This window comes from Miscanthus floridulus, unplaced genomic scaffold (genome assembly GCF_019320115.1).
Source record: "Miscanthus floridulus cultivar M001 unplaced genomic scaffold, ASM1932011v1 fs_548_3_4, whole genome shotgun sequence".
NCBI lineage: Eukaryota > Viridiplantae > Streptophyta > Magnoliopsida > Poales > Poaceae > Miscanthus > Miscanthus floridulus.
In genome coordinates, this window is record NW_027096915.1 from 1 (window position 1) to 72,089 (window position 72,089).

The window sequence follows — 72,089 nt, forward strand, 5'->3', positions numbered from 1 at the left end:
CAATCCAGAGATCAAATGCCTTTACAGGTGCATAATACGGCCGGTCCTCTGCAACAAGTGCTGCAAGAAAGAGGGCTTCGTCAGTGGCAAGTGCGTGGGGGGTGGCTGCTACTGTTGCACCACTTGACAGATCCAACGAACCCCACACCCGCTCGTGCCTCTGCTATATGGATTTTTTTATTTTTAACACTTTTTAAACTAATTTTAAATCTAACACTGTTTGTTTTTTATTTTCAAAACTAACACTTTCGGCCGCGCCTATTGTCATGGCGCGGTGAAACGCCTATGCCGCACCATGCATGGTGGCGCGGCGGGAGGATGATGTGGTGAAGACCGAGGGCGCTGACCGGTGATGTGGCAGGCCCTGCCGCGCCACAGATCAGGGCGCGGCTTCGGTGACGCGGCAGAGCTAGGTACGCCCGCTCGCTTCTGCTGGCCTGCATGTACGGCGAGCTCAGGACCTGACATGAAAAGCGACCGGTGCCAGTTAAGTCTCAAACAGTGGGTGCACGGTGCGCCAGACCTGTCCAGTGCCAGTAGTAGTACCCACACTTTCTGTCTCTGACTATTCACCCCTCTCTAGTCCACAATCTCGACCTCACAAGTGGTATCAGAGCAAGGTCTCTCATTTGTGGTCTTCACCGACCCGAGAGGATGGCGTCTAGTGGGCTAGATGTTTGTGAGACACACATTTTTTATGGCACAAACTTTGCACTTTGGAAAAATCGTATGCTTGATCATTTTCGTGCAAAGGGACCTAAGTTTTGGTGGATTATCACTAGTGGTCTCACTCATGTCTTAGACTATAGAGATCTCACCAAAGCTCAAAGAGTTCTCTATAAACTTGATGCACATGCTTTTTGTTTTCTAATGGATGCATTGAGTTTTGATTTGATGAAACAAGTAAACTACACGGGAACCGCTCGTGAGATATGGGAGTCCATCAAGCGCACCTTCGGTGATTCCTCCACATGGGATGATGGCAAATTCAAGAAGGAGGATCAGCCCAAGAAGGAGGCGTATGAGTGTGTCAAGCATGATCACAATTTGGTGATTGTGAAAGATTGCTCCACCTCTTGGTCATGTGATGATGATGATGATCGATTCACTATAAGTTCACTGGACAAGGTTGATGATGATGCCACAAGTGTTGCACATGAAGATTCTACCTCAAGCACACTTAGTGGTGATCTTGACGATGTTGGTTCATGCTCAAGCCATGATGATGATGATACTACAAGCTCTCCTACTACACCACATTGTTTCATGTCACAAGGTGACACCAAGGTATCAAATAATAATGTGGTTGATCATGTTGATTCATATGATGAGCTTGTTAGTAGATTTGCTAGCATGATCGTGTCTTTAGAAAATGAGAAAGCTAAAACAATGAAATTAGAAAATGAAAACTCATTTCTAAAGAACTCTTGTGAAGAACATAAGAAATTACTTGGCGCTTTTAAATCTTCACATGATGAGCTAAAATTGAATCATGAGACACTACTTGCATCTCATGAAGAATTATTAGAACAACATGCTTCTCTCAATAAAGTATTTACAAAGAAACATAAAAATAATGAGAGCTCATCACATGGATCAAATGATAAATTGCAAAATATTGCTAACCCTTGTGATGTAGACAAGAAGCATGTATCCACCTCTTGTGATGATTTATTAGCTATGCCATATTCTTCGTATATAGATACTTGTTCTACTTCTATGTCTTGTGAGCCTAACCTTTTGAAGGAGAATAATGAGCTCAATGAACAAGTGAAGAAATTGAGCAACAAGTTAGAGAGATGCTACAACTCTCAAGTCACCTTTGAGTATATGTTGAAGACTCAAAGAAACTTTGGTGACAAGAGTGGATTCGACTTCAAGACTAGCAAAGTCAATCATCAAGAAAGCCGCAATGACATAAGTGGCATTGGCTTCAATAAGAGCAAGATCAAGGGCAAAAGATGGGGCAAGAGAAGATATAAAAGAGAGATGAAGAAGTAAGAACAAGAGAAGCTCTCTCATTTCATGTGCTTCAAGTGCCATAAAGTGGGACATCTTACAAATGGTTGCCCAAATAAAGAAAAACTCAAGTTGAAGAAAGAAGAAGAGAGGCTAAGGCATGCGAAGTGCTTCAAGTGCCACACTTGGGGTCATCTTACCTCAATGTGCCCAACCAAGCAATTGGTGAAGCAACAAGTGAAGCCACAAGTTGAGCAAGAGAAGACACCCTAAGAGCAAATCAAGATCAACCATGAAGATGGTGGTGATTTGATGATAAAGAAGAAGAAAACAAGAAGGGATGGAAAGGCAAAGCATCCAATGCAAACTCAAGATGCCAAGATGATGAGCAAGAATGAAGATGAGAAGAAAGATTATGCTCACATCAAGTGCTTCAAGTGTGGAAGTACGGGACACTTTGCCTCTAAGTGTCCTACCAAGCTTGAGAAGAAGGCTCAAGCAATCCATGAGAGGCAAGGCAATGAGAAGCATCATATGAGCAAGGAAGAGAAGGCTCAATCAAAGAGAAAGCGCTACTCATGTCGGAAAAGGGGACACATGGCACATTTATGTCCCCTATGTAAAACTTCTAAGCCTATTTCAATTGATGATGATTCTATGCTTAGGAAGGATGATAATGGTATCTCTATGGTTGCTATTGCAAAACATTCCACTATTCATACTAAGGCTATGCTTAAGTATGTTGCTCCTAACTTGAGAGGATCCAAACTTGTTTGGGTACCATCAAAAAGTGGATGATTGATTGTAGGTAACATCGGCATCGGAGACTTGATTGAATTGATTTCATATTGATCATCATATGTTGAGTCAAGATATGAAGCCTAGTGCACATCCAAACCCAATGCCAAGTGAAAATTGAGTGAAGTCCAAGTGCTATCAACATACAAGTGCTATAATTCAAGTTTTTGGTGATTCATTGGATATACTTGATGACTTGCAAATAATTGAGTTGAAGCTTGCTAGTTGGATGATCATGAGCTAACCAAGCATAGCAAGCAAAGAGTACAAGGCCATTTTATTGTGGAGTGTACTTTGCACACATTTGATACTCAAGATGAAGATCAAGATCAAACTCAAGTTGAAGATAAAGTTTAAGTTCTAGATATGATTGGAGATAATTTGGTAGAAAAAAAGGACTTAAACAAGTAGAAAGAAACGGACTTAAAGAAGGAATCAAGGTTACTCATCAAATTAAGTCATCACTTGGATCAATCAATCAAGCTATTTCAAGTGAGTATCAAGAATAGTTCTTTGGAAAGAGGTCACTTCTCTCTAGTGTAGGGGCTTGCCGTCTATGTGTAGGTGAACCAAGTGTGGTACTTGGAAGGCTAACATGGAAGTGGTGATCCGAGGAACATTTGAGATGCTTAGTTGAAGCAATCAAAAGGGGTTGATCAAGAAAAGAAAGCAACACCCAAAAGAGAGCTAGTCATGATATTTCAAGTGGTATTCTCAAATTGATGCTCTCATATAAGTAAAGATAAAAAGAAGAAATAAGCCAATCACAACAAGAAAGTGCACTTGATCATAAGTGGTATTCATTTTATATGGGTGAAGAATGGAATTCAATATGGTATCTATTGGTCTTCACCAAGCTTATAATTGGACTTCACATTGCTATTGGAGTAATGAATTGGAATCTATGTGACTATCCTCTACTCCAACATAGCAAAGGTATCATTGTAATGTGCATGATCATTTCATCCCTTACTAGTATGCGGTTAGTGCATATAGTACATGCTTCATAGGATCATGCATAACAAATGAAATGTTTAAATTCATAACCTACCACTATTGCTTGAATTATTACTTGATCTAGTGGTTAGTATATGAATTTGTTCATGAGCTAGTGATCTCAAGTACTTGATCTAATTTGGATTGCTAACAAGTGACAAGTACAACATTGGCAAGATAACCCTTGCAAGAGGTGTGAAGAAGCTTGTCATTAGTTCAAACCGGACTTGAAAGCTTAGGCAAATCAATTTAGTTTAAGTTAACCATAGAAGCTCATGATAGTGATAAGAGTACAAGCACAAAACAATAATACAAATGGATAGCTAGTTTGTTTGTTTCAAGTGGTATCTGGACTCAAGCATTTCATCAAGAATCTACAAATGATGTCTAGATCAACTCACAAGTGATATCCTATAAGTGGTACTCATGAAGATAGCAAATGTTCAAGAAATGGTTTTCATTGATAAATCCAACAAGTGGTTCCATACTAGAAAATTCTTTCAAGTGATATTATATATACACATGGCATCAATCATGCAAGACGATGGCTCCATAAGTGATCCTCAACTTTAAGTGATCATCAAATAAAGAATGCATCCCTCACCCACAAGAGCTCAAGTGTCTCAAATGGATGACCCATGCTATCACATAGGGGGAGGTGTCACACAAATTGATATCAAGATCAAAGATCCTATGTGTGGTATCTCAAGAAGCTCTACACAAGATACAAGTGGTATCTTCAAGTGGTGTCATTCCAACAATCAAGTGATGTCCATAAAAATGCAAGATTCAAGCCTCAACCATCTACCCCAAATGCATACCTTTGCATCAATGAGAAGCACACCTTTTTATGGAAATTGATGACAAAGGGGAAGAGATTGTACAAAGATATGAAAGCTTTGAGATTGTACAAGGGAGAGAGATAAGATATAAAAGCTCAAAGAAGTAGAGGTTGGACATGGAGATGGATAAAGAGGGAGCAACATTGAAGAAAAGAGATGGATCAAAATTCTTGGACAAGAGAAGCACACAAGTACGGGGAGCAAGCTCATGAACTTTGATTTATTGCATTTGATATGTGCATATTCATGTGCTTGCTTGCATTGCATAAGCTTTCAAATTCAATATGCATGCTTGTGTGGTGTATGCTAGTTGTTGAACTTGAATGATGATTTGATAACTAGCATGCATAGGATAATAGCTAGACACTTGGTATGCTTTTCAAGTAATGCTAGTACCTTGCTTTTAATGTTGATCTCACAAGGTATCTAGTGCTTTTATTTCCAAATGATATCTAGCTAACCATGGTGCTAAGGATGAACTTAAAGGTGCAACTCCGATTGGTACACACTTCAAAGGTTTATTCTATACACCTTAGCATCATTTAGTAGTAATTACTCTCCCACAATTTTAATCGATGCATATGTGAGAGCATCAAATCAAACACTCTAGCACATATGTAGGGAGAGCTAGTACTACCATCTCAGGTTTGTGGTACTTGTCCAAAATCATTTTCATATGGTAAAATTGCTTGGGCAAGCAACATGAATCCAAAAGAGCTTAATTTCCATATCTTTGTAGAGTTGTCATCAATTACCAAAAAGGGGGAGATTGAAAGGTTCTTGTGTGGTTTTGGTAATTGAGTAACAAACTAGATAGACTAATTGTGTTTATGTGAGATACACAGGTGATTAGTCCATAGGTACATATGTGTGAGCAACATATGCCATGAAGGTGAAAATGGCTTGGAGATGTTGCAAAGCTCACACATGTGATGATGAAGGAGCTCATTGCACATGAGACATGACATTGAGTCATGTGATCAAGGTGGAGAAGATCAAGACAAGACTTGGCTTGATGGACCGGTTGTAAGCGTGAAGGGCAAGTCGGAGGCTTTGGAGCGATAGACCACGTGGCGGTGAAGCTTGAGCAAGACTTGGCGCCGATGGACGAAGGCAATGGTGAAAAGCAAGTGAAGTCAAGATCGATGAACCAATATGATCACGTGATGATATGAAGTGGATCATATCATTGTTGATCATATTGGTGCATGTGTTGCATCGACATTGGAGGAGATAGAATGGAATGCGCAAGGCAAAGGTATAACCTAGGGCATTTTATTTCACCGGTCATAGGTGTGTAGAGAAGTTGATGACCGGATTTAGGATAGATGGCCGTACTATCAAGAGGGGCAAACTTGTTTGCATATCGGTTATCTAAGTGCCACTCGAGTGATCTAACTTTGCATCGTTGCTAGGATTGAGTGGCGTGGCAAGTTGAGTGGCTAATCCTTTAGAAAAGGTTTGTGAAAATGCTAACACACATACACATGGTGGTGTACACTCGGTGGTGTTGGCACATTTACAAAGGAGATGAAGTTGGAGTTGATGTGGATCAACTCGGCGAAGGAATGGAGGCCGCAAGGGTTCGTAACTCCACCGACAGAGTGTCCGCCTGTATAGTGCGGACAGTCCAACGGTGCCACCGTCGCCCTATATAGAAAAGACATGGTCTCATAGAGTGGACTGGACGTTGGTCACGTGGTGATCGGACGCTGGGGTCCTACGTCCGATCAGTGGCTGCAGAGAGCATGCAGGCGTCGGTCTTTGACCGGACGCTGGCGCTGGAAGTGACCGGACGCTGACAGGGTGTGTCCGGTCAGGCTGATGTACGATGACGTAGGTGACACAGAAAAGTTGGAGAAGGACCGGACGCTGACACTACGTCCGATCGTGACCGACCAGACGCGTCCGGTCGTGACTGGTACCTTACTGGAAACGACCGGACGCTAAGGTTGCTGCGTCCGGTCAGTTTGACCAGTTGCGTCCAGTCATCACTTGACCGTTGAGATCAAGCAACTGAGGTTGAACGGAGGCGACACGTGGCGAGCATCCATTGACCGGATGCTGAGGTCCAGCGTCCGGTCGATATGACCGGCGCATCCGGTCAACCCGAAAAATGCCCAGTGAAGGGATAATGGCTATTTTAGCCCGTGGGGCTATAAATATAAGGGGTCTCGGCCTTAGGCCCTATGTGGAGCACACTAGAGCTTTGGCGGCTTGTGTAGTAGTGCTTGGGAGCGCTCCATCTCACATATGCTTGATAGTGATCATTTGATTGTGTGAGAGAGTGTTTCTAGTGTGATTGCATCATGAGGTTGTATTGAGTGGTACTAGGTGATCGAGTTGCAAGCTGGTGTGCTTGTTACTCTTGGAGGTTGCCACCTCCTAGACGGCTTGGTGGTGGTTTCCGTTGAAGCCTGCAAGAAGCTTGTGTGGTGCTCCGGAGAAGAGCTTTGTGAGGGCCATTGTGCTCGCCCCGTAGGAGCCGTGAAGAGCAACTTTAGTAAAGCGTGTCATTGAGCTACCATCACTTTCGGGGTAGGTTCTTGCGGTGCCCAACGTGCGGGCTTGGCGGGTGATACCAATTAGCCGCCGAACCACCAAGTGAGTGGTCGACACGCGAGGACTAGCGTATTGGCAAGCACGTGAACCTCGGGAGAAAATCACCATGTCAACCTTGTTCTTCCCGTTGATTTGGAATCCCTTTACACAAGCTTGTGATTACTTTCATATACATCGTGCTTGTGTAGTTGCTCTTGTAATTAGTTAGCTTGTGTAGCTTACTAGTTATCTTCTTGCTTGTGTAGCATAGAAGTGGCTCCCTTGCGTGGCTAATTTGGTTTGTGTAACCTTGTTAGTCACATTACTTAGTTTGTGTAGCTAAGTAATTGCGCTATCTAATTTGGCATTGGTTGTCTTGTTATTGAGCATTGCTAGTGAGCTTAGGTGGCTTTGTGCTTTTGCTTACTAGCTTGTGTAGGAGCTCCCTTGTTGCTTGAAGTACTAGTGGCATAGGTTTGTGTGACCTTGCTCCTAGAATTGGTTAGGTGAGCTCTAGCTAGCCCAGCACCTTTGTTGCTTAATTAGTATCTTTGGAAGGTGCTAGAGCACATAAATAAAGGGGTGTAGTCTTGGCTAGACCAATAGTTTTAATTCCGCACTTGTTTTGGTTAGCCGACGCGATTAATTTTAGAAAGGGCTATTCACCCCCTCTAGTCACCATCTCGACCTCACAGCACCACCATTGCCGGGACGCGGAGCCGGAGGCGACGTCACTACCAGGGACCAGGAGGGGGGCATGGGGACCGAGCAGCAGTGGCTCGATGACAAGATGGAGCGCCGCCATATCCGCGTCAAGTATTGGGAGGAGAAGTCGCAGCGAGCAGCAAGGTGCCACTAGGCCCGAGCCTGAGGCGGGCGACGGTGCCGGGGCGGGGAAGAAATGGACCTTGAAAGCGAGGAATCTGATGAGGAAGAGGATGGCATGGATTTGAACGGAAGGGATAAGCGCAGTGGAGTTTTTTTTAAGAGAGAGAGCGCCAGAGCAAATGAGTGGAGGAGCAAAAGGGATAAGCGCAGTGGATTTTTTATTTGAGAGAGAGAGAGAGAGCGGCAGAGCGGATGAGCAGAGGAGCCGCATCTAGACGAGGCGGGCGACCGTGGCCAAGTATTATCGATTTAGAGAAGCATCGGCATTTTCCCTAGCTAGCCCCTCTTAATATTAGTTATAGATATAGATATATTAGATACAGGCAGAGAAGACAAAAGAGAGATAAGAGAATAGGTAGATAATAATAAGATGACAATTATATTAAGGAGCTATGTAAGGAAGGAAATTATCACTGCCTAGTGATTCACTCGGAGCAAAATAATTGGGGACAACATTGTATAATCAATAAAGATCAAGTTGCATACTTGCCCTCTGGCTCATCACAGGGAGATCAGGGTGAAGACGATGGGCAGCGCGAGGAAGATAACGTTGATGCTCTTGCTGCTAGTCGTCCTCATCGCCTCACGTAAGTTACATAGGTCCTGTCTGAATCCACTTAGTTTTCAGGAGTTTTTTTTTCACAAGTCAGCTTTTTTACCTGATTCTCGCATAAGGGATTCACCAACGAAGGCTAACAAGCTTATTAGCCTCAGTAAAAAGCTGTAGTGGGCATGAAATGTCTAGGCTTCCAAAACTCCCAACCCAAGACAAGGTCTGCAATTTAACAAGACCCCACTGTGTTCATCCCCTGCAGAAAAGTTGGTTTTACATTATAAGTCATTGTGGCTTTTTAGGTATAAAATCAATTTGGAATGGAATGAGTAGGAAATTCCTCCATGTATGGATCATGGACATGGATATATGATGATACATATAATGATGCAGATGAGTCGGCCAGAATTGGGGTGGGCACTGAAACTGAATTGTTTTCTTACGGCGATGACAACAATCCAGAGATCAAATGCCTTTACAGGTGCATAATACGGCCGGTCCTCTGCAACAAGTGCTGCAAGAAATCGGGCTTCGTCAGCGGCAAGTGCGTGGGGGGTGGCTGCTACTGCTGCACCACTTGACAGATCAACGAACCCCACACCCGCTCGTGCCTCTGCTATATGGATTTTTTTTATTTTTAACACTTTTTAAACTAATTTTAAATCTAACACTGTTTGTTTTTTATTTTCAAAACTAACACTTTTGGCCGCGTCTATTGTCATGGCGCGGCGAAACGCCTGTGCCGCACCATGCATGATGGCGCGGCGGGAGGATGACGTGGCGAAGACCGGGGGCGCTGACCGGTGACGTGACAGGCCCTGCCGCGCCACAGATCAGGGCGCGGCTTCGGTGGCGCGGCAGAGCTAGGTACGCCCGCCCGCTTCTGCCGACCTGCATGTATGGCGAGCTCAGGACCTGACATGAAAAGCGACTGGTGCCAGTTAAGTCTCAAACAGTGGGTGCACGGTGCGCCAGACCTGTCCAGTGCCAGTAGTAGTACCCACACTTTCTGTCTCTGACTCTAGCTCGTGTGCTCTCTCCTCTCGCTGTCGTTATGGATGGATGATGTGACGTTAGATAATGGAAACAGCACGGATGTCACCTCCAGCTAATCTAATCCCCTAGCAAAAGCATCACATGATGACAGGAGTAGCTAGCATCGCACTAGCTCAGCACTACATCTACACTAGTACGTCTACCACTAGTATCCTAACCTATTTTTTATTTGGTAATACACCAATTTATCTCAGCATCGCACTAGTTCAACACTACATCTATATCTACACTAGTATGTCTACACTAATACGTCTACCACTAGCATCGCACTAGCTCAGCACTACATCTACACTCACACTAGCTCGAGCTCGACAACGGCAAGACGTTCCAGCACAACGCGTGCTGGGAGGACATCTGTCACGCCATCCTAGAGGCGCAGCACATGATATATATCGTCGGCTGGTCGGTGTACGATAAGGTGCGGCTTGTGCGCGAACCATCGCCGTCGCGGCCATTGCCCGAGGGTGGCGATCTTACGCTTGGCGAGCTGCTCAAGTTCAAGTCGCAGGAGGGTGTCAGAGTGTGCCTGCTTGTGTGGGATGATAAGACTTCGCATGACAAGTTCTTCATCAAGACGGTGAGGTTCCATAATCTTGTTTTCTTTTACCTCCCAGTTTATGTGATGTCGAGTTGTCAGCAGTCCACTTAATAATGGCAAGGAATCCGTGGATGCTGGTCCATGTATATATGAGTTTAGTGTGGCATAGTGGACTTGAGTCAACCTATACATTGGGCCAAGTTCAAAACGTTAATCACAAAGAATTGCCAGTTTCAAGTTGGTAACAGAATGTGAAAACACTCTGTTCAATCCATGGACCCCGTTCTCAATTTGCCTTAAACCATGACCATGCATCTTAGACAAATGCAAATTTAATATGTGCTTTCTGAATCTATTGAAACATGCCGTTCCTTCCTTTTGCAAATATGTTCCTTTTGCAAATATTTCCCTGTGGTAGTATCTGTAAGAAACCTTCTTGTGCTTTTGCAGGGTGGACTTATGGCAACTCATGATGAAGAAACTCGGAAGTTTTTCAAACATTCCTCAGTCATCTGTGTTTTGTCTCCTCGATATGCTAGCAATAAGCTGAGCATTTTCAAACAGCAGGCAAGTTTTGGGCAGGAATTTATGGTTCACTTTCTTTGTATGGGTTACATCTATGGCTCATTTGGATAGGGATAGGGATAAGGAATGGGATACATAAAATTATATCCTAATTATCCATTCTTTACGTCTCATTTAATCCTAGCCGTTCATCCATTTCTCTTTCCCTATCCCACCCCCTATATCCCTGTATCCAAACTCCACCAACGGATATCATTGTGAAACTTACGTTGGAGATACATTTTCCCTTAGTGAACTCATATATTGCAAAAAATAGTACTGACTAATATGAATGTTCAGATTAGTGGCTGATCCAGATCAGCCGATGGGGGTCGGGGGTTCTGCATTGTCTGCTTGGGGGTAGTGGGGTTCAGCCCCCATGCTGGATCCGCCACTGGATGACCACCGAATTCTTGCCACTCATTGCAATCCTTTTTAGCTATCCAAAGTTGCACTTCTTTTTGTTGCCACTACTTAGCTGTTTTGCGATCAAGGTGGGTCAGCACTGGATGACCACCAAATTCGCCACCAGACCACCCTTTGTTCCCAGTGGCGGATCTATGATTTTTTTCATGGGGTATGCCGCACTAAAATTTCCATATATGATTCGGTAAAATCCATTTAGTAATTTAGTAATTCGGTGAACACTCGTTAAATTTTCCCCGCAACTCGGAATTTAAGTACAAAATAACAAAATAAGTCTTAAATTCGACAAAGAAGTTCCAATAGAAAAAGTTCAAATACCATGCTAATAGTTGGAAATATGTATAAAAAACATAGACACCAAATAAATTTACAACAATTGAACTAATTTTGAGGATAAATTGGTGTATTACCAAATAAAAAATAGGTTAGGTTACTAGTGGTAGACGTAATAGTGTAGATGTAGTGCTGAGCTAGTGCGATGCTAGCTACTCCTGTCATCATGTGATGCTTTTGCTAGGGGATTAGATTAGCTAGGCAGACTAGAGGTGACATCCGTGTTGTTTCCATTATTTAACGTCACATCATCCATCCATCCATTCATAACGACAGCGAGAGGAGAGAGCATGCGAGCTAGAGTCAGAGACAGAAAGTGTGGGTACTACTACTGGCACTGGACAGGTCTGACGCACTGTGCACCCACTGTTTGGGACTTAACTGGCACCGGTCGCTTTTCATGTCAGGCGCGGCAACCGGCAGAAGCGGGCGGGCGTACCTGGCTCTGCCACGCCACCGAAGCCACGCCCTGATCTGTGGCGCGGCAGGCCCTGCCATGTCACCGGTCAGCGCCCCCGGTCTTCGTCACGTCATCCTCCCTCCGCGCCACCATGCATGGCGCGGCACAGGCGTTTCGCCGCGCCATGGCAATAGACGCGGCCAAAAGTGTTAGTTTTGAAAATAAAAAACAAACAATGTTAGATTTAAAATTAGTTTACAAAAAGTGTTAAAAATAAAAAAAAAATCGCTATATGCATGCATGTACTCCAAGCAAAATAATAATCCATGTCTGCATGAATAGATGGATGTGTGATTCTCCTTTTTAATTTTCCCTCTGTGTGGTTCCCTCAAAAAAATTTCTCTCGGTAACACACACTCCTCGAGGAGTCAAATTATTTTAAATTTGATCAGATATATACAAAAATGCTAATATTACTATACGTAGTAAGTATGATGAGATTTATTGCATCATATATACATTTACAATAAACTTATTTACATATACATATATTGAACTTATTTACAGATACATATACTATATATCTAGCTATATTACTTAAAAGGTTTGATTTCTTGAGAAACGAGACATGCATGACAGAGAGAGTATATTACTATGGTGCAAAATCCAGTACCTCTCTCCAAAAGAATGTTATTCTAAATTTGGGCTAAATTAAATGTTGTTAAATTTTACTAGGTTTATATAAAATATTATCAACAATGGTATCTCCAAATAGATTTATTATAAAAATATATTTTATAATTAATCTAATGATACTCATAAAGCATCGTAAATATTGATATATTTTTATATATTTGATTAAAGTTAAGATTTAGTGACTCCTAAAAATGAGAATGAAATTCTTTTTGAACAGAGTATCAGAGTAAGTACTTAATTATCTGAAAATAAAATCTTACACACACCTCGATCACAAACTGTTTTTTTATCAACTATTGGAAGCTATTGGAAGCTCGCACACAAACTGTTGGAAGCTCGCACACAAACTGTTTTTTTATAATAAAGAAGTACTAGTAATCATTAGCATCAACAACTCGATCCCAACCAATCCTCGCTTGCCATGTGCCCTCCTCCAAGTGCCTCCCATAAAGACCTATATATGTTTGGAGTAGTATACTCCGATCCATTGCTAGCCATAAGAGCATCTCTCCGGCAGTTTTGTAAACCAACTCTGTTTTAGCAAATCGAGAAAAAAGTGTCCTTCGGTAGTTTAGTAAAAGAGCTTCTTAAAAATGAAAAGTTGTTAAAAATAAAAAGTTTTGTAAAACAACTCTTTGTTAACTATATGCAGCTCTAGTGGGAAGGGGGAGGCCTTGAGCCCCCACAACCCTCTGGCCTCATTCCACGTCCGTTGGAAGGACAATAATCGCCATGTCACCTAGTCAGCGCATGAGTGAGCAAGCATAACACTAAAACCCACGGACGCTGCAACCGCAACCGCCCCCGGTGCCTCAAAACCTACACCGCAACCCCCGCCCATGCCTCCTATCTAAGAGTTGCTTAGAGACACCACCGATGGCGCCTCCATATGCATGTACTCCAAGCAAAATAATAATCATTGTTTGCATGAATAGATGGAATGTGATTATACTTTTAATTTTTACTCTGTGTAATGATCCTTTTGTCGTCATTAGTAATAACACACATATCTAGAGGAGTCAAATTATTAAAAATTAAATCAAATATATAAAAAGATACTAATATTATGATGCGTAGTAAGTACGATGAGATTGATTGCATCATATACTTGTACAACAAACTTATTTTGAGATACATATTTTGATATAATTTTCTACATATATAATTAAATTTCACAACATTTGACTTTTTGAGAAACGAGACGTGCAGTTATTTTGGGACAAGCGGAGTATATTACTATGGCGCGTCCACTATCTCTGTCAAAAAAATATCATTCTACATTTGAGCTAAATTAAATGTTTTTAAATTGGACCATACTTATATTGGACAACTGTAGTGATGCATATGTCTTCATTTATGCATAATTGACTTCATCTTGTCAAAATGGGTTGGCCGGCCGAAAATTCTCACCCGTCGCGCTGTGAAAATGGCGATGACTTTGATAATAACTCCACAGTCGTAGCTAGCAGAAGCTAAGCTCCAGTCCAGGTCACCGGTCACGTATGCCAAGACCGAACGTATACTACATGCCCCACAAGATTCTGGACCAGCTTCGTTCGTTCGTCGTATATGCACGCTAGGTGCAACGGCCAATAGGCAATGCTACGGTACTCTCTCTACTTGCTAGGTTGAGTCATTGTTGTTTAAGATTTTTTAACTAACTAATTAATTAATTAATCTAAGAAAAGAAAATGGAATATTTCAAAATCGGGGGCACTAGCGTTCGTCCGGCGCACGCAGCGTGTCCGGATACATCTCCCAGTCCCCAGCCAACCGAACCGTGTGCTGGCGTCGTGGCTCACCAACGGGACCATCTTAGCATCCCGCGTAAAATAAAAAACTAAAGGGGATCAAAGCGCTACGTACCCATGTAGCGGAAGGGGACAGCGTGCGCTTGCGTCCGCGCCGTAATCCCCCGGCGTGTCCCGTCCGCCCGCCCTAGTGCACCCCCTTCGCCGGCCCTCGCTGCGCCTCTCCGCAGTCTGAGAAGGATGCAAGGCAGTAGAAGATGAGGAGGAGACACAAGACGAGGCATCAAAAATGTGAGGAGGAAGATGCGATACCCAATCTACTTTTGAAGACAAGAGGCGGGAGTACAGGTAGGGGGTGCGCGGCTCGGACGGGGTGACACCGGCGAGCAGCGCAAGCAGGGGGGGGGGGGGGGGCACATAGCAGCAGCACGAGCGACGCGGACGAGCGGACGACGATGAGCCACGAGATTAGGTAGCTGGATGCAGCGAGCAGACCGAGTAAACGGACCCAGTCCGTCAGTCGTTGCTGCGCGAATAATTGTCGTCAGTCCTCCCTGGTATACGTATAAAAGTCAAGAGAGCAAGAGTATTATATATAGAGACGTTCCAGTAGTAAGATCGACACACATCAGTACCTGCATAGCACATGCATGTAGTATACGTACATCGATCGATCGAACAGCTAGCAAATAAACTAGAGAACACAAATGGAGCTACTACTCTCTGACGAAGGTTTGGCCGTCCTGGTGCCCATCGTGGTGTACTGGGCGTATTGTGGCCTGCATGCAACGCTTGGCCAGTCCATGTATATGGACAAATACAGGCTGCACCCAAGCACTCATGAAGATAGCAAGAACCATGTTTCGAAGCGACAAGTCATCAGCAACGTCCTCAAGCAGCAGCTCGTGCAGGTTGCCATGGTGACCATGGTGATGATGTTCAAGGTACGTGCCTAGTATATATGCATGCTTAAGATCATTATTATTGCATTGCGTGCCGCATGCATGGCTACATATATGTCTCTTTTTGGTATGGTTCCTTGCTACATATAATGCGTTGCAACGGGACGCACAATTTATTATGCGGTGCTTGCATGTGACAATGATTATGATACTAGCTATTTTGTTGAATTTAATTGGGACACAGGTCAAAGAAGAGAGCCCCATCAGTAAAAAGACCTCCTATCTGAAGTTAGCCAGCCAAATCGCAGTGGCCATGGTCTGGTTCGACTTGTGGCAGTACGCATGGCACCGAGCCCTGCACGCCAACAGGTTCCTCTACCGGAACCTCCACTCATGGCACCATCGTCTCGTGGTTCCCTACTCCTTCGGAGCCTTGTACGGACACCCCCTCGAGAGCTTCATCACTGACACCATCGGTGGCACGGCCGCCTTTCTGGTGTCCGGCATGTCGCCGAGGGCTTCTATCTTCTTCTTCTCGCTCTGCACCATCAAGGTCATCGACAACCACTGCGGCCTGTCGCTGCTACCCAGCTGGGATCGCCTGAGCATCTGGAACAACGCGGCGTATCACGACGTGCACCACCAGCTGCGTGGTGGCAAGTACAACTACTCTCAGCTCTTCTTCGTGGTGTGGGACAGGATTTTTGGGACGTACATGCCCTTCCTCATTGAAGACAGAGAAGGAATGCTCCAGGTCCGGGCACCTGGCCTTGACTACAGGAGAAGCAACAAGTAGCTATTCTCGTACATGTGTATCTCAAGATTTAGAGTGTATATGACCCAATGAAATGTATGTATACGGAGTATATGATCATATTAGATCACCCGAAGTAGTATTACGTTGTATGTGTAAGTATGCATAGAGTATGTGGTCATATTTTTTTATATACTACTGTGATGATATTATAAATAATATACTAAAATATATGGGTTTGTTTGAAATTTTTGTCACCTAGTAAGATTTAGAATATTTTAAAATGAGTAATATATTTAAACTAATAAATAAGTATGTATCCATACGCAAGGTGGTTTATTGACGACAGGTCTGAAAGCCTTTGCCAGGATCCACGCGAGCTGCTTGGGTGGCACCAAACACATTAGCTATCCCTCCCTCCCTGTCCCCCCCACACCAACACCACAAATTTCTTTTTCACGGAGCATAAAACCTATCTGCAACAAGGGCCTAATCTATATCTATATGTCTTATAATCCTAGATCTTACTAGTAATCTATCTCGATATGCAAGCTGTCCACCTCAATAGTCCACTATCACATATAATTAAAGTCCATTAGCACATGTATTTATGAAGCCCCATTTGGGAGAGCTCTGCTCCTTAGTAAGAGGGAGCAGAGTGGAGAGCGATGAGAATTGATTCTCTGCCGATCCCCTCTAGAGTATAATATGGAGCAGGGTGAAGCGGGTTTTTTTAGCTCCTAGTGTAAAGTGAGAAGTGATTCTCTTTTGATCCCCACCTGAATCAGTTGGCATTTCGACTGTTTGGCTGGTTGGGAGCGATTCTCTTCGGAGAAGCTAAAGCTGTAGCTCTCCCAAATGGCCCCTAATATTCATGCCAGCGAGACACATCATCCACTGCAAGCATTTAATTGTGCACATCAGCATGCCACACCATCTACTAAGTTTAATTTATAATAATTCATTCTTTTATATAGTCTAATTTTGTTCTAAACGACAACAATTCCTGTTGCAACGCACGAAGCATGCTTCTGGTATAAATAAAACCCCATCCCTTCCCATCTCTCTCGGCGGTTCATTTGAACCGTCTTATTCTCTCTCCTCCCTTTTCTCTCTTCCACATCGAGCAAGGGAGCATGACGGTGGTGCTCCATGGGAGCTCGCCGAGCGTAAGATAATAAAAAAAGCTCTTACAATAAAAGTTGTTTTTATATAAAAGTTGTTTTTATATAAATCCCATGAGTTGCCTGGGCCGAGAGCCGTCGAAATTGCATATCCAAATCTTGGGCCGTCAAAAATGGCTCGTTAACTTACTTGGGCCGTTCGTGCACACACCGCTCGGACTCCTGCTCCATGTCGAACACGTTATATAGTTAATTTATGTGAGCTTAAATTATGTGTTATCATTAGTTATCTTAATACAGATGGAGTATATTACCGTGGTGCAAAGATCCAGTATCTCTGTCCAAAAAAAATATCATTCTAGATTTGGGCTAAATTAAATGTTTTTAAATTTGTCTAGACTTATATAAAGTATTATCTATGATTGTATCTTTAAATAAATTTATTATATAGATATATTTCATGATTAATCTTATGGTATTTATTAATCATCATAAATACTTTATATATATTTGATTAAACTTAAGATTTAGTGAATCCTAAAAAAGAATGAAACTATTTTTTGGACAGAGTGAGTACTTGATTAGCTACAGAAAACAAAATCTTACAAACACCTCACTATTGGAAGCCCAGCGCACACAAAATCTATTTTTTTATAATCCTACAGCCGAGCTCGGGCGTGCCACCCACCTTTGCTGGTGCTCGTGGTGCCGTCACACGCCTCAGGTCGGTCCCCAGCCGAGCCAAGGGCACCCATGAGCGCGGCCCGTGTGGTGGTGCTCGCGCCCGAGGCCGGAATCAACCGGCCCCGACCTTCCCTCTATAAGTTGCAAATGTATATTTCAAGTGTTTCAGATGTTTCAGAGGTGGATGTTGTAAAAGTAGATTGGGATGTTTATGTTGCAAGTGTTTCAAAGGCATGTCGCAAGTGTTTCATAGGCATGTTGCAAGCGTTTGTTCAAAATGTTTTATCTGTTTCCCATGTATGTTGCAAGCATTTTTATCTGGATGTTGCACATGTTTCACACATATGTTCTAAGAGTATGTTCAAAATGTTTCAGTCTTGTGTTGCAATAAGTGTGTTTTTCATGTTGCATTTTGCAATTGTTTTATTTGGATGTTGCATATGTTTCACACACATGTTGTAATTGTATGTTCCAAATGTTTCCTCTGCTTTAGTCGTATGTTGCATCTAAGTGTTTCATGTTTTAGAGGTACAGAGTCATGGGGGACATAGCCTGGGTCGGGGGATGGGGCGCGGTGAGCCATGGGCCGGGGATCGGGCCATGCAGCACACCTAGGATCCTTCGGATGGGACGCGCTTGTCCTCATGCCGGCTATTGGTTCCCGCCCGTCCAGAGAGGGAGGGTCACGAGGAAGGAGCGGTGTGTGTGTTTCGTAGTTGCGGAGGAGGGGGCCAAGGGGGAAGGAGCGGCAGGCACAACCTTTTTCGTGGGCGCGCGTGACGAAGGTGGCGCAGGCATCTGGACACGCGCTTTGTTCGGACGTTCGGGCGCTAGTATCTCCCATCTAAAGTCATCATATACTCGGTGATACCAAATTTTGATCCCTGCTCACGCGTCCGCATCCGGTACGAATCATACTCGAAGTGGAGCTCACACGCTTGAGGCCTACCCGTTTACGATACAAAAACCGGATCCATGTGTCCGCGTCCGATACGAAGTCCTCGAAACTCTAGTGCCTACCTTGCCAAACCCCGTGATAAACTCTAAATACAAACCCTTGATAGACATTATTTTTCGGGTATATATACTATTTTTTTATAAAACCCGTAAGTTACAACAACAGAAACATGCCCCAAAAGCTTATAATATCCCTAAACACCAAACCATGATACCCGTTTATGATACAAAAACCAGATCCATCTGTCCGCTTCCGATACGAAGTCTTCGAAATGCATGCGTCTTTGTCTGATTACTAAGATTTAATTCAAAAAATTGCACGGGCATATATCTAGTACAGGTACAAAAACTCTAGTTCCTACCTTGGCAAACCCCGTGATTAACTCTAAATACAAACCCTTGATAGACATTATTTTTTCGGGTATATATACTTTTTTTTTATAAAACCCGTAAGTTACAAGAACAGAAACATGCCCCAAAAGCTTATACACCCCTAAACACCAAACCATGATAATTATAACAAACATAAATGTAAACTCTTATACAAAAGGCCAAAATACAAAACTGCAATAAAAGTTGTTTTTATATAAATCATTTTTAGGGAATTTTATGTAAATCATCTGAATTGTCTGGGCCCACAGCCGCCGAAATTGCATCCGAATCTTGGGCCGTCAAAAACGGGTCGTTAACTTGCTTGGGCCGTTCGTGCTCGGACTCCTGCTCCGTGTCGAACACACCACCGCCGCGCGGTCGCCTCCTTCCAAAACAAATTCGGCCAGGCGCCGTCGCCGACGGACGGGAAAGGCTGCGCGATCTCTGGAGTCTTCAATCGCGCGCTACGCTTTCCTTTGATTTGTCGTCAGACGTACGTAGGCGTTAGTAATGGCGGCGCAGCAACGCTCGGTGGTCCTCCCGTGCGCGCGCTCGATGGCCGCGCCACGTCCGTGCGCGGTGCGCCTGCCCGCCACGGCCTCCGTGCGGGACCTCAAGCAGCGCTGCGTTCTCTTCCCGCCCACGCAAGCCGCCTCGGCCTTCCACCTCTTCCTCCTCGGCGGCAAGCTCCTCCTGGACGCCAAGCTCGCCAACCTCTCACTCGCCCGGTGCGAGTTCGTCTCCCTCATCCCCTTCACCACCAAGCCCGCCGCGCCGCCGACGGCGAGCGCCGGCCCCTCTGTGTTCCCCACGGCCAAAAGAGTAAGGTTTCTTCGTCTTTGATTGTGGCACGGGGAGGACTGTGTACGCCAAGATCGCCGGGGTGCCCGTCCACGACCCGGCCTCGCCGTCCTTCTACTGCCACGGCGTGGAGCCGCTGGACCCTGCTCGGATGGTGGGGCACCTCAAGCAGGGCTCAGGAAGCACGGCCAGATCATGCACGTCCAAGAGATCCCCGGCAGCAAGGAGTCCTTTTGTCCGCTCCCGTCTCACCTCTCGCCCCACCAGGGAGGCGTTCAGGGCCATCGGAGTGACGAGGCTGTACAGCCACCAGGCCCAGGCCGTCGCCTCCGCCGCCTCCGCGTCCGGCAAGAGCAAGCACGTGGTGGTGTCCACCTCCATGGCCAGCGGCAAGTCGCTGTGCTACAACGTGCCCGTGCTGGAGTCCATCTCGCGTCCCGCCGTGGCGTCGTGCGCGCTCTATATCTTCCCGACCAAGGCTGGCGTAGGACTAGCTCAGGACGCTGCGGGGGATGGTGAAGGGCGCCAACGACCTCGGCGACGTCGTCAGCATCTACGACGGCGACACCCCGATGAAGCACCGCGCGAGGATCAGGGACGGCGCGAGGCTGCTCATCACCAACCCGGACATGCTGCACGTCTCGATCCTGCCGTGCCACGCGCAGTTCCGGCGGATCTTGTCCAACCTCGAGTACGTCGTCATCGACGAGGCTCACTCCTACAGGGGCGCCTTCGGCTGTGTTTAGTTGGGTGAAATTTGGGAATTTGGCTACTGTAGCACTTTCGTTTTATTTAGCAATTAGTATTCAATCATGGACTAATTAGGCTCAAACGTTCGTCTTGCGATTTCCAATCAAACTGTGCAAATTGAGTTTTTTTCGTCTACATTTAATGCTCCATGCACGTATCGCAAGATTCGATGTGATGGCTATTGTAGCACTTTTTAGGAAAACTTTTTGGAACTAAATAAGGCCTGCTGCCACACCGTGCTCATCCTCCGACGACTGAAGCGCGCGTGCGCGGACGTCTACGGGAGCCACCCGACCTTCATATCCTGCACGGCGACACTGGCAACCCCCGGGAGCATGTCACGGAGCTCGCCGGCCTGGACGCTGACAACGTCAAGCTCGTGCAGAACGACGGCAGCCCTTGCGGGCCCAAGTACTTCCTCCTGTGGAACCCGTCGGTGTCAAGGCAAGGGAGGTGCCCGAGCGCAGCGTAGGAGGTCAACCACCTCTTCGCCGAGATGGTCCAGCTCGGGCTCCGATGCATCGCCTTCTGCAAGACAGGAAGCTCTGCGAGGCCGTGCTAGCGCGTGCGCGCGGGATCCTCGAGGAGACCTCGGCGGAGCTCGTGGACACCATCTGCGTGTACCGTGGTGGGTACGTCGCCGAGGACCGGAGGAGGATAGGGCCTGCCTCTTCGGCGGGACGCTCCGCGGCGTGGCGGCGACGAACGCTCTCGAGCTCAGGATCGACGTTGGCGGCATTGACGCGACGTTGCACCTCGGGTTCCCCGGGAGCATGGCGAGCCTGTGGCAACAGGACGGGCGTTCCGGGCGGAGGTCGAAGCCGTCCATCGCCATCTATGTCGGCCTCTACGGCGCGCTGGACCAGTACTTCATGAGCTTCGCGCACAAGCTGTTCGGCAAGCCGGTGGAGCACTGCCACGTCGACTCTCGCAACCGCAAGGTCCTGGGGCAGCACCTCGCCTCCACCGCTTTCGAGAAGCCTCTATGCCCGGAGCACGACGCTAGGCACTTTGGTCCCGGCATGGACGGTGCTATGGTGACCCTGAGAGATCAGGGCCACCTGACGAACACGAACACGAACAGTTCCGATCAGTCAGACATGTGGAAATATGTCGGGCCTGACAAGAACCCTGCTCGCGCGGTGAGCATACGAGCAATCGAGCACGACAGGTACAAGGTGGTGGACAAGCAGGGCTATCGGGTGCTGGAGGAGATCGAGGAGAGCAAGGCTTTCTTCCAGGTGCACGAAGGCGCCGTGTACATGCACCAGGGCGTCAGCTACTTGGTCGAGCAGCTGGATCTGTCAATGAGGACGGCGTACTGCTGAGCAGCAGCTGATCTCAAGTACTACACTAGAGTTCATGACATCACCGAGATCAACATCCTCCAAGGCGACGGCCATGGCGATGGAACTGCCGGTGATGAAACTGCATCATCATCATCCTCGCCCAGGGGCAACTGCTCAATCAAGTGATTGCAGGGTGACGACGGAATGGGTGAGGTTCGACAGGATATGGAAATCGAACGACCAGATGTCCGACAGCATCGAGCTGGTCCTGCCTCCCTACTCCTTCCACACGCAAGCGGTCTGGGTGAGCGTTCCCGTGGCGGTGAGGGCGGCCGTGGAGCAGAGAGGGCTGGGGTTCGACGGCGGCGTGCACGCGGCGTCGCACGCTGCTCAGCGTCCTGCCGCTGCGCATGATGTGCGCCGCCTCCGACCTCGGGACGCGGTGCGCCGCGGCGGCAGCGCGCGGGAGCTGGAGCGGGAGCGGAGCTCCGGGTGATGGTGGTGACAGGGCGCCCGGGGTCCTGCTGCTGTACGACAAGCACCCCGGCGGCATCGGCCTGGCGGCGCAGGTGGAGCGCCTCTTTGGCGAGCTGCTGGTTGCGGCCCTGCAGCTGGTCTCGGCGTGCGGCTGCGCCGGCGCGGATGGCTGCCCGAGCTGCGTGCAGTCGTTCGCGTGCGGCGGGCACAATAGGAACCTGGATAAGCTGGCGGCGGTCCTGATTCTGAGGTAAGTGATTGAGAACGAAAGCGGCGGCGGCGGCGGTTCTCGGCGGAGGTGATGATGTGCAAGATCGAGAGCTGTGAGATGCCATGTATGCATGGCCAAGCCATGGATAGCGTTCTTAATTTTCTTCACGAGAGGTTTGGAAGGCGTTTCAGTTGATGATTTGTGACCTGTGAGTGGTGTAATAAAGAATGTTACCAGTAGTGTGTCGGTCTATACGATCTTAAAGAAATAATAATCAGCCCGATCGGCTGGGGCTGGCCAGCCAGCCCCTCACATGAATATTATTTACATGAACTCACCAGCAGTACTTCTCTCTCACATAACGAACTAGCAACGCTACAAACCAGCTAACCAAACAGGCTGAATAATAATGTTATACTCCATCTATCCGTCCTCAATAAATAATAATAATAATAATGCAATTCTTACATAGGATAGGATCACGTCAAGCCACTTTCAGTTGATGATTTGTGAGACCTGCGTCGGATACGTATCCAGGCCGTAATACGAAAATGCTGTTACATACAGTATTGATCTAAATACAGGTATTAGACACGTCTGGGCCGATTTTGATACGGTCCATGAAAAAAAAGCAGCCCAACTTCGCACAGCCACACCACCGCCCAGGTGCGCCCGACGCCCGGCGGCCGGACCGGAGCATCCCTGGCCTGGGCGGTTCACTGTAGAATCGACCGGCGGCTGGGCAGCGACCCGGCCCCCTACAGCAGAAGCCTTGCGTCCCTGCTCCGAGCAGCTCACCGTCGAAGGTAATAAGTCAGTTCCTCGATCCTCGTCTCCTCCTGTCTTTCCTATGCTCAGTCTCTCACTCTAACCACGTTCCGGTGCCTGACTGCCCGTGTGTTCAATAGCTTTCCTTGTACGCCTTGTTCGGCTTACCCTATATTTAGCTTGTTTGATTTCTTTTTTTAGTTGGAATAGTGTTTTTCTCTCACAATAATTCAGCCGGAACAATGTTTTTCAGCCAGTTTCAGCCAAATTTAAGACCAGCGAACGGGGCCTACTAATTTTATTATTTACATTATTATTGTGGACCTGTGGATGTGACCTTATTAAGTTGTGAACTCAAATTATGTGTTATGCCATATGTCACCTGGCTATGGCCTCAGTATACTGTGGCTGTGGTTTTCATGTTAAATCATGTGTAGTTATTATTATTAAAAATTATCCTCCGTGTCACCGTTTTTTTTATTGGAGAACATCGTATCTTCGTATCTGATACCGTGTCCGTATTTGGGCAAGATAGCAAGGCCCAGCCCAATAATATCCTTGGTTCTTCCTCCTTTGCCCTAGCGCTACGGCGGAGGCAAACCCTAGCTGCTCGACAGTCTGGGAGCGTAGTACCAAGCTGGCAAGCTCCCCAGTTCACAGGGTTTACATCCTGATCTACGCAATCATTTTTGAGCGATTTTGTTACTTGTTGTATCCAATGGATGTTGCTTGGGTGATTTTGTTTTGCTTCGCTTTGGACCACTGGATCGGCATTGCTTTCCTGCTAGTACTTTTCGGAAATCAAGAAGTGTAGTCTTTGCTGATTTCCTTAGACTTTAGTACACTACACGCCTTTTGTTGAATCAGTGACTTCTGTTTTGGTTAAGTCGCACCATTAGCCCCCTGCTCTGTTGAGGTTGGATGCAGGGAAAAATGCGAGGAGGGTATCTATGGGTGCAAGATTAAAGGACCAGGCAGGGGCTTTATACCTATGTGGAAACCAGCGATTTTCCTCAGGGTCATATCTTCCGCCCACATGATCATCTTGCTGCTATTTTCTTTGATGTTATGTTTGCTGCTTTCAATTAATCTGTTTAGTCACGTTCTGAATTCTGTCTGGAAGCGAAATGAGGAGACTGAAACATCTGAATGTTATCATGTGGAGACACAAGTATGGTCTTCAAAGTTCTCTTATTGCTTCATGTTCAAACTTTTCTTCTCTCACATTCTTTCATGTGAATTAAATCAACATGTAGTGATTGCAAAGCAAATGAGGAAGCTATACCATTAGAACCTGTGCTGTTGATAATTCTTCGGATGGTCTTCAAAGTTCTCTAATTGCTTTCTCTATGTACCCTGTACCTGTCGTATCCGATTGATGTTTGTCTAGTATAGTAGTATTCTATTTTCTTTGACTATGCCATCTGAATAGTGGTACTAGTTATGCTTGATCTGAGCTGTAGTGTTAGTCACTGAGAAGCGACATGAAGAGCTCTTGTAATCTTAAGATATACTGTCGGTGCAGAAAGTGACCAACAAGTAAATATTTATAGTTTTGTCGTACGTTGTGATCGGAGGTGGCCTAGCACTCAATGACACATGGTTTATACTGGTTCAGGCAACGTGCCCTACGTCCAGTTTGAGTCGGTCGGTGACTTTATTCCTGAGCCAGGTGCTCGAAGTTTGCAGTGGGGTTACAAACGAGAAGAGAAAGATGGGGGGTACTAAGAGGTCCGGTCGGACTCCTGGTCGGAAGGGCCGAAGCTGATGGGAGCCCCGCTATGAGCTAAGTGTTCGAGCGTGTGCTCGTGGTTTGAACCTGGTGGTTCTGCTGTTGTGTACTAGTGAACTTGATCGATCTAATGAATCTGAATGAACTTAGTCTTTTGGAGAGAGCGCATCCCCTTTTATAGATGAAGGGGATGGCCTTACAAGTGAGGGGGAGAGAGTACGTATGCTACTAAGCCTTGTTGCCCATGCCGGTGGGTACAGGAGATGGTAGGCACCCACAATACTGTTGAATGTCAGATGCACGTGGGAGGTTGTGTTGTCGTCTTCGGGTATGGCAGACATCGACGCCTGCCACACTATTGATACCTAGAGGCATGCAAGGGGTTTTACCATGTTGCCATGGTATGGTAAATGCCAGCTGCCCACAACACTGTCGATGCCCAGAGGCATGTGGGGGAGCCTTACCGTATGGGAGTTAATGGCGCCCATAATACTGTAGGGGAAAATGTAGTCGCCTACAATACTGTTTGAGTTCTGTTGTGCTAGGATGGTCGCAGGGTACTGCCTGGCAGGTGCGCAGGGTACGGTCCCTTGTATTACGGTTTGACTTGTGCGTCCTATCTTACTTTTTCCGTCCGTTTCCTGGTCCTTACCGAGCGGGTGTCCTCGGTCGGTTGGTCTCAGTCGGCTCTGATCGCGCCAGTCAGAGAACAGCGGTGAGCAGGGGTTCGGCGCATCCCCGGTCGGAGACACGGGTTGGAGTTGGAGGCGGTGCTTTGGCCAGGCCTTTTGGTCGGAGAGGCCATCCGGAGGTGGGCTGGAGATCGAAACGAGCGCTTCGGTCAGAGAGGTGGGCCGGAGTCGGAAACGGGCACCGTTCCTCCTTGGCCAGACCTTCCAGTCGGTGATTGGATCGCCCTTTCTGGCCCTGTTGTTTTAGGTACTTGGGCTGGCCCATGAGTTGTGCGTTTGATTGCAACATTGCCCTGCTGTGCTGAGCCTTTGTTGGGAAGCCGGTCAATGAGGGACCCCGGGTTATGAACCCGACAGGAGCCCCCGAGCCCCCGGGCGATTTTGGTAGAATTGTCTAGGGGTTTTTTGTCTTGATGGCGGGTGCGCGCAAGCGCACCCGCGGGTGGAGCCCCTGAGCCCCTGGGTGATTTGGGAGAATTGTCTGGGGGGGGTTTTGTGTTGCTAGCGGGGGAAGTTTTTGTTTTACGTCAGCGGGTTCGCGCAAGCGCACCCGCGGGTGTAGCCCCTGAGCCCCCGGGTGGTTCGGGCAGAATCGTCTGGGGTTCTTTCAGCGGGCGTGTGTGCGTGTTTTTTAGTCAAGAGGAGTTATCAACCAAGGCGTCGTTGCCAGCCGAGGCGGTATGGTTTTTAGGGTAGTTTTTAAGGATTGGGTGAGAGGAGCTCCGCGATCCTGGCGTCAGTGTGCGCCGTGGGATCGGGTGAGGCAGTTAGATTAGGGATCAGATGAGACGGAGCTCGTAGGTCCTAGCGTCGGTGCACGCCGTGGTGACGGGCGAGTCAGAGCGTTGGATCCTGACCTTGGTGCAGCCCGCCTAGCTGAGGCAATTAGTCAGTTAGTTTAGGGATTGGGCGAGGCGTAGCTCGCGGATCCTGATGGGCCGAGTTCAGGGTCGTAGACCTAGGCGTTTTGGAGGGCAGTCAAAGCGTAGCCGAGGGATGGGGCGAGTTCAGGGTTGCAGACCTAGGTTTTGGTGTGCAGTCGAAGCGTAGCCGAGGGATGGGGTGAGTTCAGGTCGCAGACCTAGGTTTTTGGTGTCTTGAGCCCCCGAGCCCCGTTGGGCTTTGGTAGGGGTCCAGTTTGAGTTGTGTGCGTTACCCCATCCTCGGTTTCTCACAACCAGAGGGGCTGAGCTTTGTCACTTGCCTCGATCGCTCAGGCTCGAGTGACGCGCTCGGTGAGCTCACTAACGGGTATGATCGAGTGGAATCCGGGTCTGTCGTTATGACGGGGTCAGCATAGCCCTCTTGTGAGCATTCCACTGCTCCTTTACCTGCAACCCGGTAGATGCCTTGGGTCGTTCCATAGACCGACCCGGGTGGCCTGCTGGCCTCCCCTAGATGGAGATGCTATGGGCTTGGCGAGAGGTTTAGGATCGAACGAGAAGGTTGAGATGACCCTATCTACTTTGGGGAAGACTAGGCGAGGGCCACACAGGCTCATCTGTGTTTTCCGTTTCCCCTAGCTCTGTTTGACGTGAGGCGGCCTCGATCCCTTCTGTGGGCCAAACCTTCGAACCCCAGTCAGTGTTTGCTCATGTTTGAATGAGGCAACTACCCGCTTCGTGATGCAACACAGGACGTTGCGATGCATTTCGCCGCATGTGCGATGCTTTAGTTCTCGAGCCCCGGGTGATTCAAGGCCCGATCATCCGGGGGCATGGGCATATGGAATGAATACATGCATGAATGTATGAATGATTATATAAAGAAAATAGCTGGGGTCGGTAGTGTTACCTTGATGACTCGAGTGATGGGGTTTGAAGAGCTCTAGTCAGAAATGTCCGACCAAGACCCGTGCTCGTCGTTCGTGATGGAGTTGGCATGTCCTACATGGGGCGTCCCTTTGCTCCTTACCTGTCTCTCGGTATTTTTCCTGAGCTATTCATTCGACTTTAGGAAGCCCAATGGTCTCTCCTAGCGGAGATCCCATGTTTTGAGTTTTTCCAAGTCCCACTTGGGGAAGCGGAGAGCCGCCTGCGTGCGGTGGCGCTTTGGTTCTTGCGCCTGGTCTGCGATAGTGGTGGGCCATACCTAGGCCATGTCTTGTTTGACCAAGCGCCGTTCCATCGGGCAGGGCGCGTCTCATCAGTCAGGGCGCGTCCCATCATATCCCATCTGCATTAAATGGGGAAGGGAGAGGGTTTTTTGCTCCGTCGTTTCCCGATCGGCGCGCCTTCCCCAACTGTTGTGCCCTTTTCCTTAAGTAGGAGAAGGGAGGAGGTTTTTGCCCTGTTCCTTCACATATTCCTCATCTGCCTCCTCTCATTTTCCTTCTTGTCGAGAGCATTTTTGAGAGCCACGGCGGTTCCTAGGAAAGAAAAGGGAGAGAGCGAGGGAGAAGAAAAAAGTCACAAATCCTTTCACGAACCCGGAGCGAAATGTCAGACTAGAGGTCATCCACTGTGAGGGAGTCGGTGTTGAAGGTCTTCACCGTGAAGGGGTTTTTGCCGCCAAAGGAGGTGGCGCACTGGAGGGCTCCTGGTGGGGAGGAGTTCCCGCAACCTTGGCCCGGTGAGATGGTTTCCTTTCTTGCCTTCCTTGAGCATGGGTTAGGATACCCTACGCACTGGTTCCTACATGGGCTCCTCAATGAGTGGGGTCTGGAGCTACAGCACCTCAATCCAACGGGGGGGTGCTGCATATCACTGACTCCGTCATCGTTTGCGAGGCCTTCCTCGGGATGGAGCCGCATGCGGACTTCTTCCGGCGGCTGTTCTCTGGGCGAGCTTTGTCGATGGGGAATCCTCCCGAGGTTGCGTCGGTAGGGGGCTTCGCCCTGCAGAGAAAACCGAGCATGGGGGGCTCGTATCCCACGTACATTCCCTATGACTCCAACCGGGGGTGGCATGAGGAGTGGTTTTATATCAGGAACCCGGTGGAGGCGCCGTTCCCAGTGTTCACCGGTGGGAGACCAGAGAGGCAGGATAGTTGGTCATGGGGCCCTTCCTGTTGAGAGAAGAAGGTGGAGATCATTGAGGCGGAGCTCCAGAAGCTCATGCAGCATGGCTTTAACGGGGGGCGGGTGTTCCACACCCTCTACCGCCGCCGGGTCACTCTATTGGTGGAGAGGGCGTGGTCGATGTGGAGGTACGGCGGCCCATCAGACCTCGATCGTGCGTCGCTGGAGGAGCTACCAAATGATGAGGTCTGGAGTTGCCTCGACCGGGTGCTACAGCTGAAGCCCAAAGAGAGGGTCGATGGAAAGCCTAGACCTCTCAACACCTTGGTGGTGTCCAAACTGGTATGCTCCCCTCTCCTTACTCTGTGTTCTTTTCCCCTTTGTTTTCCTGCTCTTTTTATTTTGAGTCGCCTATTTTGTAGGGACTTGATGCTTACAAGTCCCGACCGCACCTCCCAAAGGGGCAGGAGGGCGTGGCTTGGCAGGCTGCCCAGAAGGAGGCGACAGATGCCAAGAAGAAGAAGAAAGCCGAGGTGGCTTGACAGAAGTATGAGAAGGAGAAGGAGGTCGCCCGGCGGGTGAAGGCCGGGGAAAGAAGGAGCGACGTCGAGTCAGAGCTCGAGTCGGAGGATCCCATAGAGGTGGATGACATGATTTTCTTTGAGGAGCAGGAAAGTTGGGAGGTTGTTATGACCTCAGCGGAGTGTCCCAACCCTATGGTGATGTCTACTGGCAATGAGTACGAGGTGGAGAGGCACGCCGAGGTCCCTGTGCCGAGGAAGCATGCGAGCACAGACGCCGTCGGCGAACGGGAGGTGAAGCGGATGCGGTCACCGCGCCCTTCGGTGGCATCGCTAGTCTCGTCCTTGCCTGCTGCGGGCATGGCCAAGCAGGCCAGGCAGTCAGAGGAGTGAGCTTGCACCCACGCATCGCCAGAACTAGTGCTAGCATGTGACTCATAGTGGGAGGATGCCCCGCCTGCTGCTCCGGTCGGCGCGTCCTGAGCTAAAGGTCGTGGTGACCCGCAGGCCAGGCAAGAGCCGGTTGGGATGACTCCGCCCCCAGCTGAAGTGAGGGGGCCCAGGTCACAGCCTGGGAGCGGTCCTTGCCCTGTGGGCCCGTCGATGCTGGGTCTTGGTTTTAGAGTCATGCCGCTTACCTCCCTATATGTTTTTCCTTTGTTTCTTTTCGATCTTGCTGTTGAGCCTTTTTTGGAGTATGACTGACCTGTACTTTTTGTCAGCGGCCAGATGGTGACAGGGTTGAGCTTCACCCTAACTCCCATGCAAGAGGTTTGGAGGCCCACCCTATAGCACGCCATGGCGAGCGATGAGGGGAACAGGGTGGTGGCGGCAAACCCTTCCCTTCCGAGGGTGGTGCTCCCTAGGTCAGTTGCTAGTACAACGGCAGCGGTGACGATGGTGCTGGCGGCGATCCCAATGGTGATGGTGGAGGCTTCATCGGTGTTGTCCCTCGTAGCCCCTCCTCCACCAGCTGCGGTGGAAGAGGAGAAGGAGACCAAGGTCCCTACCTCACCGGGCGGAGGGCTGCATGGCTCACTCTCATGGTCGGAGCTAAAGGCGCCAGGGGGAGACGCAGCTAGGACAGAGTCGGAATGCCCATCGGTGGCCCACGCAACCGAGGTGGTGGAGATCCCATTCGATGATGAAGCAGATAACGTGGTGGAGCTGCCGGTGCCATCACGGGAGCTAGCGGTGGTTTGGTCGGACACTAGGCCCTCCGGCGGGCTACCGGAGGGTGACCTAGAGTGGCCCTACCCTGAGGACCCATCAAAGGTGTGGTTCGTCCTTCGGGATTGCTAGGAGTGTCAGCTCTAGGACATTCTTGGGGGGAAAGGACTCACCATGGAGTCCGATCTCGCCAAGCTGTCAGTGAAGCTCAAGGATGCCTAGGAGCAGGTTAAGTCCACCCAGCAGTTGGTCAAGGTCGACCTGTAGCTCGCCGTGGAGGTGAGTTTCCCGTGTTTGTCCTTGACCTCTTAGTCTTTTTGGTTGCCTCAGCATGCTTGTTTCTCGTTTTTGTAGGGTCTACAAGAGATGTCATCCCGTAAGTCCTGTTTCCTCCGGATGGAGCATGCCTAGATGGCTGAGCTTGAGCGTCAGCAGGAGTCCGCCCACCGCGAGTCCCAGGACTAGGTGGCCGAAGTGACCTGGTGTGGGTGAAGGAGCAGCGTGCGACGGAGTGGGTGACCGCCGTCGAGTGGGGGCTTGAGGCGGCGAAGGCCCACCAAGTAGAGACCGAGGTGGTGCTCCAAAAATCCCTAGAGACATTTGAGTCAGGGTGGATCACCCTAGAGTTGGAGCGGAACGCCCTGGAGTCGGCCTGAAAGGCCCTGGAGTCAGAGCCGGAAAGGCTCGGTCAGAGGTAGACCAGGAAGTGCTCGTGCTTTGTGGCCGGGTGATGGGGACATAGTAGGGGCGAACGCCCGGCTATGCGAGCAGTGGCACGGCAGGCGGAGGGACTCTCCGCCATCGAGAAATTCCTCCTCGGTACATACCTTTTCTTATTTTTTTATCTGTTGGTTTTCTTCCTTTAGCTTGTTTTTTAGCTTGTCGCCGCCCTGCTTCCAGAGCTGCGCGGAAAGGTGGAGTCGTTGGAGCGGGACTGGAGATGCCAGGCAACATTTGGCCAGAATGCGGAGCGCTGGTCCAAGTCCCTTTGAGGAGCGATGTGCTCTCAAGGGGGAACTGCCAGATCCGCAATGTTGCCATACTCATCATCTCGGAGGTCTTCAGGTCGGCGCAAGTATCAGTGCGCCCGGCTATCCGCTTGGCGGAGGTCCTGGATGAGGTCCCGGCCCTAATCACCCCGGGCTGTCTATTGGGCAATCGGGGGTGTTGACTTCGGTGGTGATGTACCACCCGAAGCCTGGACTTCGCCACTATCTTAGTGGGTATGCCGATGGCTTGAGCACGGAGGACATCCAATTCGCTCGGGGAGAGCTTGCTGCCGCACGCAAGGTTGGTGGTAGAGCAAGTCTCTACGCAGTGGGTGATGGATGCCCGCCAGTGAGGACATGGACGGAAGCAGTGCGTCAAGGGGGACATTGCCCTAGCCTACGGATTGCTCGGAGGCCTGGGTCAGAAGTGGACATCGCCCCACCTTCACTGAGCCAATATTGTCTCAGCCGGGAGTGAGCAGCCCATGCCTTCGCTGGTCGCATCGACAAGAGATGCTGGCTGGGTAGCCCTAATAGCTTGTAAAGTATAAGTAGTTTAGCAGATGTAAAAAGTTTAAGTTCATGGGGGAGCCCCCGTGTAAACGTTCTTGTGTACTCAATGACTACATCAGTTTCATTTTTTGTGATGGAGTCACTCCATTCGGGAAGCTTGTCCCTTTCGTTCCTTAGTTTACCTTAGCATAATTTGTTTTTTATTCTTTCTTTTTCATACTTGCCCATCCATCCGATAGGCTACAACCTTAGGAGCCCGGGCGTGGCCCGCAAGGCTCAGCTGCTCGTAACCGTAGGTAGAGGCAGGGTGCGATCGGTCGGAATATTTTAAAGCAAAGCTACAAAAGGCAATTTAAAGGAACGAACTACCCTTTTGTTCGGGTAGGAAGAGTTTTACTATATGTCAGTAAATGAAAAGAGAGGTAGTAGTGCACCCTCGTGGAGCCCCCGAGCGAACCTGGGTCGAAAGTGTTCAGGTCGGGGCGCTTTTATAGGAGCAAACGTTAAGTAAACAATGGTAAGACTGAATTTTAGGGGAAGAAATGACATAGCTATTCCAAGCGCTGGTGAGAACGTTGTCGTTGTCGTCCTTTCAGTCTGTAGGCGTCTGGTCGGATCATCTTGCCTTCAGTCGTCCAGATCCTTGCTTCGCTACGCCCCTTTCTTGGCCGCTGCTTCTTCGCCTTTTCTTCCTTCGGCCCATCGGCCTATCATAGAAGGCGCTTGAGGAGCTCATAGTCCTTATAGAGGTGCTTGACGGGGTATGCGTGGTTGGTGCACGGGCTCTCCATGAGCTCGTGGAAGTGGCCCGAAAGGTCCTGCTAGGGCTGCTTGCACGTGTGATCAGCCGTGGCGACCAAGGCGGTATTGGCCAATCGGTGGTGATCTTTTCTATTCTTTTCCCTCCTCTATGTGGAGAGGCCCTTGTCCTGATCCTGGCTCTTGGCCTTGGCTTTGCCTCGGTCTCCATTGGAGCGCTAAGGGAGCGACGCTCTCTGGATGTGTCGGACAAAGGCCCATGGTCCTGGGCCATCTGGGCTAGGACTCCGGGTGCTGATGACGCTGCGAGCATCTTGGTTCGGCCGAGCCACTCGTGTATAGGCTGTCGGAGCGGAGCGGTCGCTAAGTCAAGACGAGGCGCAGATGCGGTCTCCTGTGCCACGCTCGATAGCTATAGCAGTGAGCGGGTGGAGCGATTCATCTAGTGCGTCCCCACTCCCCTGGTGGGGAGAGAGGTCATGAGTCGGTGTCGCGATGCGGAGCTCTCCGCCTGTTGAACGGCGGTGGTCTGCACCAGTGCCCGAAGGTTCTGGTGGATCGTCTATTCCTGGGGGCGTTCGGCTCGGGAAGGCCGCACAGAAGCGTTGCCGCAGCGGCGATGTTCTGATTGGCCTAAGCGAACTATGGGGGATCATTCCTCCAGTTCATGGTGTTGCGCTGGACTCGATGGGCGCGACCCCGGGCATCGTTCACCAGTTTATGTGCACAGGGCATAGTGTGGTGCGCTGAGCGCGTGGCGCATTCGGCGGCTAGTTCAAGCGTTGTTGTCGTAGCTCCTTGCCATGCTCCCGTGTGAGCACGGGGGTCTCCACACGAGGGTTCGGAGGAGGGTGTGAGTCTACAAGGACTCCGTTACCATCGGTGGCTATCCTGGAGCATCCGCCATAGCGCACTCTCAGGACGAACGGTGGCTAGGGGTCCATGTTGCCGAGCTGGAACCATCACTCTCAACATCGTCATCCATGAGGTCGAGGAAGAAGGTGAGATCAAAGCTCGCCATCCCCCAAATTCGGACGTGGAGAGGGGGCGGCATCGGCAAATCCTTCAGAGCCCAGGGCGTATGCATCCGCATGAAATGTGAGGCCATAGGGGAACTAGTCGTATGACGGTCGAGGTGGAGCACCGGGTCCGCCGGATATCCGGAAGAATAGAGAATAGCAAGTCAAATATTAGTATGTACATTACTCATAGTGTGGGTTTGAGCAAAGAGTTTGCTTGGAATGAAGCGCAGGTTGCCTCGTCATTGATCTGGTCGTGCCGTCCAAGAGCCGATGGAGGGCGCCCCTCCGACGGGCCGTCCAAATTATGCCTCGCGGAGGTGTATCATGCCGAGCCGTTCACAATGAGTCTAGGCTTCTGAAGATGAGGCCTCGGGACGCTCGATGAGGGTGGCCTGAGCAAACTATGGGGGATCGTTCCCCCCATTCATGGTATTGCGCTGGACTCGATGGGCATGACCCCAGGTGTTGTTCGCCGGTTTATGCGCATGGGGCACAGTGTGGTGCGCCGAGCGTGCTGGCGTAGTCGGCAGCTGGTTCAACCACTGTTGTCGTAGCTCCTCGCTGCACTACCATGTGAGCACGGGGGTCTCCACACGAGGGTTCGAAGGGGTGTGAGTCTGCAAGGACTCTATTACCACCGGTGGCTATTCCAGAGCGTCCACCATAGTGCACTCCTAGGATGGACGGTGGCTAGACGCCACGTCGCCAATGCTGGAGCCGTCACTCTCAACATCGTCATCCATGAGGTCGAGGAAATAGGTGGGAGCATAGCTCGCCATCCCCATGAATTCAAACGTGAGAGGGGGTGGCGCCGGCATCCTTTGGAGCCCCTGGTCGTACGCGTCCGTGGGAGACACGAGGCCGTAGGGGAATCGGTTGTATGGCGGTTGCAGCGGAGACAATGGGGTCCCTCTGGATAATCGGCGGAAGATAGAGAATAGCAAGTAAATATCAGTATGTACATTACTCACAGCGGGGTTTGAGCAGAGAGTTTGCTCGGAATGAAGCGTAGATGCCTCATCGTTGAAGTCGTCGTGCGTCCCAAAGCCGATGGAGGGCGCCCCTCTGACGGGTGCCAGAACGAGTGCCTCCTCACGGAGGTGTAGCATGCCGAGCCGGTCGGCGACGAAGTCCAGGCTTCTGAAGAGGAAGGCCTGGGATGGCTTGAAGACGGGTGGAACCCACATCCCAACAGGTGGGAGTGCGGGAAACTCCAGCGAGCCGAAGCGAGTAGCATCGCTTGAGCCCACCATGGCGAAGGTGGCGAAAAAGTGGGTCATCCGATGACCAAAAAGTATTGAACGTACAACGTCTTCCCCACGGATGGCGCCAACTGTCGGTGCAGAAAGTGACCAACAAGTAAATATTTGTAGTTTTGCTGTACGTTGTGATCAGAGGTGGCCTAGCACTCAATAACACAGGGTTTATACTGGTTTAGGCAACGTGCCCTACGTCTAGTTTGAGTCGGTCGATGACTTTATTCCTGAGCCTAGATGCTCGAAGTTTGCAGTGAGGTTACAAATGAGAAGGAGAAAGATGGGGGGTACAAGAGGTCCGGTCGGAAGGGCCGAGAGTGACGGGAGCCCCACTATGAGCTAAGTGTTCGAGCGTGTGCTTGTGGTTTGAACCTGGTGGTTCTGCTGTTGTGTACTAGCGAACTTGGTCGATTCGATGAATCTGAATTAACTTGCGTTTGTTGGGAGAGAGCACATCCCCTTTTATAGATGAAGGGGATGGCTTTATAAGTGAGAGAGAGAGAGTACGTATGCTACTATGCCTTGTTGCCCATACCGGTGGGTACAGGGCAATGGTAGGCGCCCACAATACTATTGAATGTCAGATGCACGTGGGAGGTTGTGTTGTCCTCTTTGGGTATGGCAGACGTCGGCGCCTGCCACACTGTTGATTCCTGGAGGCATGCAAGGGGTTTTACCATATTTGCCCGGTACGTTAAATGCCGGCGTACACAACACTGTCGATGCCCAGAGGCATGTGGGGGAGCCTTACCGTATGGGAGTTAATGGCGCCCACAATACTATAGGGGAAATATCGGCGCCTACAATACTATTTGAGTTCTGTTGTGCTAGGAGGGTTGCAGGGTACTGCCTGTCAGGTGCGCAAGGTACGGTCCCTTGTATTGCGGTTTGACCCTTATGCGCCCTACCTTACTTTCTTCGTCCGTTTCCTGGTCCTTACCGAGCGGGTGTCCCTGGTCGGTTGGTCCTAGTCGGCGCTGATCACGTCAGTCGGAGAGAGCGGTGAGCAGGGGTTCGACGCATCCCTAGTCAGAGACGCGGGTCGTAGTCGGAGGCGGTGCTTTGGCCAGGCCTTCCGGTCGGAGAGGCCGTCCGGAGGTGGGCTAGAGATCGAAACGAGCACTCCGGTAGGAGAGGTGGGCCAGAGTCGGATATGAGCACTGTTCCTCCTTGGCCAGACCTTCCGGTCGGTCGGTGATTGGATCGCCCTTTCTGGCCTACCGTTTTAGGTACTTGGGCCGGCCCATGAGTTGTGTGTTTGTTTGCAATGTTGCCTGCTGGGCCGAGCCTTTGTTGGGAAGCCGGTCCGTGAGGGACCCCGGGTTTATAAACCCGACACATACATTCATGGTCTTCAAAGTTCTCTCATTGCTTCCTTTACATATGTCGCCTTATCTAAATGATTCTGGGTTATGTTCAGTTTCTTTTCTGCCTGAAGGTACAAATTTAGATTATTTCTTAATTAAGAGTTATGAAGTTGTATATCAAGAAGCAAAATGAGGAGGTCGTATGATCTGAAGTGTCTGATGTTGATGCACCCATCCATGATCTAATCCAATTACAAGAGTAGTATACATGTTTTATGCCTACAAACTTTTTTTTTGTTTCTTTTTTCTATCAAAAAGGGTGTACACGTGTGCACCCTGTCCTTTACTGGGTCTGCCCCTCAGTTCGAAAGTGAGCACTCAAACCCTAACTTAAACTATTTGTATTCAGATCCGGTCAAATTTATACATACATGTATTATGCCTATTAAGTTCTATATTTTTTTTAAAAAATTATCAGTTGGACATGTTGCTTGGCTTTGTTGAGCTAACTTTGTTGGATCTCTTTGTTAGGAGATGTCGGAATACCAAACGTTGTTGGGGAGGCTGAAGCTGAAGGGTAAAGCGCTGGACGTGAAGGAAGGTGGAGTCAAGAAAAGAAAAAGAAGAAGCATCAACTTGAGGAGTCGTCTCAGATTGAGCACAATGAGCTCCAGAAAGTTTTTTTTCTCATTATTACACTGGCCAATTTTAGACTTAAGCATCTGCTGTTCAATTTCTGCACAATTGGATGTGTTGATAAGCATTACTATGTTTGTTAGAGGTGGTACCCATCAACTGCTTGTTGTGTGCACTGAATAACCAATTAGTTTTTTTGTTACATAATTACCTCTGTTTAGGTGCCTTCTGTTTGTTATTTGTCCATGCCGTCACAAATAGGAAGTGCATTACTAATGCTTCTAACAAAATTTTTTTTTTCCGCATTTCTTTCTCTTTATATTCTTGATGCTCATCTAATCTGTATTTGGATACACCGGTTTGTAGTTTTGTGGCCGCTGCATATATGTTTCTTTTTTGTATTCATGTTTTGATAAAGGATCTTGGAGGCATTACTGAGGAATTTGTTATTAAGTTGTGCTGATAAGTGTTATTAGTGGCTATGTGAACTGTTTGCAGAACAAACAAGAACCCAGGTCCTGTAACCTTCTCAGTCACTCAGTTGTTGATTGCTCCTGCAATGACAATGTATTTGTTTAGAGACTTGAATTGGTTTAGTGTTATGACAGGATAGGATTTGACAATTTTCTCATGTTATAGGTGGATCAGTCTTTACTAAAATAATCTTCAGAGTTGGTGTCATAGTGATTTTGCTGACACCCTAACCTGTTGAGAGAAATTTCTCACTTCGGGCTCGTTTGGCTGGTTGAAAAACCAGCCAGATTTTACTCTGCGTGGATGAAAAGCACTGTTCACTCTTTCACAAATTCCTCCAGATTCATTCAGTTTCCTCCAAACTCCCCCAGCGAACAGGGCCTTCGTTGGTAAATAGGTAGCTGTCCATGCGGTGCTTGGTTCATTTTTCCAACTTGTTTCATTTATACATCGTCTCACCTGTTTTTCTTTGTGTAACTGGACTTCATGAATATAAACATTTTCAGCTGGTTACACTCACTACATATCTAATCCAACGGTTATTCTTCAGGGGAAACTCTGACTTACCAACTGATCCCAACAATGAGCTGGTTGAAGCTGACAAGATGGGAGATGAATAAGGGAATCCACACCCTGACTATGACCATCTCACACCAGCGGAGCGACGCTACATGGAACTGAAGCAGAAGATTGACATGCAGAAGATGGCCAAAGTTGCCAACAAGTCGCACAGGGACCGCATCCAGGACTTCAACCAGTACCTGGCAAACCTCAGCGAGCACTACGACATCCCCAAGTTGGCCCTGGCTAACATAACTAAAACTGCTGTGTTACGCACAAACAATTGTATGCTGGGTCTATCCAGCTTTATAATTTCTTCGCATGTAGTGCCTCCATTTCAAACTATACGGCCGTTTGGATCATTGAAATTGAATTTATTTTAATAATCATATTTTAACAGATTAATTAAGCTAATATCGTTGTACATGAAATATATTTATATATTACTGTTGACTATACGAGAGAGATACTTATATGTTGCATTTCATTGTAGGGGAACGAGTTAAAAGTGTATTATAAGTTGTAAAATAAAAATATATATAACATGGTGATCTATAGAATCAATTTCTATCTCTCAACCTATAAATTGGAGATAGGCTTATATGTGAATTTTGAAAAGTTGTGGAACGTTAAATTCCAAACCAAATAGTCTAGTCTATTAAATAGATTCCATTTCCTTCAAAGTGAAAGGATCCAAACGTCAGATATTTTGAATTTTTTAATACATAACTTTATTACTATATCTAACATTTAGATACATACTATGCCTAGACAGTGGTGGAACCAGCGATTTTGATTAAGGGGCCGGACAAATTGATCGTAATTTTTAGTGTGATAAAATATACATATTATATGTTCCAACAACTTTTTAAAATTTTTTACACTATTTATAACCAAAATCAAAATATTTTAATAAAAATGACTGAAAATTGGTATTTTTTGTGCTATAAATTCAAATATTTATATAGGTATTAAATGAATCTACTATGCTTTGGGGGTGTGTGAAAAGTCCTAATGGCTATAGGGGATGAATAGCCTATAAAATTTTTTAAACAACACTACGCAAAGCGGGTAGACAAATATGAGGCGAAGCGAATGTTGCGCTAGCCTACTAAGAATGCAAGCCACCTACCATAATTCTAGTTGCTATTGTCTATAAGCACTCAAAGCTATGTCACTACACTAAATTAGTGAGGTCTCAAAGACTAACTAAATAGACTCACTAACTTAGACACGACTCTTGCTTGCCCTCAAAACTAGCTACACTAAGAAATGTAAATGCGCGGGAAGGATGGAGTGTTTACCGCCGTGTAGAGGAATGAGTCAATCACCAAAGGAGCCAATCAATCACAAAAATGAATACTAATAAAGACCAATCACCTCGGAATCAAATCATGACACAATAATTTTTTTACTGAGGTCCACTTGCTTGTCGGCAAGCTAGTCCTCGTTGTGGCGATTCACTCACTTAAAGGTTCACGCGCTAATTGGCATCACACGTCAAACTCTCACTAGGGTGCCGCCGCACAACCGATACAAGATGAGGATCACACAAACCACGCGCAATCCACTAGAGTTGCCTTTCGTGATCTTCTACGGGGAAGGCACAAGAACCCTCACAATGTCGACGATCAGAGCCATTAACAATAGCCGCTCAACGATCCACCAATCACTGGGCCGTCTTGGTGTCAGCAAACACCAAGAGTAACAAGAACTCCACCAGCCCAAATCGTCCAATTAGTGCCACAAGATGCTAGAACACTAAGCAATGCGCTAGAGGTTCTCCAATCTCACTCAAGATGATGATACCAAGTGTGCGAGTAGAGTGGTGTGCTCAGCTCTCAAAGGGTGTATGCAGCTGTTAGAAGTGCCAAGAGAGTGACCAAGGCCAGCCACTAGCTCTATTTAAAGCCCACAAGAAAATAGAGCCGCTACCCCTTTGGACCAGCTTTCTGCGAGGGCATCGGACACGGCGGTGCGGTCACCGAACATGGGGTGGTGGTGCCCCCCCCCAATGGTCAAATCCAACAGCTAGTTTGACTGTCAGCGGTCACCGGACAGGGGGTGGCGGTGCCACCCTGGCCAACACCCTAAAATCCATGCTCTAGAAAAATGGGGCGATGCACCGCCCAGGGTGACGGTGCCCGTGGCGGTGCCCATCTCCAGTTCACCCTCTCTATTGAAAAGGGGCGGTGCCACCGAACAGGGTGACGGTACCCACAGCGGTGCACCGTCGCGCCTATGGTGGTGCACACCGCCACTTCCGGTGCTAGCCCTAGTGTAACACCGCTGGTGTTACGAACTTGCTTAGTACCTAGGTTAAGTCCTCGGAGAAATCAAGCCAAATGAGTTTTCAAATTTTAGCAAGTTAAAACACACATGAAATGGCACATGTATCTTATATGACTCACTTCTGTAGTTAAGAAAAATTAAATGAGTGTTGTAAGTTAGTTTATTTTAGGTGAAAATACGCTAATGAGATCCTAATAAGAAAAAATGAATAAGTTGTTTTAATTGTTGGCATGAAAATATTTTTTATAAACCAAAGCGTAATATAACTTAGGATTAAAAAGTGCCATTTTTGGAGGATTATTTGATGCAAAATAATTAAACAATGTCTACCTATTTTGTTTCTATGAGTTAGTACGAAGTATGGCTACATCACGATAGGTTTGTTAGTTGAAATTGACAAGGTTTAGACCTTTTCAAAAATTAGAAGCAAAATTTTAAGGAAGGGTTAGTTCTACTGAACCTTTGAATTTCTCTAAGTTAGAAATGATAATGGACAGTGCTATTTTGGCATTTAAATCCAACAAAAATACCTAAACACTAACTTCATGTTTTCGCACAGTTGGGTTGCATCAAAGTGAATACTTGGGTAGGGGTTTGTAGTCCTCGAGTGGGTTGGAGTTGTCGTGGGCGTCGCAAGAATTTCCCCAACATCACTAGACGCATGACGTTGCGGTCAGGTTTTGGCGCTCCGTTCGTGAATCAGCGCCCAGCTTGATGACCTATTTTGGTGGTGTCTCTATCTCTCTTGGTAATTCATCTAAGTTTGTATTTGATGCTCCTTGGATAAGCCCTTTAGGACCCTCTTGAGCCTTGGCAAATTGGTTTGGTCTCAACCAAGCTGGTTTGGTTTCGGTCGGAGCTTCAAAAGTCATGCAAGTCACTGATAGTAGCCGCTCGGCCGAAGTTCACGGTCATCGCATGCACGGCGCGGTTGGCGACGAGCTCGAGCATGGCCGGGTTGTTGCCGCTCGGTCGCGCGCGCCCGGTCGATGTTGCGCGGCATCCCTGGCTATGCGTGGCCATGCTAGGCGGGCTGCGGCCTAGCTCCTGCTATAGCTCGTGGGCTTACCGGCCTCGGGTGGCCGGCCACCGAGCTGAGCACTCATCCAGGGCTAGGTTGTGGCTGTCATGGCTCGGTCGACGTGGCGGCTGTCCCGCCCCTTGTTCTATCTACCGCGATGATGACCCGATCACAATGGAGATGAGAAGCCTCACTGTCTTGCCACTAGCCGCCATGAGAGCTCTGCTCGGGTCTGGCCCCTCTGAATTAAGCGTGTCGCGACAAACCCTCCCCTCTCTTCGCCAGTCCCGTGCACGTGCTCATGTCGTAGCGGGTGATTGGAGCCAACCTGTCTTAATCCTCCCGCCCGCGCGCGTGTGCCTCTTCATGGCATGGCACGGCCAGAGCTCGCCTATCCGCCCCTCAAATTTGTCTAGCTCAGGCCTCTCACAACCTGATTCTTGCACCAGTAAGTGGCACTGGAGGCCAACTAGTCGCTCCATCTTTCCCACCTCCGACCAAGACCTATCGACCATCAATTGGGCTTTTTGCTCGCCACGGATCTTGGTCACCGGTGTGACATGGAACTGGGGAGAGAGGTAGGGTTGGAGCGATAGTAGTTCGATTGTTGGAGACCGTAAACTCATCTTCACCCCCTCCACTTGGTGCTCATGTTGTTTTGTCCATGACGCTCACCATCGGCGCGGTGACACGGCGGTGCCACGCTCGGCATGCCGCTATGAGGTGCGGGCGCACGTGGCCAGGTCGCCTCGTCGCTCCTCCGTCTCAACCGCCACCGTGGCATGAACCCCGGTGAGCCACTAGCGCTTATGCGTTACCTCCATCGCCTCAATAGCACCTTAGGCCACCGGAACAGCCACACCGCCACCGCAAATGACCCTCGCCGTTGCAGCTCGCAGTACTACATCCTTGAGTCCCTAACCGCTACCTAGCCATGCGCGTTTAGCCTTAGGTAGTGGTCGGCCCCTTACTCTTGTCTAGGTTGCTGGTGTAGCTACCTGCTGCCATCGGTCGCCACGTCGGCGAGCGTGGGGGAGTCCAGGGACCTCCCCGTGGTAAAGGCAACAACATCCAGGGGCCTATTTGCAAAGATGTTGACTGAAGGAATATTATGTATGGTGTTTGTGCTATTACGAAGAAGAACATGGTCTCTTTTGCAAGAATGCCACCGCACGCGCGCGTCCTGGTCTTGGGTCATATTGGGCCATCGCGGCGCGCACACGCTCGCGCCCCACGCTGGGCCAGTAGGCCAGATTGGGTTAAGGTCGACCCCTTTTCTTTTCCAAGTATTTGCTAATTTAGTTTCTAAGCTAAATTTGTAAATCCAATAAATATTTGTGTAGTTGATCAAAAATTGTGAAAATAATTTTGTTAGGTTCCTAAAATTATAACCTATCTGTTAGTGTGTTTGGTTCCCATAACTCTAAAATAATTCAAGGTTGCTTTAAATGATTTAACATGCTTTGATATTATTAAAATATGATCTTGTAGGAATTTTTTAGATCAATCAGTGCTAGTGTTAAAATCTAAAAATTTTATAGTAGGTTCCTAGTATTATGATAGGCTTACTGTAATTTTTGTGGCTCCAGAGTAATTATTTTGCTAGGATAACTAATGAGCCTTAGATCGAATATATATATATATATATATATATATATATATATATTAAACAAAATAAAGAAATGCCTTGAAGTGGTATAACTAAAATACTTGGGTAAAGTAGCGCTCTGATGACAACCTAGATATGTAGCCTAGCACATTAGAGCTATCTCATTAGCTTGCGAGGCGTAATCGAATTTCTAAAAGTTTCGGTTGTCATTGATTATTTATATCTATGGGTTGCATTCACGTATATCATAATAGGAACAACGATGGGTCGTGGAGATGCTCGAAGTAGCAGAAAAGATGGTGCCTGATTATCACATCACCATGATGGAATGCTAACTTTTGGTTATATCTTACCCAGGCAAGCCCCGGTACATAACCCCTATTATTATGCACTTTATCTTATGCTTGTGCATTAAGTTTTAAGGAGTTGAATGAAAACCACTTGCATATATATCATTATCCTATGAGTCCTACTAGTATGATAGAATCGTGTAGATTGCTATACTACCAAACTCTGGTAGAAGTCGAGTGATTACCTATCACTCACGAGAGATAGGAAAGATATTATTGTTGTTATTATATTACTATCACATGGAATATATATGAATGATAATTGGAGACTAGGCAGAATGGTACTTTGGATGTGGACTTGGTTAGGCATTCGAGCGAGGCTCAGATTGCACTTGTTCCACCTATGTCGACTGAGGACAGTTCGTTGCTGTGGATTCTAGTCAGGTCACAGACTTATTATCATGAGCACATACTTGCTTATGGGAGCGGAAATGCTTGTTGCTCTCTTGTCGTAGGTTCCGGCTCTTTCTGGACTGACTGATTGGAGGAAGGGATGGTGGAGGTCTAAGCACCACACTGAGTCCGGGACTCAGGAGTGGGGGCTTAGAGTCCAAGTTTAGATGGGGACCTAGACCCCTTGACAAGAGAGTGGTGGGTTGGTCTTGTTTGTGCCTAGGGTACAAACAGGGCGTGTGTCTCAGGGTACCCAGCTGGGATACATTAGTTCATGAATCGCCGTGTGATACGATACAACTTGGCTATGATCTAGCACCGTAGTAAGAACTAGAACTTGGAAGGTGATAAAATGGTTCTAATTGCTTACCACCAGCTTGAAAGTAGCATAGGTGCTTACCTAGAATGGTTAGATAATGAACTAATGATGACTACTAATAAAATTGAATATAAGGATGCATGTTTAGTAATGCTCCTGCAGATGCAATAAACCCACAAGCCAGATAGCCTTGTATATCCTTGGAGTCTTATCTTTCCTCCTGACGGATAAGTCTTGCGGAGTACAATTGAGTACTCAGGGGTTGTTCTACACTGTTGCAGGTGATAGGTGGATGCTAGAGCTGACACTTATGCGGGAATCTCCTAGTGGGCTCAGCGAGGTTTTCCTTAACGTTGCGGGCAAAGAGTTTGTTTGAAACTTCCACCCAAAATATTTTACAATGGAAAAACTTATAACCTATTATGATGTATATAACGGATCATCATGTTAATGTTTAACTTATCATTAAATGATTTTATTTCTGCTAAAACTCTAATAACATGGTTATATTCCATTGTTATAAACAATAAATATTATACTATGATGTTGCATGGAAAGTAATGTAAGAAATGACTAAAATGTTGTAAGCTTTATTCTCCCATTTATGATCCTGTTGAAAAATGTGGATTTTTAGGTTCTCCCATGGGGTGTGCTCAACAGAACTATTTAAATTAGCTCACTCTTGAGGTGTTTAGTGTCTAATGGAAGACAAGCACCTTCGGAAGTGAGTTATTTTAGGCGGTTCTGCCACACCCAGCACCAGCCCTTCTTGGCCTCGTCTAGGTGGGCACCGCCCTAGGGGTGGTAGTGCCACTGGACAAGGGGTGGTGGTGTCACCTAGAACACCTCCCTCTTGGCCTCCTCTGTCGGCCACCGCCATAGGGGTGGCAGTGCACCATCACAAGGGTGGTGGTGCCCTCGTGGCAGCAACACAAGCCCGACTACGCTTTCTTTTCTTCACCTTTTTCACCACCTTAACAAATGTGTTAACACTCTAAGTGTTTCACCATCACGTGCAAGTGTGTTAGCATTTTCACAAACATTTTTCAAAGGTTAATCACTTCTCACCGAATGTGCACTAGGCCTAAAATGCAATGCAAGTATTTCAAGACCTAGTGGCACTAGATGATCGAGTTGTCCGATAAGAGCTCCCCTCTTAATAGTACGACCATCTATCCTAAATGTGACCACACTCGCTAAGTGTCTCGATCACCAAACCAAAAAGCTCCTATTAAGTTTCACCTTTACCTTGAGCTTTTTGTTTTTCTTTCTTCTTTTCCAAGTCCAAGCACTTGATCATCATGGTCACCACACCATCATCATGATCTTCACCATTGCTCCATCACTTGGAATAGAGCTATATATCTCATGATCACTTTGATAAACTAGGCTAGCACTTATAGTTTCATCAATTCTCCAAAACTAAACTAGAGCTTTCAGGGGGGCACGGCCCCTGCTGGCCCCCGGTTCCGCCTATGTGCCTAGATACATAGTAAAACTAGAAAAGTCAAAATGTATCACAGTAGATATATATGGTACTATATATATGCTTAAGTCAACAACAACGCACGAAGTATTATTTCCTTGCTTTCAAATGTACTAGATGTTCGAAATATTCTTCTACAAATTAAAGTACTATGCTAGCAAAGGAGCACACAAGCTCCTATAACTTCAACTAATCAACGAATCCATATTCTGACCCAACGAATGACAGCCCTGTTTGCTTGAACTTATCAGCCTTGTGTTTTTCTCTCACAACAAATTAGTGAATAGTACTTTTTAGCCTGGCTTTTCAGCGAAACGAACAGGGCCTAAAAATCCCTTGCCTAGGACATGATTTCCTAGCTCCTATCGTCATTATGACATCATTCATCATTGTCAACTGAAACACCAAGTGTGGTGTACTATGTGAGCTAAGATGTTTTTTACCCTTAGGGGCATGTGCTCACACTCCATGAAGGCACATTGGGTCCCTAAGGGTAGATTTAACTTTCTGAGGCTATGTGGGAAGGAGGTCCTGTGATGTGACCACGCCAGCGTCGGGGACCTCTCCGACCACCTCGGCGATCTCTCTGACCACCTCGGCGAGCTCTCCGACCACCTCGGTGAGCTCTCCGACCACCTCAACGAGCTCTCAGACCACCTCGGCGAGCTCTCAGACCACCTCAGTGACCTCTCCGACCACTTCACCAACCTCGATGACCTCTCCGACCACCTCACCAGCTGATACACCACTCCAAATCCCTACTAGACCAATCACCCATAGCCGTGCTCGAAAGATACAGCAAGAGGTGCACGCGCTACTTTATGAATTTCAATTAAACATTGATGGTAATTTCGAGCTACCTAAGTCATGCATGTTGTTATTACTCAGGTTCTCCGAGAAGGAAGACAAGGATACATCAAGGATGGATCAGAGAGAAGAGCTACGTTCGAGTCAACCCAGCATGATAGAACCATCCAGAAGAAACAGTCATATCTTTTGTCTCCCAAAGGTTATGAAGGAAGAAGTTATGACCAAAACATTAAAGACTACACAGAAGCCCAAAAGACACGCAGAAACTGAAGACCACTTCGTGAATGCTCTAGGCCGTTGACCTTCCACTTCTCAACCTGGCTTCTTCAGTTCACATCTATCTTAGAGACTTCTCATAGTATAAATATTACCTCTAGGCTACTAGAAAAGCACTTTTGATGATTTGATAATTCCAGTGATATTGCAGCCGAGCTGCCGAGTGCTTACTCAAACCCTTGTTCTTCCTTGTTCTTCCTGGACTTGTGAAGAGATTCCTCTGGAATCTACTATTTCGTGCTTTGCGGGTTCTAGTACGGCTGCCCCGCCTTGTGTGGATTAGCTCCGGTTGTGGTTCTGCGGTCGTTCAGAGACCGAGTCGAAGTCTTCGTGGTCTCGGTGTCTCTCTCCTCGTCGCCTGGTCACATCCAACCTTGGCCAGGTATAAAGCTAGTTACTCTGCTGTTCTTCAGCAAGTTACCCTTTTATTTCCCACTGCCTTGTTGTAAGTTATCTTGATCATGACCTACTGACGTGAAGATCAGGCCAACTCCCGTACTAAAATAGTTCAGTACCTATCATCTGGTTTCAGAGCTTTAGATTGACACGATAGGTCTTGCCGTCATCCACATCGTTATCCTTGTTTAATCTACTTCATAAATTTGTGTTTATTCATATCCTATAGTCCAAAGCCACACAAAAAAATACCTATAACCTTTTCGTGGTACTGTCACATGTGTTTTGTGTTCATTGAGTTGCCAGTCCTCACCGTTTATATATATTTTGAGTTGTTTTGTTCGTTACCGCTGTCAGTGTTATAAATATATATATATATATATATATAAAAAATAAAGATTAGTTAAAAAGAGAGAGAGAAGTGAAAAGAATTTGAAGGATCTATGTTGCGGTGTATTGCTGAAAATTTCAGTTTACATATTTTAGTTGGTGGTGATCTTGTTAGCAGCAACGTCGTATCTTTGAGCACATCAAACCACTCGGTTGGCAGTACCGCAGCCATCCTTGTTAGCCACCTATAGCTCCACCAAAAACCCGAACCGAGACGTTTGATTCGTAGTCCTTACGACCTCTCTACCACCTCCGTTGAAGCTGCCACACCAGCACTGTCATGGTCCTTGAGATCAGGAAAGAACTTGGGTAAGTAAAAGGTGAGATTGAGTGTTTTCACAAATTTACCTATTCCATTTTTTTGCAACTAGTCTAACATGGCAGGATCCAATTCGAGTATTCATGGTGGAAACCATGGAGAAGGGGAGCCCCCTGTCTCACGGGCTGAGGTGCGCCACATGGCAAACTCGCTGGTGGAGGCGATGGAGAGGATGCTTGATGCTCGTCTTCCCATGGAGGGAGGCCGAGGGCTACATCATCGTCATGAAGAAAATCACCGAGAGGAGTCTGGTGATGAGAATTCTAGTTTTGGCCATATATTTGATCGCTTCGGCGATGGCCATGGAGGACATGGTAGTGGTCGTCGTGCTGATTTTGATAATCAGCGTGGTGGCCGTCATGCACATGGACGTCGTGTACGATTTGAAGATGAAGAGTCTAAATACAATGATCATGAAGGATCTTATGATGATGAAAATCCATTTGCACACGGCGGAAGGTTTGAGCGATGTCATCATCACCGACGTGCTGATTTTGAAGATAGGAATCATTATCGTGGTCGTCGTCATAGAGATGACCCAGACAACATTGCTCGAGTCAAATTAAGCATTCCAAAATTCACTGGGAAGGAGAATGTCGATGAGTATCTTGAATGCTGTGTAAATCTTGCTTCGGTGGAGTTCTCTAGATATGCTCTTACTTGGTGGAATGAAGTACAAGAGAATCAACTTGAATTGGGTCTTGGTTATATTAATACATGGGAAGAGATGAAGCGAGTGATGAAAAGGCGATTTGTGCCTTCGAGCTATCAGCGTGATCTCAGAAACCGGCTGCAAATGCATAAGCAAGGGAAGAGAACATTTGATGAGTACTATAAGGAGATGGAGTTGCTGTTGGTACGGGCCGAGATCAGAGAAGACGCAGAGTCAAAAATGGCAAGATTTTTAGGAGGACTCAATGAAGAAATTTCTAGTTTTGTTGAGATGTTTCCCTACCGTACCTTGCAAGATCTAGTTGATCAAGCTATGCGTACGGAAAGGAAAATTCAGCAAGAGTCCCGTGGAAAATCATATGGTAGTCATTCCATTGCTGCCCCTTGGCGCAAGCAGCATTCCAGTATGTCTTTGGGTGGAGGACGATCTCAAGGAGCTACAGCTAGACCTTCTCCATCAATTGCTATTTCAAAGATGGTGGCTTCCACAGCGTCATCGCCTGCAAATCAACAGTGGTTTGCTACAAATTTAGCAGCCCCAACCGTTGCCTCAGGTGCTGCTTCTTCTACTCGAAGCAGAGAAATTGTATGCCATAAGTGTCACGGCCGTGGGCACATTGCTGCCCAATGTCCAAGCCATAGGACCATGTTGCTAAATGAGAAAGGCGAATGGGAATCAGAAAGTGATCCAGAAGACGATGGACCAATATTTGATGAAGAAATTGAAGAGGACGCGAGTGAAATCCAGCCTGATGAAGGAGATCATAATTGTTTTATTTCTCTTCGTGTGCTTAGTATTACTGCTGAAAAAGAAGAGAATGGCCAGCGGCACAATCTTTTCCATACCAGAGGCATGATTAAGGACAAGCTATGTCGCATCATCATTGACAATGGTAGCTGCAATAATATTGCAAGTCGAGAATTAGTTGAAAGATTGGGACTGAAACAGCAATGCCACCCTTCTCCATACAAGATGCAATGGTTAAATGATTATGGTGCGCTACGTGTAACAAATATTGTGACCGTTTCCTTCTCCATTGGGTGGTACAATGATCATGTGGAGTGTGATGTGGTTCCAATGGAAGCATGCCAATTGCTATTAGGAAGGCCTTGGTTATTTTATCGTGATGTTCAGATCTTTGGAAGAACCAACAAGCTGTCTTTCATGTACAAAGGAGAGCGAATTTCTTTGCTTCCTTTAACACCGAAGGAAATTTTGAAGGATGATCTTAGGAAGAAACAGCGAGAGAGTGAGAACCACTTATGAGTGACACACAAACATAGTGAGGGAGTGTTTCCAAAGCCAAATAAAACTCCACAGCTGCAAAGAACCGAGCCAAAGGGAAAAGAGGGTTTAGTGATGATGGCTAGGAAGGGGGATTTAAAAGAATTGAGTGAACCCAATGCTGTGTTCTATGTACTCCTGTACAAGGACAATTTTCTTGTCACTAACGACTTACCCTCTACTTTGCCTAGTGTTGTTTTTGATGTGTTACAGGAATATGAAGATGTGTTTCTGGATAAAGTGCCACCAGGACTACCACCTAAGAGAGGAATCGAACATCAAATTGATCTTGTGACCGGTGCTTCACTCCCAAACCGTGCTGCCTACCGCACCAACCCAGAAGAAACTAAGGAGATTTAGTGACAAGTGGAATAATTGATGAGAAAAGGGTACGTACAAGAAAGTCTGTCACCTTGTGCTGTTCCTGTCCTTTTAGTGCCTAAGAAAGATGGGTCTTGGCGGATGTGTGCGGATTGCCGAGCAATAAATAACATTACCATAAGGTATAGATACTCGATCCCTCGGCTGGATGATATGCTTGATGAACTTAGTGGTGCTATCATATTCACTAAAATTGATTTAAGAAGTGGATACCACCAGATTCGCATGAGAGAAGGAGATGAATGGAAAGCAGCCTTTAAAACAAAATTTGGGTTGTATGAATGGCTGGTAATGCCTTTTGGGTTAACCAATGCACCAAGTACATTTATGAGATTGATGAATCATGTACTTAGAGCTTTCATTGGCAAGTTTGTTGTCGTTTACTTTGATGACATCTTAATTTACAGCAAGTCTCTTGATGAACATGTTGAACATATCCAATGTGTGCTTGCTGTCCTATGTGAACAGAAATTGTATGCTAACCTTGAGAAGTGCACCTTTTGCACCGACAAGGTAGTCTTTCTTGGATTTGTTGTTACAGGACAAGGAGTGGAGGTAGATGAAGAAAAGATCAAGGCTGTACGGGACTGGGCGCCTCCACATAACGTGAACCAAGTAAGAAGATTCCTTGGACTTGCTGGTTTCTATCGGCGGTTCATGAAGGATTTCAGCACTATTGCTGCACCAATCAATGAGCTGACTGTTGATGCAAAAGTGGATCTGCAAACACAAAGGGCTAATACCCAAATCAATATCCAAAGCGTGCCAGTCAATTTGACCTGTTAATCGACAAGGATGAAGATACGAGCACTTTGGTCCTGACAACAGCAATACGCCTGGAAGTCACGGCCAAGAGGTACTCACGCGGAACTCGAGAATCACCGAAGGTTGCACTGAAACGATGCAACTCGCCGAATCAATGAGAACTCATAAAAAGGAAAAATATGCAAATTGACGAAGTCACCGAAAAGTAAGTAGATGCAAATAGGAGTAAAAATTGGTTTTGATATTGATTGATTATCTATTACATTGCCCCTCAATCTATATTTATACCCTGATCTAAAGAGACATAACCAAATACAACTAGGACACCAAGTCCATATCTAAGGAAACACGTGACTCTTACATGAATCATACTCTAACAAATATAGAAAAGGAAATCAACTCCTATCTATTTCCCTGTCCGCCTCAATTACGATGGAAATCTCACCGACCTCCTTTCCATCGGCATACTTCCTGTTTCATCGACAGTAGTCTTCAAGCCTTCCTTCATCGGCATCGACAATAACATCTTCAACCTTATCGGCAATGCCCGAGTCTAAATCAACCTTTCCATCGATCACCACCATTCATCGGCAACCATCTTTACAAGCTAATTTTCATCGGCTGTCAGCGTATACAGTAACTTTCCTCCTGCCGATTAGCCCACTCTGATTATTTTGACACGTGCAAAAAATGGTGTCAACACATGCCCCCCAATTTCGGAGTATAAAACCATTAATGCTCCGAAATTTACTCCAGATAACGTTGGCCTTCGCCCAATTACCGTAACTCATCCTTCAAGCCAAAACTTGATCTATTATCAAATCTAATCAAATCTAATCCTGATTCACGCACCTCAGTAAATATCGCATAATTGCCAACCACTCTTGCCTTGATTATGGTTAAGATACCGAAACAATAATCCATCAACAAGATCCTAACATAATAATGCCGCCACTTTCAGAATTAAAATATCCTGTACCGATATCTCTTCCAAGTCATGATTACTTGCCATCAAATCATCTGTACAATCCCTTGATTATCGTGCGAACAGTTACCATATCCATCTGAACCACCTCGACCTACATGCATGCGGCATAGAGATAAGTCCAAAATACCCCTACTCCAAGCGGCTTATAAATAGATTTCTCCAGAACGCTCGTCTTCTACCCTCAGACTCCAATCTTTGACATTCTCTCTTTCCGGCGGCGACTCCGATGAACAACTGCGCGACCTCAACCAATAAGAACTTTTCTCCAGCGTCAACCTCGAGTCTCCGGCTCGTGCCCCCATCTACCTCAAGATAATGGCAATCAACTTCGACGCCCCTGCGGTTCGTACCACTTCCATTACCTTTTACCTCGATTCCTCTGGTCTTTGCGAGTTCATACAGTTGGTAATTTTTTTCTTTTCTTTTGTTCTTCGGATCCTCTAAACTTAGGAACTGCGCAACAAATTAGTTATTCCAACTAATCAGCCGCATGTCCAATGCCTAGGACCAATGGGCAACCCAGATCCAACTGATCTGATTAATGCAGAGGTTAACAGAATCCCTTTTAGAGCCCAAAATTTCTCTCTGAATTTATGGAAAGATACATTCCGATCTTGGCCCAAAACCACCAAAGGGTGGAAAGATTGGTACTTGAGGGTCAATAGGTCGATGCAAGTACACTGGGCAGAACGGAAGCTAGACCAATGCATTAGGCTATCTATTGCCGATATGCAAAAGAACGAGTCAATGATGATTGCAGCTGCTTACTTCTGGTCAGACACAACAAACACTTTTATGTTTGGACATGGCCTAGCTACTCCCACACTTGCTGATGTCTACATGCTCACCAGCTACATGCTCTATGGCAGAAAATCTGAACATAGGGTGAATACCCGCAACATCGGCGGTTGGACGGGATACATTCAAGAATGCCAGAAGACCGGGACAGTTAACCAGAGGGAACATGCCACATTCTTGAATATGTGGTTAGAAAATTTATCTTCTGTGGTCGATCAGTAGGACCAACCAACGCCTTCCTCCCCGCGGCTGAACTCTTGGCCAATGGTGTAAGGTTCCCTCTTGGCCGATACCTTCTGAGCTCCACTTATCATCTTCTTCATCAAGTGTCTCAGAAACTTTTGCTTGGCGAACCCATCGGCAACTTAGGAGGCCCGTGGTGGTTTATCAACATGTGGCTGAATGCCCATATGCACAAACGTTTGCAATGGGACTTCTTTGCCCAACAATTCCCACGAGAAATTGCTGAAGACCATGTGCTTGGGGACGAGGAATCGGCAACACGCTCACCCCTCAATTTTGGTGAAGCCATAATTGTCCTCCCTGGAACAGAGGCCAATGAAGACCAAATTGACAGATTCTTCTAAAGCTTCTACAATGGTCTTTCTCGTGATCATAGGGCCTGGGTACCTTATATTAACGAAGAAAACAGATTCCCCCTTCTTTTCAACTTTGCCGATGACACTCTGAATCAGGATAATGAACTCATGATGGCTATCATTACTCCTAGGGCAATCCTAGTAAACACATTCGGTAGCGGGAAAAACACCAATATCACGTATGAATTTTACAACCCATCGGCAGTATCCCGTCAATTGGCTTTTGGGCAACTGCCAATCAAACTTTGTTTTGCCGATGTGATCAAACCTAGAGAAACAATCACCTATGGAACAGATTGGAGCAGGGTAGTGCGACTCTCCCCCGATGCTGATATTATAGATGTCGATATATCCATCTGGACGCCAGTATCTTTCATCACCGAATCATATAAGCAATGGTGGCGAGAGTGGAGGGAACGACTGTTTACAACATCTGCTCACACATATCGGCACATGATTGACCCTGAATACGCCATTCCCGATGACGCAGTAAGTTTCTTTTAACTCCCTTCTGCTTTTTCCTTTCATATATCGGTAACTAACTTTCTCGTGACAGGTTAACAACCCAGCACCATCTATGAGCAAAAGTGGAAAACCCTTCGATCTTCGGCCTGTTTCCCCGATATCACCGATCAGCTACAACGCCCCCACCTTAGCTGCTTTGACTCACCAGAAGACCCGTGCCAAGACCATCACCTCCAAGTCCAAATTGGCTACAGCTAGGGCCACTCCATTGGCTGCTGCTACAACCCTGATCAAGGCATTCAAGGTAACAACCCCGCTTATTTCTACTCATGCCGATCACAAACTGTATTAACATTAATCATCAGGGTGTAAGAGCCGCTGCTGGATCGTCATCGGCAATTCCTCCAACATCAAGCACCACTACTTCTGACAAACCTTCAGAGGTATTCCTTTGATTTTATATTTTATCTATTAAATATCATACCTTACACTTGTTTTGCAGCAACAAATGGGTACATCGGCAAGCATACCAGATGTCCAAGCTCCACAACCAACAAGTGCCGATGCCCCCTAGCCAACCGTTGCTGAGGCCCAAGCAAAGCGCAAAGCCTTAACAGATGCTGAGGCATAGCCAAAACGACAGAAGTCCATGCCGATCCCCACATCTGCCCCAATGTCTGCAATCTGGCCAGAATCAGTCGATGCAACTGAGCAAGCAGTTAATCCTCCTGTATAGGACATACCATCGGTCATCATACCCCAAGAGCCAACCACCGATGAGGCCACAGAGGATATCCCATTGGCAAGCTTAGCCGATCCTCCACACGGCATACTCCAGGCTGCTTCCTCCAGCCAAGTACAGGAAATTGCCTTGAAACAGGTAAGCCAATTGACCTAGTCGATTTATAATATTCATACTTATCCTTAACTGACCTCTTTTTCTTTTCCTCAGGAACAAGACTCCCCAAACAGCCTATTTTCCTTTGCCATTGACGTTTCTGACGATGATGGAGAGGAAACAAGTTCTTCCCTTGCACTGGGAACAATATCGGCAGAAATTAAGTCCAAGTTGGAAGCTCTCCTGAACTTGTTACAGCAGGATACCGCCCAACTGGTAGATGACTCGGACCCCGCAAAGGCTATTTTCAAAACAATCCTTGGCTAGGTCCCTACCGATGTTGAAGAAGTACTCTTCCTAGCAGCCCATTTAGAAAGCCGCCAACTGCAATATCAACGGGCTGCTCAACGCATTGCCGATAGAGCAGCTTAGGCTCAACTCAAAGAAGAGATGCTACAACTGAAGCAAATTGTCGATGAGAAGCACAAGGGCATCGGCAACTTGCAGACTTCGGGCGCTGAACTTAAGCAGAAAATCTTAGATTTATCGGCAAAGAAGATGGCTCTATTGGCTGAATTGAAAGAAGTCGAGGCAGCCTTAACTCATGCTCAACAAGAAGAAAGCCAGCTACCCAATGCCATCAAGGCCCTTCAGCAAGAAAGAGACATCCAGGCTCGCAAAGCCTTGGCCATGAAGAAAAAACTCAAGCCTGTGGAGGGTGCTGCCAATGAAGACATCAAAGAAATGAAGGAAGCCGACCAGATTCGCCTGCGTGCGATATTGGCTATCCAATCCTTGTTAAACTTATAAATCTTGTCTATTGCATCGGCACTTTATGAGACATTGACATCCTTGTATAATTCTAGCCGATAGGACTGTTATCGGTATTTATACTTTTATGCATCCATCCAGATACTAGGGTAATATTTCTTTAAGAGTAAAATACACCGGAGGTCCATTAACTTTCGGTGAAATGTCATTTAGGTCCATCAACTTTGAAACTGCATGTTTGGGTCCATTAACTTTCATTTTGTGTCATCTAGGTCCATCAACTTTGACTTTTGCATTTTTGGTCCATGAACTTTTAAAATGGTTCACTGCAGGTCCACGCATGCATACACGCACGTTGACTTTTTGCGTCGGTAGAGCCATGCCTGCACTCGCCGCTAGTTTCGCTTTCACCTTCACCCAAGTACTGTAGGAGAGGAGTAACTAATTACTACTGTAATTACACATTGAGAAGAAGGCCGTGAGAAGCCCATGCTGGTGTACGTCTCCCATGAGAAGCGGCCCGGGTTCAACCACGAGAAGAAGGCCGGTGCCATGAACGAGCTGAACGCTGCTCCGCCGTGATCTCCAACTCGCCCTTCATCCTCAACCTGGACTGCGACCACTACATCAACAACTCGCAGGCGCTGCGCACGGGCATCTACTTCATGCTCGGCCACGACAGCGACACGGTGGCATTCATGCAGTTCCCACAACAGTTCGAGGGCGTGGACCCCACGGACCTGTACGCCAACCACAACCGCATCTTCTTCGACGGCACGCTCCGGGCGCTAGATGGCATGCAGGGCCCCATCTACGTCGGCACCGGGTGCATGTTCCGCCACATCACGCTCTACGGCTTTGACCCGCCGAGGATCAACGTGGGCTGGAGCTCACCACCAAGGCCGCCGTGGCGAAAGGCAAGCACGGCTTCCTACCCTTACCGAAGAAGTTGTACGGCAAGTCGGACGCGTTCGTGGACACCATCCCGAGAGCGTCCCACCCATCGCCGTTCATGGACGCAGACGAGGCCGCCGCCATCGTGTCCGACGAGGCGACCATCACCGAGGCCGTGGCGGTGCGCACGGCGGCGTACGAGAAGAAGGGTGGGGCAGCGACATCGGGTGGGTGTACGGCACGGTGACGGAGGACGTGGTGATGGGGTACCGGATGCACATCAAGGGGTGGCGGTCCCGCTACTGCTCCATCTACCCGCACGCCTTCATCGGCACCGCGTGGCGAGCTCCGACGGCCGTGCATGTGCACGTGGCTGCCCGCACGGGCTACATGCGCGTCAGGTCAGGGTAAAACAGAGCGGCGCATCATCACTCAGTAGTCATCAGTAGTGCCGGACACGTGCCACTGTCGACTTGCCGAGTTTGTGCAGTAAGTAGTGTCGACGACGCGGCGGCGACTTCTTCAGTGACCTTCAGTGTCTGAAGTGTCGGACGCCGGTGAAGACGAGGGCCACCCTGTACTTGTTGCAGCAGTCCACGACGTCCTGGTCTCGGATGCTGCCGCCGGGCTCCACGATCAGCGATGCCGCTCTGGCACGCCTCCTCCACCGCATCGTTCCAAGCTGCATCAACATTCCGGTTCAACAACACATTAATTAGCTAATAGGAGTAAATAACAAACGCTGTTTTTAGTGTTCTTTGTTGCATCCAGAACCATGTGATTGCTTGCTTCTACGTATGGTTCAGGAACAAGATAAAAATTGATCGAAATCAACTAGTACTCGATAAATGCTTCAATTCCAATTTTTAAGCCAGCACTTTTTGGTTTCTTTTTCCCTTACCAAACGGGAAGAAGGCATCGCTGGCCAAAGCAGCTCCCATGGCATCCTCCCCTGCCTTCTTGAAAGCAATCCTCAGGCTCTCCCGCCGGTTCGGTTGGCCACTGCCCATGCCCAGCATGCAATTGTTCTGCAGAGACCAGCCATCATCAGGCACAGAATCAATAGACTGTACAGCTAGCTATATCGCGCTCCCCACATAACCTAAAAGGTATGCATGCGTGCACTACTGACCTTAGCGATCACAATAGCGTTGCTCTTGACGTGTGACACAGAGGCACGCGAATTTCACGTCCGAAAGCTCACTGCACCCAGGAGTCCTCTCTGACATTTTTGTGAAGGTGATGTCTTCCGGGGTCAGATCGTCCGACTCTTGAGCCAACCAGCCACCAGTCACCTATCGCAGCGACAACATTCCTTTCCCGCTCCTCTTCGCCTCCAGTATCCTCAGCGTCTTGGATTTCGCAAGAGGTACGAGCTCTACGGCTGGCCCTGAGGGACCGAGCAACCAGCCGCCGCCGCCTAGCATCGTCATGCATGCACATACCTGCCCTGATGATGATGATTCGAGCACGAAATGCCCGGCAGACGAGCGACAGCGGCGAGTGCAGGCATGCCTCCACCGACGCAAAAAGTCAACGTGCGTGCATGCATGCGTGGACCTGCAGTGAACCATTTTAAAAGTTCATGGATCAAAAATGCATGAGTCAAAGTTGATGGACCTAGATGACACAAAACGAAAGTTAATGGACCCAAACATGCACTTTTAAAGTTAATGGACCTAGATGACATTTCACCGAAAGTTAATGGACCTCCGGTGTATTTTACTCTTTCTTTAAATATTTTCCATTTAATGCTCTGGGAAACACAACCCCTTCGAGGGTTTCTAGAATATACGCGTTACTAGGAACAGACTGATTTATCCGATATGGACCTTCCCAATTAGGAGACCACTTTCCAAACTTTGAACTTTTAGTCCCAATCGGTAAAATCAATTTCCAGACCAGATCTCCATCGGCAAACTCCTTTACCTTCACCTTCTTGTCATACCATCTGGCTACTCTTTTCTTATTTTCTTCGATGCTAACTAAAGCCCTTAACCGATGACCCGCCACATCTTCCAACTCATCCTTCATAAGAGTATCATAATCATCGGCTATCAGCTGATTTTGAGAACGTATTTGCCTAGAGCCAATTTTAATTTCCCAAGGTAATACTGCATTGTGCCCATATACTAACTGATAAGGCGTTACTTTGGTTGCACCATGACATGACATCCGATATGACCACAAGGCTTCATTTAATACTGCATGCCACCTCTTAGGATTTTCTTTAATTTTACGCTTAATGAGTTTGATGATCCCTTTGTTAGAAGCCTCAGCCTGACCATTAGCTTGAGCATAATATGGAGAAGAATTTAAAACTTTAATTCCCATACCTACAGCAAACTCATCAAAGTCTCCCGATGTAAACATAGTACCCTAATCGGTAGTGATAGTTTGAGGAATACCAAATCGGTAAACAATATGCTCTTTCACAAAATTGATCATATTAGCCGATGTCACCTTTTTAAAGGAATTGCCTCAACCCATTTTATGAAATAATCGGTAGCAACCAGAATAAATTTATGTCCTTTGCTCGATGGCGGATAAATTTGACCGATGAGATCGATAGCCCATCCCCGGAACGGCCAAGGTTTAATTATAGGGTTCATAGCCGATGCAGGCGCTCTTTGAATATTACCAAACTTTTGACACCCCTGACATCCCTTAAAATACTTAAAACAATCTTCAAGAATAGTCAGCCAATAGTATCCATTCCTTCTGATCATCCACTTCATCTTGAAAGCCGATTGATGCGCTCCACACACTCCTTCATGAATTTCACCCATCAAGCTTTTCGATTCATCACTGCTAACACATCTGAGTAAAACTCCATCTATAGTTCGATAATATAATTCATCATCGAGGAGCACATACTTGGTAGCTTGGAACCTTATACGTCTTTCAACCTTTTTATATGGATCCTTTAAATAATCGACAATCTCCTTTCTCCAGTCATCGGTATCGACCGCCGATGTTAGCACTTCCTGAATAGGCTGATACCCTGAAGCATGCTGAGCTAGTCGATTAGCCTCTTCATTATGCAGTCGAGAAATATGTTCAAGACGAAAATCTCTAAACCCTTTCAACAATTGCAAACATCTTTCATAATACGAAATTAAAACTTCACTTCGGCATTCATAAATCCCAGCCAATTGATTTATAACTAGCATAGAATCACCAAAGATTTCAACAGCATCGGCACGTATCTCCTTCAGCAATTCTAACCCTTTTATCAAGGCTTGGTATTCAGCCTGATTGTTTGTCGATGTAGCAACAATCGGCAATGAAAACTCATACTTCCTTCCTTGAGGTGAAATCAACACAATGCTGATACCTGCTCCTTCACCACACATGGACCCATCGAAGAAAAGTGTCTAAGGAGCAACCTCCAGAGAGTCCACTGTATTACAATGCTGAGTGACAAAATCAGCCATAACTTGCCCCTTAACTGCCTTAGTCGATTCATAACGTAGTTCAAATTCTGATAATGCTAACATCCACTTGCCGATTCTACCACTTAATATCGGCATCGACAGCATATACTTGACTACGTCGTCTTTGCATATGACCGTACATTCGGCAGATAACAAATAATGTCTTAATTTGACACAAGAAAAGTATAAACACAGACATAATTTTTCGATGTCCGAATACCTTGTCTCAGCATCCACTAATCTTCTGCTCAAATAATAAATAACACGTTCTTTCCCTTCAAATTCTTGAATAAGAGCTGAACCGATAACGGTATCATCAGTTGACAAATACAACCTGAAAGGTTTCCCGTGTTGAGGTGGAACTAGCACTGGAGGATTTATTAAATATCTCTTAATTTCATCTAGGGCTAACTGCTGCTCAGCTCCCCATACAAATTCCTGATCGGCTTTCAATTTAAGTAATGGACTGAAAGCCTTGATCTTACCCGACAGATTAGATATGAATCTTCTAATAAAATTAATCTTACCGATCAAAGATTGCAATTCGGTTTTATTGGCAGGAGCAACCACCATGCTAATTGTATCAATAGACTTCCTACTGATTTCGATGCCCCGCTGATGCACCATAAAACCCAAGAATTGACCTGCTGATACACCAAATGCACACTTATTAGGATTCATCTTCAATCCATGCTTCCTTGTGCACTCCAGTATCTTTCGTAGATTGGCTAGATGTTTTGTGATATCTCCAGACTTAATCACTACATCATCAATGTAGATCTCCACTAATGTGCCGATGTATTCATGAAAAATAAAGTTCATAGCTCTTTGATAAGTAGCACCGGCATTTTTCAAACCAAATGTCATGACTATCCACTCAAACAACCCTACATGACCTGGACATCTGAAAGCAGTCTTAGGAATATCTTCTTCAGCCATGAATATTTGATTGTAACCTGCATTACCATCCATGAAGCTGATAATTTGATGTCCAACTGCAGCATCAATCAACAAATCAGCAATCGGCATTGGATAGCCATCCATCGGTGTGGCTTTGTTAAGATTCCTGAAATCAATACAAACATGAAGTTTTCTATTTTTCTTATAAACAAGAACCACATTAGAGATCCACTCTGCATATCAACACTGCCGAATAAACTTCGCCTCAATTAATTTAGTTATTTCAGCCTTAATGTTAGGAAGTATATTAGGGTTGCATCGGCGCGCTGGCTGCTGATGTGGCTGAAATCCAGATTTGATAGGTAACCGATGTTCAACTATCGATCGGTCTAATCCAGGCATCTCAGTATAATTCTAAGCAAAACAATCTTTATACTCTTTTAACAAATCAGCTATTTGCTGCTTACACTTGGAATTTAATGTAGCACTAATAAAAGTAGGTCTTGGCCTATCGCCATCACCAATATCTACTTCTACTAAATCATCTGCCGATGTGAACCCTTGACCTAATTTTCCATCATCGGCAAACCTATCCATTAAAACTCTTCTTTAGAACCGACTGCTTGGATCGGTGGAATTTCATAATGAGCCACTCTAAGGAATTCTTTTTCCCAAACTTCTCCTGATATGCATTTAGTTCGCTCATAAGTATCTGATTCTGCCGATGCGATGATATAAGAAGAATCACCAGGAACAACCTCAATCTTATCCCCAATCTACTGTACGAGGCATTGATGCATTGTAGAAGGAACACAACAATTAGCATGAATCCAATCCCTCCCTAGAAGCAGATTATATGCACCCTTGCCATTAATAACAAAGAACGTCGTCGGCAAGGTTTTGCTGCCGATGGTCAATTCAACGCATACTGCCCCTTTAGCCGGTGACACATTGCCTTCAAAATCCTTCAGCATCATATCGGTTTTGGTCAAGTCTTGATCTCCCTTACCAAGTTTCTGATACATCACATAAGGCATAATATTAATCGTAGCCCCTCCGTCGATAAGTATCTTAGATACAGGCTGCCCATCAACTCTGCCTTTCACAAACAAAGCCTTAAGATGCTGTCTCTCGTCATCAGTAGGTTTCTCAAAAACAGCCATCATTGGATCTAGTGTCAACTGAGCTACTTGATCAAAGAGAACAACTTCTTCCTCATTATCAGATAGTGCCAAAAACTCTATCGGCAACATGAATACCATATTAACATCCGCCGATGGACCCTTATTTTTATATTTTACTTGCCACTGCTGATGACCGGACCTCTCATTGGAGGAATTTTCCTCTCGGTATAAATCCTCCTGATGCTCACGTTGCATCCTTCTTTTCTGTGTCTTTGTCAGACCCTCCGGGCACCATCGAGGAAACTTGGTCTTCCAAACCGGCTGATAACAGGTCCCAGTTGATTCCACACGGCGTATATTAGGGTCCCTGTAGAATATTTCTTCATTGGGAACTCTTGCGTTTGCCATCTCCTCAAGCTCCTCTTGATTCCTTGGAAAATATCCAGCGCGTTTACCAAGCCTTTCATGTACACTAAGTCTACCCCCCAGCCGATCATGCACTGATGCTCTGCCTCTGATCGGCTCATTGATAAATAAACCCTGATTGCTAGGTTGAAACCTCCTTTCTGATCGATTGACCCCATAATAACCATTGCACTCAGGGCAATTTTCAACAGTTGGCAATTTAATACCTTCTTCCCAACAATGGATGAAAAACGGGCACCTCCAATGATTTTTATGCCGATACCATTCTTCCCGACGTCTCTCTTCTTGCTGTTGTCGATATCGGTCCTTATGCTGACGCCAACCCTCCTGCTGCCTTCGATGGGTAATCACAATGCCAGGTCGAGGAGGGTTTTTGGAACTACTGCTTTCTCCCAGCAAACCCTTACATTTTGCATCATCGGTAGTTATCCGATGTTGGGGATCCACTGATGCATTTTTCTCAGTAGCCTCTGACGTCAATACCTTGGTCTTCCCTTTGGCCTCCAACATATTTGCTGGAAAAGGGTGTTGATCAATTTTCATCGGCTTCTGGGCCTTGGAAGCACCAAACTTAATTCTCCCAGATTCAATAGCCGACTGTAACTGTTGCCTGAATACCTTACACTCATTTGTACTGTGTGAAGTTGCATTGTGCCATTTGCAGTACAAGATCTTCTTCAACTCCTCTGCAGATGGGATCACATGATTAGGTGACAGCTTAATTTGGCCCTCTTGAAGCAGAAGATCAAATATCTTGTCGGCCTTGGTGATATCAAAGGTAAACTTTTCTGGTTCTTTCTGACCAAAGGGACAAGATATCGGCTTTTTATTCTTAACCCACTCAGCTAAGCCGATAACTGGTTCTTCATCAGAATCAGAATCTCCTACTTCTTCAACAAATGATACTTTTTTACTCCAATTCTTTTTAGGTTCAAAAACCCTAGTATCTTGATCAGAGATCCTTTGCACAAGATGACTGAGGCTTTCAAACTCCTAAGAAGCATATCTGTCTTTAAGATGTGGCAATAACCCTTGGAAAGCTAGATCGGCAAGCTGCCAATCATCCAGCACCAGGCTGTAGCACTTATTTTTTACATCTCGTAGCCTTTGCACAAAGCTTTCTACCGATTCATCATTACGTTGTTTCAATTTTACTAAATCGGTAAGCTTCTTTTCATGGATTGCAGCAAAGAAATACTTATGAAACTATTTTTCTAGATCAGCCCAAGTAATAATAGAATTTGGTGGTAATGAAATGAACCATGTAAATGCCGATCCAGACAAAGATGATGAAAATAATCGAACTCTTAATTCATCTCTGCTAGCTGCCTCTCCACATTGAATAATAAAGCGATTGACATGTTCCATTGTTGATGTATCATCTTGCCCAGAGAATTTAGTGAAATATGGTACCTTGTACCAATTTGGGAGAGGAATTAAATCATATGCAGGAGGGTATGGAGTTCGATAAGAATAAGTATTGACCTTGGGCTTTATCCCAAACTGATCCTTCATAATTTCTGCTATCTTATCAGCTCAAAAAGCATCAGCCTCCTGCTGACGAACTAGCTGAATTTCTACAGGAGGTGCCTGCTGATATCCCTCCACTTATCTTTGTGGCCCACGATCTCCAGCAATCGGCATATTTGCCGTTACTTGTGGTCCATTAACCTGTTGGAAAGGATTCATCGGCTGAGCTGCCGATGCTTGATTCTGGAAACCAGCTTGCACATGACCTTGTTGAATCCCTGCAACCTGCTGATTTTGCTGAACTGTATATTGAACAGGTAACTGTCCTAACCAACCATTATTAGAACTTATCGGTACAAAACTTACCGATGGCTGGTAATTTGCTGACATTGTTGGATAATTATAACTAGCTTGAGGCATGAACTGAACCCCAGTTTGACTCATAACAGGGGCTTTCTGCTGCATCGGCAGTAAGCTTGCCGATGGACTTGAATTGGGTGTTTGAACCAAAGGCATCTGGAAACCTCCTGGAGTTAGTTGCACAGTAGTTGCTGTGGCATATTGAGGCACTTGAGCCATCAGCGAAATAGCCGATGGTATAGGAGCTTTTCCTACTGCATCAAACACTTGAGGTAACCCAGGATTGAAAGCAGATGACTCCGGAGGCATACCATATCCCCACCAATTAGCAGGAATCTGGCTATTCTGAGACATAGGGCCTGACATAACTGATGCCGCTAGATCTGTATTAAGCTAAACTCGTCCTCCTGGTAGCATCAGATCTGATCGTATCGGTGTAGATTGAATATTAGGTAAGCCTGCTGATACTGGAGGAGAAGTAACTTCTGTACCTACAATGGTCGAGGGAGCCAATGGAGTATTGACAGATGCTGGCTCTGGTTGGTGATAGGCAGGCCCAACGTAATGCGGTGACGCTTATCCTTCTTTGAGAGTTCGAACCACAGCATTATGAACAGTATTGGACAGCACATTGGAATGATTAATCAAAGCATGATTTACTGCAGAATTAACCATCTCTTGAAGTTTACCAGGATTGGAGTCAAAGGTAACCTGCCGAGGCAATGGCAAATCTTGCTTCTAGATGACTTATCCACTCTTGTTCAGGCTAAACAATTTCAGACAAAGTTGCCTGTATTCTTCTACAGCCTTTTCTATAGCCTGCCTCTGCTCTTCCTTGAGATCTTCTTCTGATACCGTGATAATGTTCCCTGAATCGATCTTAGAATTGAACATATTGATCAGATTGATTGGTCCCACCGGGCATGCCAAAAGATGTGTTGATGCAAAAGTGGATCTGCAAACACAAAGGGCTAATACCCGAATCGATATCCAAAGCGTGCAAGTCAATTTGACCTGTTAATCGACATGGATGAAGATACGAGCACTTTGGTCCTGACAACAGTGATACGCCCGAAAGTCACGGCCAAGAGGTACTCATGCAGAACTCGAGAATCGCCGAAGGTTGCACTGAAACGATGCAACTCGCCGAATCAATGAGAACTCGTAAAAAGGAAAAATATGCAAATTGACGAAGTCACCGAAAAGTAAGTAGATGCAAATAGGAGTAAAAATTGGTTTTGATATTGATTGATTATCTATTACATTGGCCCTCAATCTATATTTATACCCTGATCTAAAGAGACATAACCAAATACAACTAGGACACCAAGTCCATATCTAAGGAAACACGTGACTCTTACATGAATCATACTCTAACAAATATAGAAAAGGAAATCAACTGTTATCTATTTCCCTGTCCACCTCAATTACGATGGAAATCTCACCGACCTCCTTTCCATCGGCATACTTCCTGTTTCATCGGCAGTAGTCTTCAAGCCTTCCTTCATCGGCATCGACAATAACATCTTCAACCTTATCGGCAACGCCCGAGTCTAAATCAACATTTCCATCGATCACCACCATTCATTGGCAACCATCTTTACAAGCTAATTTTCATCAGCTGTCAGCGTATACAGTAACTTTCCTCCTGCCGATTAGCCCACTCTGATCATTTTGACACGTGCAAAAAACTGTGTCAACACTGACAAAGAAAGAAGTGCTCTTCAAGTGGGGAGAAGCACAACAGAAGGCATTTGAAGAATTGAAGATGAAGTTAACAACAGCCCCAGTCCTTGCACTCCTAGATTTTGGTAAGTCCATTTGAAATTGTATATGGGTTTAAACCCACTGCTCCCATAGATCTTTTGCCGTTACCTATGCAGGAATGTGTAAACTTCGATGCAAGCAAGCGAGCCGAGTTTGTCAAGAACCTTTATGATAGAGCTCAGACAAACATTGAAAACATGACAAAGATGTATGAGAAGCACGCTAATAAAGGTCGAAAGAAGGTGTTATTTGAACCAGGAGACTTGGTTTGGGTGCATCTACGCAAGGACCAATTTCCTGAACAACGCAAAAGCAAGTTGCAAGCCCAAGCTGATGGTCCATTCAAAGTGCTACGCAAGATCAACGACAATGCTTATGAAATTGATCTGCCTAGTACTTATAGTGTGAGTACCAGTTTTAATGTGGCCGACCTGTCTCCATTCTTTGGATTGGAAGAGTCGAGGACAACTCTTTTTCAAGGGGGGAGGATGATGTGACCACGCCAGCGTCGGGGACCTCTCCAACCACCTCGGTGAGCTCTCCGACCACCTCGGCGAGCTCTCCGACCACCTCAGCGAGCTCTCAGACCACCTTGGTGAGCTCTCAGACCACCTCGACGACCTCTCCAACCACTTCACCGACCTCGGTGACCTCTCCGACCACCTCACCAGCTGATACACCACTCCAAGTCCCTACTGGACCAATCACCCATAGCCGCACCCGAAAGATACAGCAAGAGGTGCACGCGCTACTTTGTGAATTTCAATTAAACATTGATGGTAATTTCGAGCTACCTAAGTCGTGCATGTTGTTATTACTCAGGTTCTCCGAGAAGGAAGACAAGGATACATCAAGGATGGATCAGAGAGAAGAGCTACATTCGAGTCAACCTAGCATGACAGAACCATCCAGAAGAAACAGTCATATCTTTTGTCTCCCAAAGGTTATGAAGGAAGAAGTTATGACCAAAACATTAAAGACTGCACAGAAGCCCAGAAGACGCGCGGAAACTGAAGACCACTTCGTGAATGCTCTAGGTCGTTGACCTTCCACTTCCCAACCTGGCTTCTTCAGTTCACATCTATCTTAGAGACTTCTCATAGTATAAATATTACCTCTAGGCTACTAGAAAAGCACTTTTGATGATTTGATAATTCCAGTGATATTGCAGCCGAGCTGCCGAGTGCTTACTCAAACCCTTGTTCTTCCTTGTTCTTCCTAGACTTGTGAAGAGATTCCTATGGAATCCACTATTTCGTGCTTTGCGGATTCCAGTACGGCTGCCCCGCCTTGTGTGGATTAGCTCCGGTTGTGGTTCTGCGGTCGTTCGGAGATCGAGTCAAAGTCTTCGTGGTCTCAGTGTCTCTCTCCCCGTCGCCTGGTCGCATCCAACCTTGGCCAGGTATAAAGCTAGTTACTCCGCTGTTCTTCAACAAGTTACCCTTTTATTTCCCACCTGCCTTGTTGCAAGTTATCTTGATCATGACCTACTGACGTGAAGATCGGGCCAACTCCCGTACTGAAATAGTTCAGTACCTATCATCCTGCGTATGTTCTAGATTTCCTCAGAAACGATTGTAACACTGCTATGCCTAGTTAATAAAGCCTCTCTTTACTCGCAAAAAAGGCGTCAATTGTTGCAATATATATGTCCTAGTATGTTTCACTTTCTTTTTTTTTAAATCCCATGTTTATTTGGTTTGATTTGAGTTATATTATGTTTTCATGTATATTTTTTTTCTCAGATTTCAAATGAACTTTTGACTGAAATTGTCTTAAAAACTAATTAGCTTTCAGGATCATCGGTGTGCCCAAGTCAAAGAGGCTCAACATTTACAAATACAAGCAACAATAGCTTATTATTTGGTGCCAACGAATATTCGGACTTCTGAATATTTTGAACTGAAGCATCGAGTCAAGAAAAGCTGAAGGTGTTGTATACATGTCATCCCATGTGCTTTTTCTATCTTGACGATAGCCGGAAGTACGCATGAATCATCATAGGGTGAGCCCCCATGCAAGATAACTTATCTTTGTATATACGTTCTTCCATTCCATCGAGGAAAGCTAGCAGGAAGTACGTACTCCTGGAAGATGTGAAAATCATACTGGAAGAAACAAAATAAAAATTTTACAGAACAAAACATATATATAGTTTACACATGAAGTTTATCCTTTTATACATGATTTGTATCTTCCAAGAACTAATGTTAGGTTGCATCAATAAATAAAACAAATAATATGCACATGCCCACCTTTATATTAAAATGAGAGCATGCATGCAAGTCCAAACATGCACGCATGCATGCAACAGAACCGGTGGCATTGATCCCTCGTTTTGTCTGCATTTTAGTGGGGTATTTAATTTTTTACCATTATTATGGATGACACCATAATATATATCACTGACACATGAGTCATTGATATGATATTTTATATACCACCCATCCTGATAAAAAGTTAATTATTCCCATTTTAGGGGTTTTTAGCCCCACGTGAAACGTCTTTGCATGCATGCAAGATGACGAAGAAGCGGCAAAAGTCAACTGTGATCGTGCGGGGACCACGCAACCATCAATCAGAACTTCAAATCCCCGCATTAGGCTCTCCACTGCGTGGAGTGATGCCTTAAAAAATTGGGCTCCACAGTGAAGATTTTGGCATCATCACCCTTCGAAGGCCACAGCGTGGGAGGGATGGGGCATCACTATGGACGACCCCACATAATCTCCCACAACTAAAAAAACAGAGTACGGATATTTTTTTTTGTGCGACATTTGTTTAGGTTCATTTGTCTGTCCACGCCTACAGTCCCATAACATCTCCCGTATGCTGCGTCCTTTGATGCGATTCTCTTTGATTGAATATTGCCTGTCATATGATAGAGAAATTACAGCAAAATAGGAAGTAGAAAATTATTACGCTATTCATATACACATTGCATGTTTACATGCACCAGCATACATGGCAACGAGTCAAAGAAAAGAGAATTAACACAGAAAAAAGAGAATTGAGACAAAAGAAACATCTTTGTATTTCTAAAAACCTTGACAAATCTGCCTACATTTAATTACTTCCCCTCTTTGCATTTGCAAAAGGGACAGCTTTTTTCTCCTTTCATTTGGTTTCACGCTCACGTGTTCCATCGCCCTCACTTGCTGTTTCTTGCTGAAATTGCCCTTGGGTCTGTTCATTTTGAATCATTTCCCCATATTCTAATTAAACTATAAAATTTTGAATTAAGATACGAGGTAAGACATGCAAACAGATATTTCAAAACTACCTGTAGAGTCCAAAGAACTTAATAAATAAATCCTTCTGGAGGCAATACAAATTCTCTCTAATCTTTCATTTGGTGTAGTTAGTGTTATCATAGTACCCACATGTATTCATCGGAAATAAATCGTGGATAAAACGTGGACACTTTTTAGTGCGATATTCTAACATGGGTCCATCATCCTTCCAATATCCTTGAAGCAGATCACATAAAGGATGAGAGTCCCTCTATGAGATTGCTCACAAGGGACTCAAACTTATATGTGATCATGGTAATATTGAATTGATTTGCATCAAAAGCATCGGCAATGATAAACGGGGACATAGGTTTTAGTATGCATAGTGGAGGAAAACTCAACCTTGACTTTCGCAGCAGCTTTTCTGAGCCTTTGCAGTGCTAACTTGTCCTTACTCAGATAGTCAAGAGGTGCATCATAAAATTATGCACCACTAAGAAAAGTGTCACCATTGGTTGCCTTGATCTGAAAAATATGTCGAAATTAAGAATTACAACACCTAATTCAACATCTTGGAACATACACTCAAGTAGATACCTTATTCTACAATATATGTCTGTGTGGAATAGTCCTAAAGCCACACATATTTATACGGTAAGTATAACATACTTTGTTTTAAAATTTTATGAGAGATTTTTTAAGACACGCAGTATTATCCATGTGACAGGCACTAATATTTATATATATACTCGAACATGTGTGTACATGATTATATGGAGATGCAGCGGAACTTATTCATGAATTTATTGGCGCATGAAAGAAATGGATATCAGAGAATTCTTTCTGTCGATATAAAATATTATCTTAGCCATATCATGAAAAAGTCTATACAATAGAGTTTGTGAGCCTGCGACGCCGCGCTCTCTGTGACTGTGTTAATTTCACTAACTTTGCTTTTTGAATTAAATGGCACTTTAACATCGGTATTTAATTTAACAGTATTATTATCTTATCGTGCGATCCGTGTGTTTTTAGTACAAAAAATTTAATTGTCCCGTAGCAACGCACGGACACGCTACTCAGTATTAATATTAAATAAAAAACAAAGCCAGTGCTGATTCCTTCTCTTCCTTCCCGTAGTGCAGGCGCGCTCTCTCTCTTCCTTCCGTTAAAAAATAGAGATAGCACTGGTGCAACTACATTCACCGTTCCCCTCTTTTAATTTCCCGTGCTAGCATCGGTGTAGTTGCAGAGTGTGCTGAGTGATGCTTCATGCATCAGGCACCACTCTAACCACACGCCGTGGAAGGCCTTAAATGTCAACTCTCCCTGTGCTATCCACTTAGGGCACGTACAACGGGTCTCTTGACCCTGTCCCTTCATCGCTGTTTTTACAAAAATCCCCCTATCGAAGCTTGGAGACGGAGCCAGTGTCGCCTCGCAAGGCGACGGAGCTGGCCTGTGCTCCGATGCTGAGAAGACGACCCGAGCAGCGTTGTACGATGCCGTCTTCCCAAATCGACGGAGCGCAGATCCGGGGCGCTCGCGCGGGCGGGAGGGAGCCGTCGCGCCAAAATATTCTTCGGCGATGGTGCTCGAGATGTCCGCGCAAAGGCACGTCATCGGCAGCAGCGGCGGCGGCGGCAGTCCACACTATCGGTCGCAAAAAGCGGATCAGCGGCGGCCTGCTCGACCGCTCCCTCGGTCGCGTAGCGGCTTCACGTTGGGGGCGGATGCGGACGACCTCCAGCTGCTGCCGCACGAAGGATCGGAGGATCCCTGCAATGGGCATTGGCGGCGATGGCACCGCGTTCCCCGCTCCGGCATGCTCTTTGACCACGTCATCTCGGTCCCGGGCGCGGCAGCCAAGCTATCTCTGACCACGCCGTCGTGATACATGTATTTGTATTCTGAGTTGTGGCAGTTTCCTGACAGCACAGTGGTCTACTTTATTTCTCTGAGTTGCCATCTACTTGCTGAAACTGAGTCTTGTCTATAGATTTTTTCAGTTATCATATATTATGCCAACACATAGGAAACTCAAGAAGGATCTAATCGAGCACATATGGCAACGCTATGGAAACAAAGGAAAATAGATAAAAGACGTTGCATCTATATGAAATATAATTATTATATTGATGGTTTTTAAAAATATTGTAATCATGTTGCTCTTATTTATCCTTGATACATTTTCTATCAAATAGCCACATAATGGTATACAAAAAATTATTTATAGTTGATCCTAACTACATACAAAGCATTAAACAGTTTAGAGACCGACCCCCTGTCTGTGAGTTGTATGACCTGTATTTATACATGTCTGTATGATAGATTCGAGGCGCTAGAGCTGACACTTGTGTGCGGGAATCTTCCGTGGGCTTAGTGAGGATTTCTTTAACGTTGCGGACATAGAGTTTATTTGAAACTTCCACCCAAAATGTTTTACAATGGAAAAACTTATAACCTGTTATGATGTATATAACGGATCATCATGTTAATGTTTAACTTGTCATTAAATGATTTTATTTCCGCTGAAACTCTGATAACATGGTTATATTCCGCTGTTATAAACAATAAATATTATACTCTGATGTTGCATGGAAAGTGATGTAAGAAATAGCTAAAATGTTGTAAGCTTTATTATCTCATTTATGATCCTGTTGAAAAATATGGATTTTTGGGTTCTCCCATGGGGTGTGCTCGACAAAACTGTTTAAATTAGCTCACTCTTAAGGTGTTTAGTGTCTAATGGAAGACATGCACCTCCGCAAGTGAGTTATTTTAGGCGGTTCTGCCACACCCAGCACCAACCCTTCTCGGCCTCGTCCAGGTGGGCATCGCCCTAGGGGTGGCAGTGCCACCAGACAAGGGGTGGTGGTGTCACCCAGAACACCTCCCTCTCGGTATCCTCTGTCGGTCACCGCCACAGGGGTGGCGGTGCCCTCGTGGCAGCAACACAAGCCCGGCTACGCCTCCTTTTCTTTACCTTTTTCACCACCTTAGCAAATGTGTTAACACTCCAAGTGTTTCACTATTACATGCAAGTGTGTTAGCATTTTCACAAATATTTTTCAAAGGTTAATCACTTCTCACCGAATGTGCAATCACTAGTAGAGAAACGAGTTGTACTCCCAATTTTCAACACCCTTCAATCCCGGTTTTGGAACCGGGAGTACGAATCTGAGACTAAAGGGCCCCTCCTTCCCGAGACTAAAGGTCCACCTTTAGTCCCGG

The 72,089-nt window shown here is 46.4% G+C and overlaps 1 protein-coding gene, 2 non-coding genes and 1 pseudogene across 3 annotated transcripts; all 4 read left to right on the top strand.

Moving 5' to 3' along the window:
* The first annotated feature begins 14,994 nt into the window (after positions 1 to 14,994).
* Positions 14,995 to 16,039, top strand: LOC136532198 (sphinganine C4-monooxygenase 1-like). The gene is made up of 2 exons (XM_066524795.1): positions 14,995 to 15,285; positions 15,488 to 16,039. The coding sequence occupies exons 1-2, from the start codon at positions 15,049 to 15,051 to the stop codon at positions 16,037 to 16,039; spliced, it is 789 nt and encodes a 262-aa protein (XP_066380892.1). The 5' UTR covers positions 14,995 to 15,048.
* A 3,605-nt stretch (positions 16,040 to 19,644) lies between these two features.
* Positions 19,645 to 22,753, top strand: LOC136532197 (uncharacterized; annotated as a pseudogene).
* A 1,798-nt stretch (positions 22,754 to 24,551) lies between these two features.
* LOC136532199 (small nucleolar RNA R160) lies at positions 24,552 to 24,629 on the top strand. Its single transcript, XR_010778189.1, has one exon. It is a non-coding gene; the product is annotated as a small nucleolar RNA R160 (small nucleolar RNA).
* Positions 24,630 to 24,695: 66 nt separating this feature from the next.
* On the top strand, positions 24,696 to 24,773 carry LOC136532200 (small nucleolar RNA R160). The gene has a single exon (XR_010778190.1). It is a non-coding gene; the product is annotated as a small nucleolar RNA R160 (small nucleolar RNA).
* Positions 24,774 to 72,089: the final 47,316 nt, after the last annotated feature.

Coding starts and splice junctions, on each gene's coding strand:
- LOC136532198 (XM_066524795.1), top strand. CDS start 15,049: ATGGAGCTACTACTCTCTGACGAAGGTTTGGCCGTCCTGGTGCCCATC. Junction 15,286..15,487: donor CCATGGTGATGATGTTCAAG/GTACGTGCCTAG, acceptor ATTGGGACACAG/GTCAAAGAAGAGAGCCCCAT.